The 72,089-nt window shown below is 38.0% G+C and overlaps 2 protein-coding genes across 2 annotated transcripts; both read right to left on the minus strand.

Annotated features, from left to right (window-relative positions):
- Positions 1-3,043: 3,043 nt before the first annotated feature.
- On the minus strand, positions 3,044-29,041 carry LOC140501091 (myosin regulatory light chain 12B-like). The gene is made up of 4 exons (XM_072604312.1): positions 27,734-29,041; positions 18,513-18,708; positions 14,728-14,889; positions 3,044-5,383 (listed from the first exon to the last, which is right to left on the minus strand). The coding sequence occupies exons 2-4, from the start codon at positions 18,691-18,693 to the stop codon at positions 5,211-5,213; spliced, it is 516 nt and encodes a 171-aa protein (XP_072460413.1). The 5' UTR covers positions 18,694-18,708; positions 27,734-29,041; the 3' UTR covers positions 3,044-5,210.
- An 8,832-nt stretch (positions 29,042-37,873) lies between these two features.
- LOC140501089 (myosin regulatory light polypeptide 9) lies at positions 37,874-48,966 on the minus strand. The gene is made up of 4 exons (XM_072604311.1): positions 48,837-48,966; positions 40,784-40,982; positions 39,371-39,532; positions 37,874-38,368 (listed from the first exon to the last, which is right to left on the minus strand). The coding sequence occupies exons 2-4, from the start codon at positions 40,965-40,967 to the stop codon at positions 38,196-38,198; spliced, it is 519 nt and encodes a 172-aa protein (XP_072460412.1). The 5' UTR covers positions 40,968-40,982; positions 48,837-48,966; the 3' UTR covers positions 37,874-38,195.
- Positions 48,967-72,089: the final 23,123 nt, after the last annotated feature.

A 72,089-nucleotide genomic window follows, 5' to 3' on the forward strand; every position in this document is an offset into this window, starting at 1 on the left:
TATTTTATATCTCCCCTCCACTGTATCCTGACAATCAACCCCAAGTGGGCCCTTGTTCAGTGGTTTCTCTCTCTCTCTGTGAGCAGTCTCTCCTCCCTCTTGGCTAGTCTGTTTCTGTCACTGTTTCCAATGAAATCGCTCCAGCAGCTGTTTCCCAGGAAGGGGGGAATGTCAGCTGTCTTTTGAGATTTCACAAGGCCCTGCACCAAAGGAAAGAAGGCACAATGAGGAAGCCACCCCATCCCAACGCTTATCTAGCAGGAGAGGAGCTTGAAGTCCGTGTGGGGAAAAGAGTATGCTTCAGCCAATCATCCAGGGGTCAGACTCATCCTTATATCTCAAGGCAGGGAGAAGGAAGAGGCTTGAGGGGTGGTGGTTGCTCCTTTAATATATACTGGAAGTTTTAGCTTCCAATCTAATCCAATAAACATTAAGTGTCTATTATGTGCCAGGCATTGTGCTAAACACTGGGGATAAGATTAATGAAAAGACAGTCCCTAGCCACAAGGGTAATCTAGAAGGATAATGTAAAGGAGGACACAACTGGGGGTACCTGCTGTGGGCACATTTTATTCCATGGAGTTGAACTCAGGCAGAGGAACAGATGCAAAGTGGAATGGAGAGTCCAGTCTCTGTCTTTTATAAAGGAAGGGACTGGGAAGAGTTTAGTACCTGCCCTCTGGTCCTTCAATCAGAGGGAAGAGGAGGCTGAAGGAGGGTTTGTCGATCAAGGCTTGAGTTAGCAACATGGTACCTGAGTTCAAATCTCATCTCAGACACTTGACACTCACAAGCTGTGTGACCTTGGGCAAGTCACTTAACCCCAATTGCCTCATCCTGGGTCATCTCCAGTCATCCTGATGAATATCTGGTCACTGGGTTCAGATGGCTCTGGAGGAGAAGAGAGGCTGGTGACCTGCACAGCCCTCCCTCACTCCAAACAAAGTCAAGTGCAAGTCATGTCATTATTTCTCTGATGGCATGGTCTTTAGCAATGAAGGATGAATACGCACATAGCAATATGGCGGTGAGATTAGAAGTAATGAGTTGATCCTGGGAGGAACATCTAGTTCAGTGGAGTTGAAATACTGCTAAGCTGATGCAAAGTAGAGTTGGCCTGTAGCTAATTGAAAGTTTTGTAAAGCATTTTACAAATATTATCTCATTGTACCCTCCCAATAAGGGAAGAGTGTAGGAGCTATTATTATCCTCATTTTACAGATGAGGAAACTGAGGTTAAATGACTTGTCTGGGGTCATACAACTAACATCGGAGGCTAGATTTGAACCCAGGGTTCCCTGATTCCAAGTGTTCTTTTCATTGTGCCATCAACAGGAAGCAGTTAAAGGATAGCTTCCCTTGCTCTAAATAGAGGTGAACCTCCAATATGAAGTCCCTAGAGAAGGTTAACACTATTTTAACCAAACTCTTGAACTTTTTAAAGCACTTTCTGCCAAATAGCTTAAATACTCAGTTAACAGGTGTTTTATTTCTTGGTATACCATGACACTTTATACGGTCAGAGATCTAGCAGTGGAAGGGACATCGAGGGCCTGCTAGTCCAACTCCATTTCACAGAAGTAGAAGCTCAGAGGACAGAAGCCATACTTCCTACTGTAACATGGTATCTCCTATGACAGGCACAGCTAGGTGGCACAGTGGATAGAGTGCCAGGCAGGCCTGGGTTCAAGAAGACTCAACTTCCTTAATTCAACTAGCTGTGTGACCCTGAGCAAGTCATTTAACCCTGTTGGATTCAATTTCCTCATCTGTAAAATGAGTTGGATAATTTGCCAAGAAAACCCCAAATGGGGTCAGGAAGAGTCAAACACAACTGAATGTTATCAGGTCAGAATATGTGGTCAACTTCTGCCATTGATGATTTTTTTTAGAGTTCCAGATTGTGAAAATCATTGAGGCAGCCTGTGCTATCCTTTACTTTATCTAAGGAACAAATTAAACATTTTGAGGGCATAATACTGTCTGGAAGTGATATGAGACCTTTCCACAAAGGAATGGCCACTAAATAAAGGAGTATGACTGACAGTACTAGGAATAATACTGCCACCCAGTGGCCATTTTCCATGCTTTGCAAAACTACCCAGTTTAATAGGTACCACCTTAGGAAGTGAGGTATAGAGGACATGACAACAGGGATATGTGATTTACATCATTTGTTGCCAAGGAAACTCTTGGGCTTCAAACTAAAAGTTGGCATCTGATTAAATTCCATACTCCCTCCCAAGGTATTTCCAAGGTTGTCAGTGATGGTGTAGTGTAAATGGTTAGCTACTGTGCCTAAGTTCAAAACCAACTGAACCAAGTGGCTCCTATATTTATTAGAGGTATAAATTAACCTTGAGCAAGACATTTAACCTCTACAGACCCAAGTTTCTTTCTTTTTTTTTTTTTTTATGGAGACAATCCCTGAACATCTTAAAGGGGTTTTGTAAGAATCAAAACATAATAGCTGATGTAGATATCGCTACTTAAAGTTTACAAAGTGCTTTCTCTCACTTGAGCCTCATAACTGTCTAGTCTAGCACTAATAGGTAATGGAGGGATTATCAGCCTGTTTTTTGCAGATGAGGAAACTGAGGCCAAGATTGTCTAGTTACATAGCTACTGTCAAAGGAAGGATTTGTATCCTGGCAGCTCTATTACAAGTCCATTACTCTAAGCAATACACTACTATGCTTCTGAACACAATGTGAAGTTTTATAACTATAATTCTACACACAGTATTAGGCATGGAAAATCAATGTCCTCATGAAGGTGATCAATGGAAAAAAAGGAGGTGATTGCTCTGGAGACTCAATAATACAAAGACATCTGTATGGTTGTCATGAAAGGGTCAGCGATCAAAATGAGAGGGAGAAGCACCACTCCTACTCTCATGCCAGTAACATTTATTACACACCTAAAATGCACAAGATTCAGTGGCAGCTAACGAATAGTGTTTGATTTTAATTAGTTTCCCTCCCTTCATACCTCCCCCCACTTGCTACTTACAAGGGCGATGAAGCAAACACAGTAACAAAGCTTTACAAGATTGCTGTTTTTTAATTTTAAAATTAAAAGTAAAATTTCACGTTAACAGGTTTTGCTGAGTTTTTACATTTTGAGTTATTTTATATTTGACTCCAAGTTGTGGAAAGGGCAAGAGTGAAGTCACAACTGTGGGAGGAAGGTGATGGGGCAAACTGTTAACAGGAAGGCAAGGGGTTTTCCCCTTTAAGTCAAAGAGAAGTCAAGGGTTTTTTTTCTCTCCTTGATCATTAATAGAATTAGCATGTTACAGCATATGAGACCTTAGGAATCATCTAGTCAATTCATTTGACAGATGAAGGAACTATAACCCAGAGGTGTGAAATGACTTGCTCAAGTCACACAGCTAGTAGGTAGCAGTCTGGATTCTAAGTATCTTAAGGAATGAAACTGATTACATATTGAACTAGAAGTGGCTTGCCGTTTAATAACACTAACTCTGTGAAAAGTATGACTCGGTAATACTTGCCTATCCTATCCTCAGTTATAAGGATGAAGTAGCATATATAAAAGTAATTTGTAAACAGTGATACAATTATAAGGTCATGTTAACAAAACAAAATTACGACTTTAATGAAAAGAAGTAATAACATTCTTAGGAAGATGTAAAGATTGTAAAACACCAATGTATGGTAACTATCAAAAGCCCCCACTGTCACGCTCTCATATCCTCTGACTTCCTTCCTCCAGATGGCTCTCTCTGACTTTATCAATGCACTAGCTGGTTAGGATTGCCCTATGACCAGAGAGGTATTTGACATGTGCTCTGAGTAGGCTTGTCCCGTGGACGTTGTGCAATTTTTAATCTCCGTATATATTTCTCTATGAGTTACAAATGAATATATCAGAAATGATGGCAATACTATTGTCTAGAATCCCTCACCTCTTCTGCTGAGCACTGAGTCAAAGTCTCTTCTTACGTCTTGTAGGAATTGCCAAGGATACTCAGTCTAAAAGCAGTGCTACAATATGACTGCCTAAGGCAATGGAAATGTGTGATGCCCCTTTACTTGAATAAATGCAATTACTTTAACAACATCTAATTTATCAGTTGCAGTTGTATATACTCATAATTAAAACAACCCCTTTGAGAAAGCTGGGCAATACTGATTGCAGGTTCATAAGGAAATATTAATAAAATTTAATTCATTGTATCACAAGGTGATATTTGGTTTAAAAAATATTAGTAATGATGTTCTTTGGTCCTAATTTTCCAGTTCTCCCTTAAATAACATTATTCCAACTTACACTTTCAGCACCTTGGAGGCCACATGAAAAGCAACATACTTTTCTTGCCATAATGCAGCCAATATAATTTCTAATCATACATGGGATAATCTGAAGCTGTTTCAGATCCCAGACATCTAGGAATAAATCAGTGGTGCCATAAATAATGACCTTATACATTCTTCACTTAAATTAGACTTGGCCATACTGGCCCTGGAAGAGGTTTCATTTCGGTGAATGTGAATTTTAGTCATCCAGGGCTCATGGGCAAATGGAATGAGCTCCAGATATTTTCCTCATGTTCTAGGATTAAACTGAAATGGTAAGTAAAAAAAAAAATCTTCTGAAAAATTTAACTAATCATGTAATAATCTAAAATTCTGAACTCACTAAAAGCATGACAAAAGTCTGAGTAAGTATAATAGTTTTTACTTCACATTAATGTTAAATATTTAAAGTTCAGATATACACTGTTCAATATTGACATTGGCAAACCAGCTTAACCACGTGATTTGAACCATGTAAAGTTGAAAATCTCCCAAAAATAATTCCAAAAACCCCCACACATCTGTTTAACTTGCCATGATATTTTACTTTGAATTGACACAATTTTTATTTCAAAATAGCATTTATATTATAAAAATGTAAAAATCCAGCAAAACCAGAAATACTGAGATTCTTTTTTTTCTGGGCTTTCATATTCATTGATTTTTTTTTTTAATTCTCAAACTCTTTTCAAAACAATTTACATCATCCCCATTTCCAGTATGATTACACACACACATTATGGTAGAAGGGCCTAGAATAAATACATTTAGGAAAAGCCAAGGCTATAAAGCTATGTGTATGCAACAGGTTTCTATCAGAAAAAAAAGGAGTCTTGGGAATGAAACATAAATGAAAAAGGAATAATAATGACAGATATGAGATTCCTTTCAGTCATCTTTGTCTTTTGCTCCATGTTTAAGGATGCGTGTAAACTCAATATAATTGAAATTTCCCTTTTTGTCAATAGGCGCTTCTCTATACAGCTCATCTACTTCTTCATCTGTAAATCGGTCCCCCATTGTTGTCAGCAGCTCTCTCAGGTAATCTTCCTGAATGGTGCCTACAACAAAGGAAAAATTAGTGAGTTTGAGATCTTCCTGCAACTGTCAATTTCTTAAACTAGGACAACGTCATAAAATATTTCAAATACCCATAGGATCACTAAGCTGAAACTGGAAGGGAATAGAGATCATCTAGTCCAGGGGTGGGAACCTGCAGTCTCCAGGTCACACATGGCCCTCTAGGTCCTTGGGCTCAGCCCATTGACTGAATTCAAACTTCACAAAACAAATCCCATTAATAAAAAAGGATCCATTCTGTAAAACTTGGACTCAGTCAAAAGGCTGCATCCAAGAACCTAAAAGGCCACATGTGGCCTCTAGCCTACAGGTTTCCCACCCTGGATCTAGTCCAACCCCCTCATTTACAGATAAGGAAACTGAAAGAGGAAACTGCAGATATAGTTACATATAATATAGTTACATACATATACATACGTACATACATTTACAAATGTAAAATGGAGAATTGAAACAAGGAATTAGCTCAGTTCTCCACTTTATTTTGAGCTTCTGAAGTTAATATCTCTCTATAGAAATAATTCTTTCAATGGCTCCTATTTTTTTCACTGATGTTTATCATTATCTCAAAACATACCATTTAGGTGAAGATTAAATGAAATTATGACTAAATTCTTTTAGGGTATGAACTGTAGTAAGATTTAAATTTCAATACTGATCTTTTAAGGAACTGATATGAAAATTGAGGGGAAAAACTCAACCACCAAAGGACTGAAAACTGACATGAACAAAGGACATGAACAAAGAATTTTGAAGCGGGTACACTTAACCGTAAACTATGTTGAAAAATCTTCAACCACCTTGCAGAGAAATGCAAATGACAACAACCGAGATCCTGCTTTACTCCCATTAAACTGACAAAAAAATAACGTGGCAAAACTCAAAGCTGGTAGAGTTGTAAAGAAACAAACATACAGAATTGCAAAAGTACTGAAGTTTTAGAGAACTATCTGGCAGCATACAAGTCATAAAAATAATTACAGATTTTAACTTGATAATCCCAACATTAGAATTACATTTTAATAGAGTTATTGTAAAGGGGGGAAAAGTTTGTCCATACAAACATATCAGCACTATCTATAAGTGCAAAGAACTGAAAATCAAACTATAAAATGGTTGATGAACAACTGGATAAAACTGGCATTTAGGGACACTAAATGCCATTAAAAATGATAAATATGCAGAAGATAAATAACTTGCAAAGGTCTATCTGAAGGGATGAGAAAAGAAGAAAACAGAACCTACTAAATGCTATGACTGAATAAAAAAAAGAAAAATCTGAATATAGAGAGGTAAACTGGCTTTGGGATTGGGCATCAGACCTGAGAGTCAAGAAGCCTAAGGTTCAAATCCCACCTCAACCACTGGCTTTGTCACTTTGTATTCTCAGTTTCCTCATCAGTAAAATAAGGGGGAGGAAGGAGTTATTATTGTACTAAATGGCTTCTAAGGTACCTTTTAACCAAAAATCTATGATTTTGACAGAAATACCAACATGAACAAGAAACAGAAGGGGAGACACAAATAATAAGCTTTTACAGATATACATGTAGACATTACTTTTTCTATACAGTACCTGGCACATAGCAGGCACTTAAATGTGTGCTGAATTGTGTTTTAAAGTTGCAAATTGTGTTTATTTGCTTTTGCAAAGCAGATGTGCTTTTGCTACCATGTAAAATTGAGTGCATTTTTCCTGACTGCTGCAGAGGTGGAGTTCTATGGGTATGGAATACTGTATAGTCTGTCATATGTAGTAATGGACTAGGTAGGGGAGGAAGGGAGAGATATATTTGGAACTGAATGTAATGTAGCAGCAACAAAAAGTTTTGCAAATAATAAGAAATTAAAGGTAATTATATACAACAGGCATTTTCTTAGAAGCACAAAATAAACCAAAAAGACCTAAGAATCCCAATAATCCAAAATCAAAGTTCTTAGTTTTCACAGTGTCCTAAGGAACAAAAACACTTTCCATCAGGCAAGAATACGTCTCTTAATCTTGGACATTAGCTAGTGAATATTATATTTGTTTCAAATGTTATAATGAATTTTTTAAGCTATAATATAAATTGTGCACAAAATTTTAAACTATTACAAATGATAAGATTTTTTAGTCTACTTCCACTGCATTCTGGGCCATTTCAAAAACTATTTCTCTTGTAGGAGCAGCTAGCAACTAACCTTATCATGGGCCGTTAAATCTGGTTGACTGTAGAAATTGTGTTAAAATCACCAAATAAAATATGGCAATAACTAACTCAAGTGACATGCAATCTTCAGTATGAAAGGTCACTTAATAGTGAAAGAGAAAAGTATCTACCATGTAGATATACAGCAAAAATTTGCAGGTAAGTTGCTAAGGTAAGAATATAGGCTATCCTAGCTGTAACAATAACAACAACAAAAAACAAAAGAAAAAATATATTCAATTTAACAGATCAACATATTTCCCTTCAATGAGAGATGAACTGTTAAAAAAAAATCTTCCTTAAACTGAAAACCATAAAACATTCAAATTAACAGGAAACTGAAAATCAATCATTTGGATGAGGCTGCTCAGGAAGTTAGGGGAAAAACTGAATAATACTCTAAGCCTCTAGAGAAGGGGAGACAGGGAAAAAAAATCTGCTTTTGGAAGTACAAGTTTCCCAAAGGAAAGAGCCAAAAGAATTAAGCTCAATGACACAAATCCTAGGGATTTGTTTAGCATTATAAAAGGAGCTGTTGGATTAGGAGATAAAACCATAAATGGAATGTTAATATGTTCAGGAGAACAAGAATTGTCTCAGCAAACCGTATTCAACAAAATCTCTACTCTCCAAACTCTGACCTACTCAAGGGACCCATTTATCTCATTGAGTAATATTTGTATTTCTCCCTCCCCTTACCTTTGCAAAGAAATTTAGCAGTGATCTACAGGGAATGCTTTCACTTTCCTCTAATCCTTACACCTCTACTTACCTGCCTTTTTTTTGCTTATTGGCAAATCTAACACACCCTTTTTCAGTCCTCTCTGTAGCCTATGACACATAGTGAGCACTACCATCTTTTATTTTCTGCTCTATCTTCTTCTTCTCCTTTAACCTTCAAAGACATCACATTCTTCTGAAGCTTTCTTAACCATTCTTCTATGTCCTGTGAGGATACTTCTCATTCTCTTCTAAACTCCTTTTCCAGCATTCCCCAGGATGGGCTTTGACCCTACGTGTTTTCCCTCTATGCTGTCTCCCTAATTCCATTTACTCCCACAGATTCAACTACCACCTTTTAAGCAGATGACTTCCAAACTTCTAAATTCGGTTCTGACCATTTCTTTGATGTCCAGATGTCTATCTCCAGCTACCTACAGGCCCTCTCCATATGGATACTCTACCTGTTGCTGAGTCATTTTTCAGTCATGTCTGACTCTGTGACTCCATTTGAGATTTTCTTGGCAAAGATACTGGAGTGTTTTGCCAAGGGTCACACAGCTTAGTAAGTGTCTGAGGGTGGATTTGCACTCATGAAAAGGAAGACTTCCTAGCAGGCTTCTTCAAACCTGCTCTTTAATGACTTCATTATTTCTGTTTATGGCCCCATTAATCCTGTTCCCTATTTTCATAACACTGAAGTTACTTTTGACCCCTCTTCCTCACCTCTTATAGTGAATCAATCAACAAGCATTTATTACATGTCTATCACATGTCAGGTCCTTTATAAAGATAAAAATGAAAAATACTCAGGGAGCACACATTTTACTGGGATAGACAACATGCATACATATAAATATGTGCAGAATACATTCAAGTTAGAGAAAAAGAGCAATAACACGGAATCAAGAAAGGCAACTATTTATAGAAAATGGTGCTTGAGCTGTATCTTGAAAAAGTTCCGAAAGTGAGAGATAAGGAAAAAATAAATTTCATGCATAAGGGACAGCCAGGGTAAAGGCAGAGATAGTGTCAGCGGTGCTGGACTGGAGCACTGGAAAGGTACTAACATATAATCAACCTAAAACATAGGTTGTAGGCAAGTTGTGAAAGATCTTTAAGATCAAATAGACAAGATTTTACTTTAACTCAGAGACAAAAGGGAACTCCAGGAGTATATTAAGTGGAAGAGCAAACACTCCTACTTTGGTCTTATGTGGAGGATGGATTGGAGCAGAGACCTCCACTGACATCTCGCTCCAGTAACACTGTTTCTTCACCTTTCACTGCCACCACCCTCCTGTAAAATGCTATTACCAGCAGACCAATAGATCTTCCCACTTCTTTTGCTAGGTCAAAGAATTGCAGAGTTTAAGTAACTTTGGGAACATAGCTCCAAATCGCTTTCTAGAATGCCTCTGCTCAAAAGTCTTCAGTGGCTCCCCAATAGCTACCAATTAAATGTCAAACTCCTTTGCCCAGAAATCAAAGCCCTTCACAATTTGGGAACTGAAGGCAAAACACGTTCATTTTCATCTTTGTATGCCCAGTACAAAGCACAATACACAGAGTAGATAACAAATGTTTTGTTGCCTGATTTCTAGCCTCAAGTACATGAACTATGCACTCTATCCTCATAGGGCTCTACATCAGAATATACTCTACACTTACCCATTTTTTTTTTTTACACATTACTCCAAATGCCTGGAATGTCAATTTTTATCAAAGAAATTATTACCTGTCCTGTAAAGTCTATCTCAAATTCCATTAACTCCAAGAAACCTCAGGCCTCATAGAGCACTCTGCTTTGCAATTCCTTAATGCATTTATGATTAATACCATATATTATACTATCCTTGTCTCCAATTCCCTTACTAGACTGTCAGTTCCAAAAAGGCGGGTATTATGTTTTATCTAAGTTTAGTATTTTCTCTGTGCCTAATTCAGTGCTCTGCACACAGTATGTCTCTTAGGTATTAGGGTAGCTCAAAGTCCAGACATCACATTCCACCCAGTCAGTGAAGAGCAGTCCAGGTAAACTCTTAAACATACATCCAGGCAGAGATGGTGGGGCATTACAATTCATGTACAACACACAGCTAGCGGAGCTAGAATTGGGTCAGCCTTTTTGGAAAAAAGTTGCTAAATTGTGGATATCCTTTGACCCAGCAATGCCACTGCTAGGCTTATACACCAAAGAGATACAAAAGAGGAAGGACTTGTATATACAAAATATTTAAAGCAACATTTTTGGTAGTGGGTAAGAATTATAAAGGAAATGATTTTATTATTAATCAATATATTATTTAATTATTATATACTAATATATAATTAAATGGGAAATGGTCAAAGAAATCAAAGTATATGAATAATTACTGTGCACGTGAAGAAAGAATGAGACAGTGTCAGTGAAACTTGGGAAGACTTGTAATGACAGTATTTAAGTGAGCACAACAAGGACAATATAATAATCACAACATTGTAAAAAAACAAACAACTCTGAAAGCCTTAAGAATTCTGATCAACATAAAGATCAGCCATGATTCCAGAAGGCGGACGATGAGGCACGCTGCTCATCTCTCCTGATAAAAGAGGTTCAGGAGCCGACGCAGACATAGTTCTTATCATACATGGCAAATTGGTTCATTTCTTTTGCTTGACTAAGGATCTTTGCTACAAGGTCTTTGCTTTTCTTTTGCAGGGAAGTAGTGCAGGGTCATTCACTGACAGTCATTACCTTCACTCACCACCTCACCAGAGCAAGGTAATTCTTTCATTCCTTCCTATTTCCCTCTCACTGCTCACAGAAGCCATTTCAAACCTCCTCCTTTCTTTTTAATGTGTCCCCCATCGCCCTATCCTCCCAACATTCTCAGCTGATGAATTTGTTTTCAATTTAACCAAGAAAACTGGCATTCAACTTGAAAACCCTCTTCTCTCTTTTTTTTTACCCCAACTCTCTCTCTTCCTTTTCTCAATTCTGATAATGAAGTGACATTTTTCTTTGCTAAAGTTAACTGTTTACGTGGGCCTTTGATCCCATTTCCTTTCATTTTCTTTAGAAGAATGACAATCCCCCCTTCTCTAATTTTTAACTTCTCCCTATCTATTGATTCTTTTCCTAATGCCTTTAAACATGCCTAAGTTTTCCCCATCCTTAAAAAATAACTTTCACTAGACTATGACCCTATATCTTTTCCCTTTCTCTGCCAGACTCCTAGAAAAAACTTGTTTGTACTCGCTAACTCACTCTACCACTTCTCCTCTCTCTCTTTTCTGAACTCTCTGCAATCTGGCTTCTAACCCTCATGCAAATTAAACTGCTCTCTCTAAAGTTACCAAAAATCTCTTAAATCATAAATCTGATGATCTTTCCTGAGCCATACTTCTTGACCTATTTCCCATCTGATTTTTTGTCATCACGTTCCTCATGCCCCTATGTCACCTCCCTGCTCAATAAACTCCAGTGGCTTCCTGTTACCTCCAGGATAAAAATGAAAACACTGCTTGGCACTTTAAGCTCTTAATCTGGCCCTTTTCTGCATTTCCGATTTGTTACCCCTCACTCTCCTCCACTCTCTCTACAATCCAACCACACAGACCCTCAAACACAGCACTGCATCTCCTACTTCCATCCATGCCTTCTCACTGGCTGTTCCCCATGCCTGCAATTACCTCCCTCCTCACATAGGCCTCCTGGCCTCTTTTAAGACTCAGCTTAAGTCTCATCTTCTGCAGGAGGCCTTTTCCAGTCCCCCCACTGGCAATGCCTTCTGAGACTGCCTTCTATTTACTCTGTATTTACCTTCTATGTAGCTAATATTTTTATACTGTTTCATTAGAATGCAAACTCAAGGGCTGGTAGTGTTTTTCCTTTCATTTTATCCCTAGCACTTAACACAGTGCCTGGTTCACATTAAATATGCAAGTAAATGCTTGATGACTGCTGACTGCCTGGTTCCCAGTACTCTGTCCTGGAGCTTGCTCTCTTCAGTCTATACTCTCATTCTTGGTAATCTCATTAGTTATTGTGGATTTAATTATCATCTATGTGCAAATGACTCACAGAACTCTCTCTTGTCACTCTCTCTCTCTATATATATACATATATATGTATCCATACCATATGTATATCTATCTACCTATATACATACACTGCTTACTAAACTCCAGTTTTTCTTCCCTTTTATTTTTAGGATCAAATACAAACTCCTCTGTTTAACATTCAAAGTCCTTCCAGCTGGCTCCAAGCCACCCTTGCAGTCTATGTAATACTACTCTTTACATACTCTGTATGTATTGTAGTACTCTATATGTATTGCATATGTATATGTTTGTAAGTCCAACCAAACAAGCTCTTCATAACATTCGTTGTCTTACCTCTGTGGTTCTGCACTAGTTGTCCTTCTGCCTGGAGTATATATTCTCCCCATGTCTACTTCTCAAAATCCCTTGCTTCCTTTAAAATTCAGCTTAAACACTATCTTCTGTATGAGGCTTTTCATGACTCCTCCCAGCTGCTAGTGCTTTCTCTTATAAAATTATCTCATTTATTTTTTGCAAATCTTCCTTGATAGCATGTAAGCTCTCTGAGCTTATTTTTGTATCCCTAGAACTTAGCAAAGTGCACAGAACATGGAAGAGCTTATTAAATGACCTGCCTAAAAACTATACAACAGATCTTGGCCTGGAGAATATGGAAAATAAAGAGGATAGTGGTTGAGATACAATGACATAAGCTAAGGCAGACTGGAGAAAAAACAAGTTATGTTTAGTTGAGAGGAGAATACAACTACAAATATGGGTAGACAAGGACTAGACTCATGAAGTTCACTCAATTCAACAATTCTCTGCTTTACGCTAACTAGGATCTTATGTAACTTTTAATAAGGAATTCAATAAGGTCGCTCCTGATCCCTCCCTGTGGCATTAGTGACTCTGGGTTCTCAGAGGCTATGCCAGAAAAAATGATAATCTTTAGCAATTCCTTCTAAGCTCAAAAGGCTAGTCCTGTAGGGGCCAACTGAATATCTGTCAATGGTGCAAAGACCGTTCAATCTACCAACACTCAAGCATTTATTAAGCACCTATTATATTCCAGGCACTGTACTAGGCAGCTAGGGATACAAAAATAAAAATGAAAGTCCTGGACCTCAAGGAACTTATGTTCTTTAGGTAAAAGCAACATGTACAAATGAGTATATAGAACATAACTGGAGAACAGCCAACCAAAGGCAAAGAAACATGATGTGTGTAAAGAACATCAAAAAGGCCAGTTTGACTGGATCACAGAGTGCACTGATGTGAAGGAAAGTATGTTAAAGGTAGTTTGGGGTCATGTTGTAAAGGGTTTTAAATGTCTAACAGAAGTTTATATTTGATCCCAGAAACAGAGAGCCACTGGACTTTACTGAGTAGAGGAATGACTTGATAAGACCTGTGTTTTAAGAATATCACTTTGGCAGCTACATAAGATGATGGAGTGGGAAGAACCAAAGACAGAGAGATTGGGAAGCTACTGCATTAGTCCAAGTATGAGGTGAGGAGGGTCTGCACTAGGGTGGTGTCCATGTGAGCAGAAGTTGAGATGTTGCAGAAACAGAAATGACAAGACTTGATGAGTGACTAGATACATGGGATAAGAGAGACTGTGGAATTAGAATGGCTTTAAGAATGTAAACTTAAGTGATTAAAAACATGGTGCTGTCCTCTGTTGAAAATAAAACTTCAAAAAAAGGGAGTGGATTTGAGAAAGATAAAGAGTTCTTTTTAGATACATCTGAGATACCTATGGGATATCTAGTTTGAAATGTCCACTAGGCAGCTGGTGATGAGGAACTGGAGCTCAGGGAAGAGGCTGGGGTTGAATATACAGGGCATTTCAAAAGTCTTATTGCAATTTTAAGCTATTAATGCTGGGAACATCCTGTACAATTCTGTGAGTCACTGACATAAAGAAAAGAATGACACCTATGAAAGCTAATGAGGTCAACAAGAGGCAGAATTAGATAAAGCCCCAGGAGAAACTAATGTCATTAATCTGAGGCTCATCACCAGACTAGCATAAGAGTAGTGATTTTTTTCAAGGGTACCATTAACTCTCAAAGATTATCTATTAAATTATAAGAGGGGTTATACTTTATATTGGTAGAATTTGTACCTGTATCAATAAAATAACAGATGTGGATGTGAACATAAAAGTTAAAAATATCCTTTTTGACAAGTTTTACAAAATCAAAGATTTTAATTCCTGATGTCACCTATTTGAGAAGGCTACTTCTGCAACAAGAATCTTCAGTTGTACTGTGTCAAGGTCTAGGCAAACTTAACATTAACATAGTTGGCTCCTACATCTTAATTTTGCAGCTGATTTGAAAACAACTATGTGATGCTATTTCATAATTAGCACCCACCTGTTGCTTCTTCATCAAAGCAAGCAAAAGCATTTCGAATCACATCTTCTGGATCTGTTCCATTTAATTTCTCACCAAACATAGTAAGAAACATGGTGAAGTTTATTGGACCTGGAGCCTCATTCATCATACCATCTAGGTATGCATCAGTTGGATTCTTCCCTAAAAGAATTCACATGAAAAAAATTTAAAGTTGGAAACTGCGATGCAGTTATTTCTAGTATAATAATAATAATCATTATGTTCATATGTATACTGATCATTCAATATGCAATATAATATTTAAGCTTGTAATGTAAATTAAACCAAATGTTACTTTGAGTAAAAAACAATAGTAACCACCAACATGAGAGCATGTTTAAATCTACAACTGCCATACACCCATTTGCATATGGAAGGTAAAGTAGTAGGAAAATAATTGGCTTGAGAATCAGAAAATCTGAGTTCCAATCTTAGCTCTACCACTGATTGATCATTTGACCTTACAAAGTCACAAATCCCTCTCTTTAGAGATGAGTTCCTTCATCTCTAAATTAGGGAGAATATTACTGGCACAATTTACTTCATAAAGTTATTGTGAAGATCAAATGAGATGATGCATATTTAAGTGCTTTGTAACCATAAAATATCAAATAAACATGTTACTATCATTATTTTATATGGTTAGTCTCCATCTTGCAAATGGATTGTTTTCCAAGTTTTCTAATAAATCAATTATTAGAAAACACATTTTCTCTGGCAAAAAGATTAAAAGTACTGTTTAGAGTCTAAGTTTCACCCACAAAAGGGTCTGAATTATACTATCATATTTTAGTTTTTTATTATTTCTATGGGAAAATGCATTCTGAGTTCCTACTGGGTACTATCTCTTCAGGTCACATAGTTCTGAGGAAACTTTCCCGCTCTGGCGGTAAAAGGAGACTTCTGTCTCATCAACTACCACTTGAGACAGGAGTCCCTTGACACCACGGAGGTACACGGACAGCAAAAAATGGTTCAGTTCTCAGAATGTTCAAAACCTGAGGACTCATTTTGCAACTGGAGTGATATTAGAGAAAGCAGTTTAAATAGCATGGAGGGGAAGGAAGCCATTATCACAAGGGGTTAAGGATTAGGTGGGCAGTAAGGAAATGACAGCTGTTGAGTAGATTACCTTTTTCTAGAAATTTGGCAATAAAAAGGAAAAATAGGAGAGGGTAGCAGGTCTGAAAGATTGAGGGTATTTCTTTAGAATGAGGAGACAAGCATTTTTATAGAAGAGAAGTAGGAAATGGCGAGGTAGAAATGAAAGCTATGAGGCAAAAAAGGGATGACTGATGAATGAATAAAGTATAGGGATTCAAAGAAAAGACAGCTTGTAAAGAGCTCACATTCTAATGGGGGAGACAACATATATACAAAGGCACCATGGTCCTCAGGGTACAGCAGCAAAATAGATGGTAATGTATCTTTTAAAACGTCTTTTTCATTGATAAAATCATCAGTTTCTCATGCCTGACCATTTGATGGTGCCAAGAACTTTCTTTTCTGAGTCTTCAATAAATGTAGTCATGGCACTACCCTGTAGAAGCAGGTAGTTGCAAGGCTATATCTTTTCCATAAAGGTTGGACTCCAGGATGAGGGCTGAGGGTAGTGGGCTGGAAGAAAGCATACATATGCTTTTCCAAAGGCTGTTGGGGTGAGGGTCCTACATTGGACCCTCCATCAGGATTTGGGAGGAGAAAATGATCTTGACTTGCTAGGCACATATTGCTTCCTGTCTCTTCCTTTGAAAGCCAGCAAAGCTGGTTTACCTACCCTATGCATAGCAGGTAGTAGGTACATGGTGGGTATGGCTGACCTGATGTAATTTCCAAACTTTTTTGATTGCACATCTCTATCGGGGAAAAAAAGGTTTTTCTAAGCAAATATCCCTAATTATAAATATATATTACTATGACACTCCTTCCAATCTAAAACAAAAATGAGAAGGAGCTCTTCCCTACAAGTCACTACTACCTAAGGGTACAAAGCCCACCCTCCAAGTTACCCTGTGACTAGCTGATCATACACCCCTTGGGTCATGCCAGTCTCCATTTATGGAGATCAAAGTGCTCAGACTAGGTATGGAAGTAAATGAAATCAGAAAACAATTTAAAAGGTTCACATGTGCCACCACTGTATGACATAAATCAAGGTCACCTGAAAAGTTTCCTGAGTCTGCCCTAGTCTTATCCTCATTAACAAATAGAACAGGTATTGTTTTTATTTTTTTAAGAGGTTAGCCTTGGAAATGCAGGTTCACCCCCTTAATTCTCTTCTTTCCTGAAGCAAGTTATCTAAAATACTACAATTTTCCAGCCACTTGGAAGTCAAAAAATTATTACATTAAACTAGGCCTATCATATGAACATTGACATTGTTTGTTTAAAAACAAAAAACAAACAAAAAACCCTAAATGTACAAACATAAAGCTGTTAAGAGATTAGTATTGTTATTTACATGATCCTCTTGATATCTGTCTGTACATTTATTTTCTATTGTCAAATTCATTAGACATACAGAATACAGGATTAGCTATAGAGCTCAGAATAATATATCCTGGTTTCTCATTTTACAGCTCTGTCATATTTCTTGCTCCAAGATACAGAAGTGTTCTCTTTGCCTTTTTGTCCTTCAAAAGTTAGATCCTCTCTGTCTTGTTCACCTGGCACAGCCCCAGGGGTCTGATCTAAATTGCTCTTCCAGGCAGCCTGATATTCCTAGCTAGCTGTTCTATCTTTCTGTTACAATCTGCCTTGCTCTCAGAAATTACCCCCCCCCCCCCCCCACCTCCCAGTCTGGCCAAATCTGCCAACTTGATTGGGCTTAAACCTGACCATATGATGAAACCAGCTTTGGCTCTGGGCAGGAAAGAAGTGCCTCTAACTCCGAATCATATAGCCCTAGGATTAGTATCAAACTCCAGGCTTGCTGTCAGTTCCCTTACCTGTTACTTAAAACCTTTGTATAAATCTTGACTTTTTGTTGCCCAGTCTCTGACTAGGTACTGGAATAACTAGATCCTGCTTCACTCCTCACTTTTCTTAAGCTAGGGTACCAATCAACTACTCTTTGCCTTAAATTAGTCCCTTCTATCTAGCTCAGGGACTCTTAAGTTGGGGTCTATAAATTTGTTTTTTTAATTAAGTACTGTTACAAGTGTATTTTAATATAGTATTTCCTTTGCAATCCTACATATTTTATTTTATATATTTCAAAACATTATTTTGAGGAGGTGTCCAGAGGCTTCAATCAGACTGTAAAAGGGGTCTATGACTTAAAAGCTTAAGAACCTCTGATCTAGGTGAACTCTTGTTCTTGGCCTTTTCACATTTTGCCCTGACCTTCTGCTGCTCAAGTGAAGATATGAAATCATTCTTATCTCCACGCCTAGAAACCTCTTTATTTTAGTCTAAGGGCTACTTGCTTTGATTGCTTTTCCTTGTCCTAGACTCTGAACTCTACTTCTGGCTCAGATATTATCCATGTTAACTTAGATAAGCCATTTAATTTTTTTCTGGATTCCATTTCATCATCTTTAAAATGAGGAGATTTCACTTAATGACTTCTGAGGTCCATTCCATCTCAAAGATTCTATTTTCTATGTTCTCTGGCCCCTCTTATTGTTCTGTTCTCAATCAGGCTATCACAAATGAGCAATTACAAACATCTACATTTAACCTGATTAAGAGAAGTACTCTTGTGATCTCCCTGATTCACAAAATATTTTTTTTTTCAGAGAAAAAGAGACCCTAAAACTTACCTAAGGAAGCAAGCATATCATGCAAATCTTCTTTGTCGATAAAACCATCTCTGTTCTGATCAATCATGTTAAAAGCCTCCTTGAATTCTTGAATCTGAGACTGGTCAAACATAGCAAATACATTGGAAGTTGCTCGTTGAGGACGCTTCTTTGTGGTCTTCTTTGCCTTTTTGCTGGACATGTTGGATGGTGGATTCTAGATGGGAAAAGAAAAATTTATTGACTAAAACAAAATTTATAGCATCTAAAATTAGTGAGTAGAAAAACATCAATGAACAGTTCCTTTTTACACTGGGTAAATAATAAACCATAACTATAAGAAAAAAATAAAGTAACTCCAAAGAAATACATATAGTTTAAGATTAATAGACATTTTCATTCTTTCTCCTTTTAACTTATGCTGGATAAAATTTAAATAATTATTTAAAATAATTATTTTAAAATTCCATCATGACATATTGTATGGATTTGATCACATTTCCTACTCTTAAGGTAGCATGTTCTGTGCATGTATCTAAACAAGATCTATGACCTTCTAAATTTCTCTACCACCATTAAGGGCACTACCAAGCCCCCAATTCCTATGTTAACAACCTCAGTGTCATACTTAATTCCTTAACTCTCACTGACCCCACATTTCCAATCAACTGCCAAGTCTTTTTGTTTCTACCTTCACAACATCCCTCTTATATTTTCCTTTCTTATATATAGCCACAACCTTAGTTCATGCTCTCATCATTTGTTTTGACTACTGCAAATGCTTTTTAATTGATCTTCCTACGTCAACCCTCTCCAATCCAATGCATCCTCCAGAAAACTGCCAAGGTGATTTTCCTTAAATGTTAGTCTATGTCATACACCTAGTGAGCTTCATCGGTTCCCTATTACCTACTGCTCTGGCATTTTCAGGTCTTTATAACTGGCCCCTTCCTACATTTGTTTTACTCTCGCTCCTACAAGGCACTCTATGATCCAGCTATACTGCCCTACCTGCAATTCCTCTATTTCTCTTTTCGTTGCCTTTGCACTGGTTGTACCCTGTGCTCAAAATGCTCTGCTCCCTCACCTCTACCTCCATGATTCTGTTCAAAACCTACCTTTTGTGGGCCTTTCCTGGTCTCCCCAGATGCTAATGACTCCCATTTCAGATTATTGTTTCATCTACTCCATATATACTTTGTATGTAACTTGTTATCCACATGTATGCTCCATGAAGGCAAGGATTGTCTTTTGCCTTTCTATCCCCAGCACTTAGTACAGGACTAGCACACAGTAAAAGCTTATAACTATCATTGTGCAACCACTTGCCTTCTTTGAGTTTGACTCCTCATCTGTGAAACAGAGGCTATATTATATATCCAGAAGAGCAGAGACTCTGACCCATTTAGCCTGTGCCTCTCCTTGCCCCTGCACAAATGCTCAGCATTCACAGGAGTAATATTCCCAAGGCACCACCAAAAACTTATTATTCCTATGAAAATCTGATATATTGTAACTTAATTTTAAAAAACCCCATAAACAAAGGTTTTCCATTTTTTCAATTAAATGATCTAAAAACCATAAACTATAAACAACTTCTTAATTATAATGTTGTAGAATAATAACAATGTCACAATAGTTTTTTATCACATGTAATTTTTACAACTGAGGTGAGATGAGTCATTTGATTTAACTTATGGTATAATAGGGCTGAGAAGCAGCCCAGTGGATAGAGAGCTTGCCCCAGACCCAGGGTTCAAGTTCTGTCTCTAACACAAACTGGTTGTGTAAGCCCCAGACAGCTCACTTCACCTTTTGGAACTCTGGCAAGGGGCAGCTAGGTGACTTGGTGGACTGACTAGTGGACCTGGAGTCATGAAGATTCATCTTCATGAGTTCAGATCTGGTCTCAGATACTTACTAGCTGTGGGACCCTGGACAGATTACTTTACCCTGTTTGCCTCGGTTTCCTCATCTGTAAAATAAGCTAGAGAAGGAAATAGTAAACCAGTCCAGTTATCTTTGACAAGAAAACCCCAAACGGGGTTATGGAGAGTTGGACAACTGAACAACAACTCTAGCAAGTCTCTAAAATGTATAAAATTAGCAGAGAAGATGTTAATTTGCATTTCTAGAGTGGTTTCCTCACTTGGGAGTCCTCTACAACAATTAAATGACATGACAGGTCCAGTTATCATTCTCATAATATAGCTTCACTTTATCTCCCCAAATCTGAGATGATTAAATGGAGAAAAAAAATTGCTAGTTTTCTTTTAATGAGGGCACAAACCCTTATATATTTTAGAAATACAATCAAATAATTTACATTGAATAATTTACATTAAATTAGAAGATATTCTGAAAAATATGACAAGGAAATGGGCTCGTCAGGTAAGCAACAAGGATAACAAATGGATAGCTCAAAACTTGCAGTGGTCAAGAGATCTAGAAGGCTTCTAGCACACTGGTAGAACTGAGTTCTCGTCCTGACTCTGCCAGTATCCACGTGACCTTGAGAAAGTTATTTAATTTTGTTTCTGGGTTCCATTTCATCATCTTTAAAATGAGGAATTTAGACTTAATGATTTCTGAAGTCCATTCCAACTCAAAGATTCTATTTGTAAGTTCTCTAGCACCTCTCATTGTTCTTTCTGTTCTCATTCTGCCTATCAGAAATTAACAATTACAATTATCTACATTCAACATGAATCCAGGGGTGTTCCTATGATTCCCCCAGATTCACACATTGGGTAGATAACCTATAATTACAGAAGGATATGACCAAGAGCTGCATGGCATCAGAAGGTATAGACAGTTTTCTATTGTCACCAGGATTAAAAACACTGATGAGATCACAAGATCCACTGAAATAATGAAGTATGCTTTTAAAGTACACATATAGGAGAACCAAGAAAAGTTCATTAATAAGTCTTTAGACACTGTATTGTTTTCAAGGGCAGAAATTGATAATGTAAATAATGTCCTTATTTCCTTTGGAGAAAAGAAAAAGAAAAAAGTAAGTTCAATCTTTTCAGTTTTGTCTCACTCCATCTAACTTACAAAATATTTTAAAATGTCAGGTTAAATGAAATTTGATGTTTTACTATAAAAATATCAGGGATATTCATGTTACTAGCTGAAAAGTGGTTTTAAAAGCATTCTGCCAAAGACCAGAAAGAGTTTAAGATGAATATTTTCCAATCAGATATATAAAAGAGAATAAGAAAAATCAGGTAGAACTGCATTATAATTATAATTCAAGGATTTTAACTGGAGCCAAGACAGACATATAAAAAGCAAATCCAACAGCCTCTTAACTTCTTTTATTCTATTTCTGCTCTGTCACCAGTTCTACACCTTTGTATAGATGTTTCTCCCAGGTCCTCTGAATTTGAAGAAAAAACGCTGCTAATACAATGGTATGCTGATGTTGAAGTAAATGAATACCACTTAATTCAGGGTGAAGGTAAAACCAAAGACATATCAAATAATGTACAAAGGCCAGGTGCAGAAGGGGAATCATCATATGATATGTTCTCTTGGTAATACTATTTAATCAGGTGGCCACATTTTTTTTGCTAATTTTAACCATGAATTCTAGACCTACTCTAATATTCTCAAAAAAGTATGGCAGTCTGGCATATGTTTTTAATCCAATGAAATATCAAACTGCATACTTTAATATTTAAGTGACTTGCTATATATTCATGTAGATCCACTGTAGAAGCAACATAATCTTGTATAATCAAGAATTGTCAAGTGTAGATTGTGACTTAATCTGGTTTATGTGACTCTGTGGTCCCTGGGAAAGCTGACCACAAAATAAACTATGCCAGTGCTTCTTTATCCTAACCTCCCCTTGTTGGGGGATGGTTCTTAAGTTATTAAGGCCCTTCAATCATCTAGCAAGCAATTCTGGTACTTCTACAGTCACTGCCAGCTGGTTAACCAATTACAAGGCAGATACATGGTCCAGTAGTCAGAGCACCAGACCTGGAGTCAGGAAGACTCTGTGAGTTCATATCTAGCCTCAGACACTTACTAGCTGTGTGGCCCTAGGCAAGTCACATAACCCTTGTTGCCTCAGTTTCCTCATCTGTAAAACGGGCTGAGCAGGAGAAGGAAATGGAATGTCACACCAGTATCTTTGCCAACAAATCCCAAATGGAGTCACAAAAGGTCGGACACAACTAAACAAAGGTATTGCCTGCTCTTTATTAACACTAGTGGGTAAAACTAGATACAAGATATTTTATTTCTTTGCCAGTAACAACTGGCTTAATGTGGAAAGCAATTTTCCTTTTGTAAGCTAGAAATCTTGGAGTCATTTTTGATTCCTCCCCTCTTTATCACTTTCTACAAATTTTCAACCCATCCCACAGTTTTTTATTTCACAATATGTCTTAAATTTACTATACCCTTTTCTTCCTTCTACCTGATTGCTGGTGAATGATTCTCTCCCCATCTGCAGTAAATGGGTTTCCCCCAAGGAAGATGCTTTCCTTTCTGGGTTTTTCTGATACTGCTCTATCTTGGTGTTCCTCCAGATGATTTTTTTCTTAAAGTCTCCTCCACTGACTCATCAAATAAGTTTTGCCACCTGTAAGTAGGTATCTTCCAGGTCTATGTCCTAAGGTGCTTTCTCTTTCTGTACTTCCCTCTGGGTGATCTATCAGTTCCATAATCAGCCCTCAAGTCTCTCTGGAAAGCCAGTCCCAAACATCAACTACCTGAATGCCCCACAGGCAACTCAACCAAAACAGAACTCATTATCTTTTTCTCAATCCAATCCTCTTCCTAATTCCATTTCTGTCTAATCCCCCATGTTCGAAACTTCAGATTTATCCTTACTTTCTCTCAATTTTCATATCCAATCAGCTGTCAAGTGTGGTCAATTCACTTCTTTAACAATTCTTCCATCTACTCACTTTCTCCTCCCCAGATCAAGTCCTTACATCTTACCTGTACTACAATAGTCTCTAAATTGGTCTACCTCAGAGGTTCCCAAAATGGGTGATACCACTGCCCCCCTCCCAAAGGTGGTATTAGCCTTGGGTGCAAATGGAGGGGTTTGAATAAAAGGCAAATAAGGGGGTGGTGGAAGAATAAGAAAAGAGAAGATAATAATAATTTGAAAAACCATTCATACAAGTTTCATCAGTTGTGTAACAGAGTTAAAGTCGTTGTGACTACATTATTTTCCAAATAAACAGATCAAATGCAAGTTACAACTGATCAAGTCCACTGACAGGTCTTAACAAGCCAAGTGCTGGCAGTGCATTGTCAGGAAGTCCAGCATACATCGGCAGGAATATGTGCATATCTACACTTGTTTACAATATGATACTATACTATACAGTTACATGATGCAATACTGCATCATTCAAATTTAATGCAGAAAAACCCCACAAATTTATAATACATTAACTTCAAGATGTGCTATTTAAAAAAATTATATGTTTTTAAAATGATGCAAATTTTTAAAAAACTGTTAAAGGGTTAAAGATTTCCAGTGGGGTGCTGAGTAATTTTTTTTTTTGAAAAGGGGGCAGTGGGCCGAATCAGTTTGGGAACCTTTGGTCTAACCCTAACTCTAACCCTAACTCTAGTCTTTCCCGTGTGCAATCCGTCCTAAATACAGCTGTTAAATTGATATTACTAGCGCATAGGTTTGGCTGTATCACTTTGCCCACTGCCCAAAGGATAAAATACAAATGCTTTTGCCAAGTATTTAAAAACAACTCCAATCTAGCTTTCCAAATTGGGTTCATATTATTTCCCTCCCATAATTTACAACTTGATGTGGCCCATACATGATATTCTACATCTCACCTCTATCCTCTGGCACAGGTTGTCCTTCATTTGTAAACTCTCTTCTTCCTCATCTCCACCTTTGGAATACTTGGCTCCTTTCAAGGCTCAGCTAAATACTGCTTACTCCTGCTCCCCCAATTTGCCACTTAGGAATTTACTTTGTACAAAATGTTTATTTACTTATGGTATACATTTGTATCCCCCCAGTGCAACGTAAGTTCCTTAAAGAAATGTTTAGTTTATGTCTTTTAATTCTAAGCACCTACACAGCACATTATTGTTCACCCCCTATTCTCTTCTATCTCCCAAAAAACTATTCCATTACTGCCAGGGTAGTGCAATTCTTTCAGCACCTAGCACAGTATCTTGCGGAGTGTAGATGTTTAATAAATGCTTGTTTAATTAAACTGAAGAGTCTTTTTGTTCTTTTATAGTCCGATTCAACTCATGTTTTATGTTCTTTGCACATGTAAGGTATGGGATGGAAATAAACCCCTGTGTTAGTTGCTGGAAGAACAGTGAAATCCTGAAAGAAATGAGATAGTTGTAAAGATGTAAAAAGATGGTTTGGTTTTTTTTTGGTGGAGGGGAGTTGGGAGTAAGGAGGGGAGAGAAAAGAACTGGAAAAACCAATTATTTTAAATTTGATAAATCTGAAGCAACAATGGCGCACAGGATCATAGAACTAAAATATGAAAAAGACCATTGAGAACATCCACATCAGTTTCTTCATTTTGTAAAGGAAACAAATGGAGTCAGAAAAATGTAATGCTTGCTCAAAGGAACATAGCACAGAGAACACAGAATTTAAACCATGTTCCTTTAACTCCAAAATGTAGTGCTCTTTCAATGATCTACATTGTTTCTCATTTAAATAAAGGTGGTTTATAAACATGGTACATGAGTTCAGATCAACATAGAAATGACAGCTGACTCCATTTAAAAGAATTAGATTTCCTAGAAGTAGGAAATAAAACATAGAGTAAAGACAGCAAAGAGGAATAATGCCCTCACCTAAAACCTTTGAATATGGGAGAAATTGAGGAAAAGAATGAATGTCAATTTTCTTGTCAATTCTTTGAAATGTTTTCCACATATTTCCTATTTCTCTTCACTTGCACTCCTTACTACAATAGTCCAGACCAATATTTTCTCTACATTTTAAAAGTTACCAGCAGATGATCACATTAAGTGAGCAATAAACTATGAATATACACACACAAACAGAATTTAGTCTTATAATCAAATAAAACTGACAACAAAGCAAATCTAACACATGTAATGATATACATAATTGTTCTTGGATCTCCCATTAGCCATTTATGATACAGTTATCCTAAATGACTAGCCTTGACCATGTAACTCCTCTACTCAATAAACTCCAGTGGTTCCCTATTGCCTCAAAGATCAAATACAAAGACCTCTGGCTTTTAAAGTTCTCTGTAACATCATAAATAGAAGGTAGTTAGGGAAGAAGGGAAGGCTTTCACAGAAGTACTGTTTAAGTTGCTTCATTAAGGAAATTAGGGTTTAGAAGAGACAGAAATGAGAAATGAATACATTCCAATAGCAGAGGGCAGTCACTTAAAAGGCATGGATTTACAAGTTTTGTATCTCAGTAACAACTATTTTACTTCTAGGCAAAATTGTGAGGAGATGGATGACCCGAGGGACAAAAACCACGATCATTACACTGCAAGGAGAGAGTTGAAGGACAATGGCATGACAATGGCAAGCCTTAAAACACTATAAAATATCTGTCAGCTATTTAGAGTGAATCCTAGCCTCTAAGAGGAATTCAGGTGCCAGGTGGGAGGGTGAGGGGGAAAGAAAAGAAAACAAGTTTTGTGGTTTATTAGGGAAGGGAAGTGGAGGGCAAAGAGAGAAAGCTGGTCTCACATGAAATGGTAACTCAAAGGTACTGCTATTTCTCCTCTATAATGCCTAACACTGAGTCTCTGACACCCTTCCCATCACGGAAAAGCATTTACACTAAAATTAAACTACTGGGAAAAGGCATACAAAAAAGAGGCTTAAATCACTAAAATTTTGTTTACTTCACAATTTTGCCTACCTTCCCTAGACAATCAAAAGATATTCCTATTGGTGAAATATCTGAGGGCCCTAAAATTCCTTACATGACTACAAGCAAGTTACTTAAGAGTCAGATGCCTCACCTGTTAAAACAAGACGACTGCACTAGACAAACTAGGGCAGACTAGAATACATAACTGGAACCTAGAGACAGGGCACCTTGCTTTCCTACCTGGTAGCTGGGTCACGTTGCAAAAGTCATTTCACTCTATGCCCCAGTTTCTTCATCTATAAAATGGGGGTGGGGTGGACTAGGTCCTTTCCAGTCCTTAAATTCTACACTCTTAAGTCCTATAATTATAACAAGCTGATCTTTATCTCTACCCTCCCTCCAATACATCCTACATAAATGCTGCCAGACTAACCATCTTAAAACGAGCTTTTCTCACGCTACTCCTATATTTGAGAACTTACAATGGCTCCTTAATGCTTTCTATATCAAATTTAAACTCCTGTAATCCGGCTTTAAAAAAAACCTTCCATAAACTAGTCACACCTTATACAACCTCATTTACTCCTTTTCTTCCAAATCCAAACCCTCTGTTAGTCAAACTTGTGTCTTCCTCTTTTTTTACTATTTTTATGTTTTATATCTATTATTTTTATACAAAAAAAGTAAATATTTTATATTTTTTTCTTCTCCCCCCCCCCCCAGCCAAAACATTGATCCTTTGGGATTCCTATCCCTACACATACCTCTTCTCACGCTTCCGAATCCTGGGGGACACAGTGGTGCTCAATGAACACTTCCTCTGACCTAAGTTACGCACACCTGAAGCTGACGCTCAGCCGTCGGACCCAGCCAACAACCGAACCCTTACAAGCCGGGGTTGGCTGGTTCAGAGGCAGCACTCTCAGGGGGCACAGTGGTCCGCGAGCGTCATCCTGGGGCTCGGAGGTTGGGCATCCTTTCTAAAAATATTTCTACTTTGTCTTACTCCCAGCCCCCGCCCCGCCCCACTCTGCCAAGGCTTCCAGGATGGGACCAAGGACGGCCGCCCTCTATCTTTCCATCGCCCCCGGGGCTCAGCTCCCCATCACACCGCACCCCATCTCCCCTCCCCCACGACTAGGACGGAGCCCCCGGGAAGCCCACCACGGACGGGGAACCACGAACAACAGACCCCCTGCCTGCCTCCGCCTCTGCAGGAGGGACCGGCCCCACCCCCAGGCTAGGGGAAAGACTCCCAGCCCCTCCGCGCCCCCCGCCAGGGCCGCTTTCCTTCCCCCACAGCAGCCGCCGGCTGGGGCGGGGTCCGCCCGGAAGCTGCGCCGGGAGCTCGGGAACCGAGAGGCCGAAGGTGTCACGCTCTAAGGACGCGGGCGCCACTCACCCGCCGCCACAGAGAACCAAGAGATGCAGGGCTTTCCCCTCCTGCGCGAGACCAGAGCCGACCAGCTGCGAGGTGACAGCGACCAGCTCACCCACAGTGCAGGAAAAGCGGCTGGGTGTCTCGACGCCGCCACTTCCGGAAGTGGCCGCGTCCAACTCGAAGAGAAGGGGGGGAGGTGGAGGAAAGTTGTCTCTCCGGCTCCGGGTAAATGGATAAGATTAGGGAACGCTTCTAGACCGAAGAGAGGGGACCTTCTTCCGCGCTTGGTGGCCGCTCCTCAGTGACACGTCCTCACTTTAGATTGACAGGTGCCATTCCTACCCTATGGACAACCACCCCTCGGCTCTGTAAAGTGGTAGGTTCCGGTGGCTGTTCCGCATTCCAAACAACCGGGTCTTGGCCCTGACACCGATCCAGAAAGAGAAGGAAAGGGGAGTGTAGAGCTGGACCGGGCTGGGCCGAGCGCGCAGTTTGGACCCTGGTCAGGGCGGGGCCTGGTATTCTGTAAATTGGGTCCGTGGAAATGGAGGGGAAAGACATAGGCCCGCCCTGGCAGTGGGCGCCGGTAGTGGCGCCTTGCTCCCCGCCCCGGTCTGGCCTCCGAAGCCGGCTGGCTGCTAGTGCCGCAGGGCAGGTAAGAGTCCGAGCTGCGGGCTGGCACGGACGCCTTCCCCCGCCTTCCCCCGCCTTCCCCCGCCGGCCCCCGCCGGTCCCCTCGGCTTTCCTTTAGTTCTCTCGCCTTCGTCCCGTATGCAGCCTTACAGAGAAAGCTGTGTGCTGGCCTCCCGACCCGGAACCAGCCTGGGTTTGACTTAAAAAAAATCAAACTGTCTTTTTCTCTTGGAGACTAAAGGACTATAGGTCATGTCACAGGCAACGACTTCAGGCATCGATGAAAGAGAACTCCCAAAGAAAACATGGCCACTTTGTTTTTAATTTGAAATTTTAATTAAAACTAAAATTTTTTAAAGTTAAAATTCTTATTTTTGTATATTGCTATGGTGATTATGACCATAAGAACAGGACGACTATTCCTCAAAATAACTTAGTATACATAGTATAGAAGAAGGAATAATATGGGTTAGTTCATAGGGGATAGGGACCACGTGTTGTAAAATAGAAGACCTGGGTCAGGTTCTGCTACTTAGTATCTGTATGATTTTCGAAAAATGACTTTCCCTTTCTGGGCCACTTTCCTCATAAGAAAAATGAGCAAGTTGTTGCTGCTAGCCTTGAATCCCATAAAACCTATGGATAATTTCTTGTTACAGCATTCCTGCATAATAAATGCCTTAAGATGGTGTTGATTCCTACACATTATTTCTTATGTTTTTGATGCATCCCTTTCACTGCCATAGACCTCCCCCAACCCTCCCAACAAATAAATATAATAAAGCAAGCATATCAATACAGTGGTCATTTCTGAAGATGTATAACTCATTCCACACCTGTGGTCTCTCATCTCTTAGGTGACATGCTTTGCTGTCAAATCTCTTTTTTTAATTTAATTTTTTTGGTTACATTTTGAGTTCTAAACTCTTCCTCCTTCCCTCCTCACCCCACACTAGAAAAGGCCACCATTTGACAACAAATATATCTATTTATCATTTTTTCCTCTGGAAGTGGATAGCATCTTCCCTCATAGGTACTTTATGGGTGATTTGAATAGTTATACTCAGAATAACTTATTCTTCAAATATTACTGTTACTGTATCCAAGTTTCTCTTGGTTCTTTTCATTTCACGTCATTATTTCATAGAAGTCTTTCCATGTTTTTTCTAAAATCAACCACATCATCATTTCTTACAGCACAGTAGTTTTCCATCACAATCACGTACCACAACGTGTTTAGCCATCAGTCTTTAAAAAAAATTAATCTGTCCCCAACTTATTACCCTTCCCCTTATCTTCTTTAAGGTTCTCTGAAGGTGCCATGTCTGGAAAGCCCTTGATGCCCCTCAACTCATTTGTGCTCTCTCCCTCTTCCAGTTACTCTGTATTTGTTAGACAGTTTATGTGTTTTAGTTTCCCAGTAGAAGGTAGACTCCTTTTTTCCATTTGTCTGGATAGTCCTAGCAGGGAGGAGCAATGAAGAGTAGAGGGTAGAAAATTGGCCTAGATGTCACAAAGATTTGGATTTGAATGCTGCCTCTTACACGTGCTAGCTTATGTGATTCAGGGCAAGTCCCTAAGACTCAGTTGCCAACTAGATATCATTCTGCATTGATAGAGGAGTTTCCTCACTGGGAGTTCCCTATAGCAATGAATTATGGTTCTAGGTCCAAAAAATCCCTAGCACAATGCCTTGTATATAATAGGCACTTAATGAATGTTTAATTGAATATTCTCTCTCATTGACATAGTTCATGATCAACTTCAAAACCGTATATGAAGTTGGCACAATAATTCATTCCCTTATTTGTGATGCTGACCATCTCTTATCATCCTGGCTGTAACCCAGAAGGAAAACTGGACAAACAAGAAAAACTCCCACAGAGGCTGCTTTAATGAATCAGTGGCCCTGCCAGCTCCTTTTGTTCAATCCAGAAGATTATACACTGAGGACACGGAGTGAGTGCCTAGTGGCATCATTTATCATGGGAGGGTGTGTGAGGAAACAGATCCAGGGAACTTCAGCTTGGAAGCAACTTTTGAACAGCTCACAGAGCAGGCCTGAGTCCAAACACTGTACACTTATCTCTGTGACCGAACTTTGTGAATTTTTACAGTAGTTATCTTTAGTAAATATAATTCATTTCAATTCAGCAAGCATTTGTTAGGATCTACTTCCTGCCAGGCACTGTGCTAGGTAATTAGCTAGATGAAGTCAAAGAAAAATTGCTTCTGTAATCACAGTCAGCTGGCAAAATGAGATCATAGATCTAGAACTTGAAGAAACCTTAGAAATCATCTAATCCAAGCCCCTCATTTTACAGCTAGGAACCTAAAGTCCAGAGAGGTTGTGACTTGTCCAGAGTCATAATAGTGTTCTTCCTGACACTCTGTCTCATTGCATTTGTACTGACCACCCCCCTGCCCCAATACCTTTAATGTACTCCCTTCTTTTCCTTCTCTCTTTATTAAGAACTCAAGAGTCCTTTTCCTTTCAGTTCAGTTCAGTTTTGGTGCAGTTCAGGCACCATGTTCTGCATGAAGCGTTTCCTGATATACACCTTCTTTCCCTCCCTCACTCTCAACTGCTAGTTCCTTCCCTTCCAAATTACCTTGTATTTCAACCACTTTGTGCAGTATCTGTTTATTAACTTTGTATGGTGCCGAAATCCTTTTATATGTACTCATCTCCTGCATTAGGATATGTTTCAAGCAGTATATAGAGTGCCAGCCCAGGAGTCAGGAAGACTCATCTTCCTGAGTTCAAATCTAGCCTCAGACCCTACTAGTAGTGTAACCCTGGGCAAGTCTTTTAACCCTGTTTGCCTCATCTGCAAAATGAGCTGGAGAAGGAGATGTCAAACCACTCCAGTATCTTTGTCAAGAAAACTCCAAATGGAGTCATGAAGAATTGGACAGGATTGAAAAACATCTCAGCAACAACAACAAATTTTGTATCAGAATTGTTTCATTTTTTGTACTTGTATCCCTAGTATCTGGCACAGTGCCTGGAACATAGTAGGCCCTTAAATTCTTGTTGAGTAATTGGTAAGTGACAGAGCAGGAATTTCAAATGGCCTTAAAGTACTCCAAGTTTAGCTCTCTTTCCACTGTGCTATATATATGCAGGGAGAAGTAAACATAAAGTGATTTCTGGGACTCTGACAACCAGGGACATCAGGAAACGACCTCAGCTAGGCTGTGAATGGAACTAGGGACTCCAAGAAGCAGAAGTGAGGGGGAACATTCCAGTCAAGTTACCAGTGTACATATGCCTTTGGCCAACAAACATTTCCTATGCGCTTACTGTGTGCCAGGCACTTGGATGAGAGCTGAGGAAACAAGATCATAGACTGAAACAATCCCTATGGAAAATGAACTTACATTCTAATGGGATCATGGAAAGGGTCAGCCTGTGCAAGGGCACAGAAATGGGAATGGCTGCCAGTTTGGTTGGAGTGGAGAATGTAAGTGGGAGTAATATAAAATCATCCTGGAAAGATCCATTGTAGTCAGGTGATGAAAGGCTTTAAATGTCAAACAAAGAAGTTGATGTTTTATCCTAGAAATTACTGGGAGCCATTACGGATTCTTGAATAGAGTAGTCTAGGCAAAGAGGTGATGAGGGCCTGACCTAGGGTGATGGTGGAAAGGGATGAATGGGAGAGATGTGGTGATAGACTTGGCTGATGATTTGATAATGTAGTTGAGAGAGAATAAAGAGCTGAGGAGTTTCCAAACCTGTGTGATTGGAAGGCTACTAGTGCCTTAAATGCAGAGAAGTTCAGAAAAGGGGTAAGCTTGGGATGAAAAATAACAAGTACTGTTTTGATATGAATTGGAGATGCCTATGGGACCCCAGCAAGTGGTTGGTGATTCTGATTTAGGATGGAAGTGCAGGAAAGAGGTGAGGGCTGGTTATGAAATTTTGAGTCATCTGTATGGAGATGCATAGCAGCTGATGAACTAACTGAAAGAATGTAGAGAAGAGGTGAGAGCCCAGGACAAAGAGTTGGAATACACCCACGCAGAAGGGTTGGGACATGGCTCATAGTCCAATATATGAGACTGAAAAGTAATCAGATGGGTAGGAGAAACAGGAAACAGCAGTCATGAAAATCCATGGAGGAGAGAGAGTGGTCTCTCCAGAGGGGAATGGTCAACTATGTCATATCCTGCAGAGAGGGCAAGAATAAGGAACCTGAGAATCTGCCTTCTCAGTTTGATGTTGATTGGTCCCTTGAAATGATTCACATTGTTCCAATACTGATGTGTGTGTGTGTGTGTGTGTGTGTGTGTGTGTGTGTGTGTGTGTGTGTGTGAGACCTTTTCAGGTAATGTGAACTCAAGAACTGCCACAATATATGAACTTGAGTTGTCAGTTTGTGTTCCCATGACTCACAATCACACCCATTTGTGGCTCCAACCCTGGAACTGTCACTAACAGTCATTTTCCAAACTGATTTCAGCAGAAACCTGGACAGAATCCATAGGACTCGATACGCAACAATAACTGGGATACTAAATTCCCTCTTGGGGAGAAACCTGCTCTCAGCATCATTGGGACTCTGCCTTAAAGGGGGTAGCTTAGTATTTACTCCAGTTGACTCTATGTGTTACCAGTAGTAGTCATGGACATTATGTGGCTTGGTATAGCACCACTTGGTTCAGGGACAGATTCAGTTGCAGAACTGAGACATTAACTTGCTTCTCCCCAGACTGGGCTTCAAAAATATAATTCCTTAAGAGGCAATGCAGAAAGCTGGATTCTTTCCTACTACAGTACTCCAGGTCAGAAAATCCACAGCTCTTTTGCATTTGGAAGTGGCAAAATCAGAAAGCAGAAGGCAGCCAGAAAACCATCTTGTCATAGTAGAGAACCTACAGGTAATGGGAGGAAGGGAAAGAGGTTGATTGGAGGGAACACAGAAGAATCCTGGTTACTTTTTAAGTAGGGAAAAATAAAACATTAACTGAAAGCACGTGAGGCTTGCCAGTAGTCTTTATTGAGTCTGAGAAAAAACCCTCAGTGGTTGAACTTGTAAGTATGTCTGTGCCAGATGTTCATCTCTGCTATGTTAAACTCCTAGAGCTTACAGTAAATGGGGTAGGAAGATAAATGCCTTGGAATATACATTAGTCAGGAGTCCCAAGCATCTGAAAATCAAAGGAGAGCCTAGATATTAGCTTGGAAGTTGAGACACAGAAAGAGAACTTGGCTAGAAGAGGAGAGCACTGCTTTCATTATCACCATTGATAGTAAATGAAAAAATGAAAAATTTTTTTAAATTTTAATTTTAAATGATTTAAAAATAATTGTTATTCTGTATTTAAACATCAATTAACATGAGCTTTTTTCTGCCTACAAAGAATAGAACAAAGGGGATTGATTACATATTAAACTGAATCTCTACCAAAACAACTGACTTTTTAAAAAAATATAATGAATTTAACAAACTAGTTTCAAAACTGTCCTGCCTATTTGTCTCCTTATGAACCTCCTTTTGTTCTGTTTTTAAAAATGTTTCATCATTATCATTTGTCTGTCTCTCCACCTCCAGATCCCTCTTACAATTAAAAAAACAAAAACTCCCTTTTGTCAAATAACTTCACGAATCAAAACAATTCCACACACCCAGAAGCGTTTCTCAATCTGTAGAATGCTTCATTGTTGTTCCTCTGGAGTTAAAATTGGCCACTGAGTTCTTTTATCTTGCAAAATTGTTTTTCTTTACAATGATGTTATGGCAGTCTACTAGCAAAGCTAGATATCTGCTCATTTTCATTCTGCATCAGTTCGTACAATTCCTGTGTTTCTCTGAATCCATCCCTTTCATTGTTTCTCATAGCATAATATTCCACTAACACGAATCTATTCCAGTTTATTTAGCCACTCTGACGTTGCAGTTCTCTTATTTTTAGTGAGGAGGCAGCTAGGTGGCTCCGTAGATAAGAGGACTGAGCCTCAAGCCAGTAAGACCTGAGTTCAAATATGGCCTCAGTTGAAATCACTAGCTGTGTAACTGGGCTAATCGCTTGACCTCTGTTAGCCTTAAATCACTGGAGAAGTAAATAGTAAGTCACTCCAGTATCCTTGCCAAGACAACCCCATGAACAATATAGTCCACAGGTTCATGAAGAGTCTGACTCAACTCAACAATATTTTTAGTGATTTGGAACATGGTTTTTTTTTTTCATGTGGTTATTGATAGCTTGTGTTTCTACCCGAGAATGGCCTGTTCATATCTAGTGACCATTTAAGGAAGTGAACTAGGATGAGTTCATGAGTCCATAAATGAGTGAGGGTTAATGAAGATATGTGAGGAATACATGTCAAAAATGAGTCCTATGATTTGTCTTAAAGCCTTTCCCCTTCTCATCTTGCACAACATATTTAACATGATTGCTCATTTGACACTCTTCCCAGATTCCTTTCCAAGATGACAAAAGCCCTACCACAGCTGACTCCATTTTTCATTTTGTCTTCCTTTTCTTCCCTCTTCCCACCCATATCCTGTTTGTCTTTTCATATTTTTCAGATGGTTTTTTTCCTTTTCTGTGTAGAGAACTCATTGGATTTTACTCCCTTTTAGGTCCTCAAACCTTTTCTTAGGTAGGATAATGAAATCGTTTGTCATTTCCTTCTCCAATTTATTTGAATTCAGGTCTTCCTGACCCGAATCCTTGGGTCAGCTAGGTGGCATAATAGAACATCAGCCTGGAGTCTCAGCCGGTTCTAACCTGTGTGACCCCTGGGCAAGTCACTTAGCCCTTTTTTGTCTCGGTTCCTCATCTGTAAAATTAACTGGAGAAGGAAATGGCAAACCACTCCACAGTATCTTTGCCAGGAAAAACCCAAATGGGGTTAGTCAGAAATGACTAAAATGACCCATCAACTTTCTTACTTCAGGTCCAGTGCTCTATCCACAGAACCACTTAGCAGGCTTTCATTTCTTTAATTGCACTCACTTTCTGGTGTCAAGAACTCATCAGGATACTTATTAGGCAAAAGTTGATTCCTATACAGAATGTAAGCTGTTGTATTTGTAGCCAGGTACATGAGACTAATACCCTAAAGCTTCATTAAGTTGGGTGCTTCATTAGACTAAGAAAGCTTATCTACTGCAATGGAATTTTTTTTTAAGCTGATGCTTATTTTCCACTGGGGATTGTTACTAAAGAGGGTTTGGAATTTACCATGGAAGCTGTTGGTTGTCAGTCAAATTGATTTCTCTGTAGTGATTGTGGTTGCTAAATTTGGAGCTACTGTGTCATCAGTGATTACTGTTGCTAAAGCAAAGATTTAGTTCTTTAATGGAGAGTGCTTTCTGAAATGGAGATGACTGAGGGAGGCAAAGGAGCTTTCACTATAGACAATTGTTGTAGATAAAGCTGGTATACCTCCCAACCTTCCCATCCCTTCTTATACAAACTAATACTGCTAATGGTCTTCAGGAGATTTACCAAAGCAGAAGCCACCAGTTTTGTAAGGGAGGACTATTTTTTTCATCTGATACTATTCTTAACATTCTCCACTTAAACACATTTTACTGGCTCTGGTTTTTAAGGGCAGAGAATTCAAGGAATGTTTACTAAGCACCAGACTTCTAAGCAGAACAGTGCAAATACAGATACTGACAGCAGAAGCTTGCAAATTAGTCCCTCTTGCCAGTCCTTAAGCTTCCTGCTTTGTACAACCCCAAGTGATCACCAAGGGATGATGATAAAGCTCAAAAAATATGCATCTGTAATCTAAAGAAATTATGAACTTGTCCAAATATGAACCAGAATTCCATGGTTTTTATCCAACTTCTGCTTGATATATTTGGTTACTAAAAAGGACTCCACTTGTACACTATTCAAATTAAGTGCAAAACAAAAGGATACTGAGGCCAAGTAAAGGACCTTGCTTCCATCAAAGAACAGAGATAGAAAAAATTAGCCAGTTCACACATGATCTTGATACAATGAGGAGGGAATGGTAATTTTTTTGTTGTTTTGGGAGGGAAGACTGGAACTCCCTAGTTTGATTTTAACGGGCTATAAGTGTAGCAGCCGCTCATGGGCATTAATGACTGGCATAGAAGTGTTAACCAGCTGTGTTTTATGACCTGTGCTGGTTCACTCTTCCTTAGGCACCCTGATGTGCTCCCAGAAGGCTCACTACATTGGCAATGAACATACCAGGACTGTCTGATCTACTTCTACCCTACTGTAGCTCAGAACTTCTGATCTCAAAGGATCCACCTCTCTTTGCCTCCTTCAAGAGCAGGATTACAGGAGTGCACCACAACACCCAGGCCCATTTCTTCTAGTAGATAAATTTATTTCATGATTTCATAAGTTTAAAGCAAAACTTAGGAGAAGACACAGTCACTTGTTTGCTTCAAACTCATTGGCTTTAAAGAATCCTCATTTTATCAAAATACAAATATTTGTGCTTAAATAGAACAACCTGTGGTATATATAACATGCCAAATCTAATTATGAAGCAATACCCCTAAAAACAAACTATGGTTTATTTTAAGCAACACTTACACAGAACTATGCTATCTATACCTTGCAATATTGTATGCTAGAGCTAAAAATAACTTTTATGTAACTTCTTCCTAAGGGATATGTATTTTGCTCAGTGCAGTAGAGATGAAGGGACCATATAAGGCCTAGGATTCATTATATAATTCAGTGCAACGTCTTGTGCAGTATTAGATAAAATGTTAACACCTTTAAAGGCTTTCCATTCAAAAGACATAGATACTTCAATAAAGAGATATATGAAAATTAAGAAATCTAACAGCCATAAACAATTTTTTTAAAATGACAAAATTCCAATTTTTAAGGCACTTAGAATTACCTGTCATTAATGAAATAATTTTATAAATTTAGGCAACTATTCTAACAAAAATTCTTATAAATTTGGAATTAAACACGGAATAATCTTGCTTTATGAACTTAAGCAGTGTTCAAATGTTCAAAATAGATAATGGAAGGTATAGCTTAGTTAGGGCTAAAGCTACCCAAGCATTACAGATTAATAATGCAAATATAAATCAAAATTAGAAGAGAGCAAAGGAAACCTGCTTATACAAATGAAATTATGGCACTATGGACACTATTTAACCTTTGGTTCAACGTAGTAATTCAGTGTCCACTATGCTAAGAGGTGCTGGGAACAGAGAAAGGAGAGATAGAGAGAAAGCTGGAGATGGTAGGAAAACTAGTAGGTAACTCCCATTTTTTCTACAGTTTACTTCTTATATTCTCTGGAAGCATGAATACTACTAAATAAATGCCCATGCTGCCCATCCACTGATTAGTTTTTGTTGAGCTAAAGGTTTTGAACAAGTACTTCATCTCAGAAATATTTTTAATCTGGCATAAGAATAAAGAATGGAGGAGTTAACACCTCTTCCTAAGGAAGAAATTGCTGATTCATCCATAAGCTATGACTTGGTGTTTGGCCACTGACATTTTAAAATGCTAGATTTTTTATTTTCAGAAATTACTTAAATACAACTAATACCTGTATTTAGTGGAAATACTTTGTTCACAACCTTTATTTTCAAAGTATTTATTACAAAAAGTGTAAAAAATCCAGCTAAACCAGAAATTTGAGATTTTTTTCCTTTAGGCTTTCACAAATCAATGATCATTTCTCCAATTCTATTTTTAAAAGTGATACCTCTTTTTTCCAGTCTGATTACAGAGGTGCAAGTGTACCCCAAATGGCTTGGAACAAATACATGAGAGGCAAAAGATGTAAAGCTGAGTACATGCAAACAGTATCAGAAAGTCTCAGAAATAAACAAAGTGAAAATAAGAACTGTTGGCATGAATTTGACATTTCCTTTTAGTCATCTTTGTCTTTTGCTCCATGTTTAAGAATGCGTGTGAACTCTATATAATTGAAATTTCCCTTTTTGTCAATAGGCGCTTCTCTATACAGCTCATCTACTTCTTCATCTGTGAACCTGTCTCCCATTGTTGTCAGCAATTCTCTCAAGTAATCTTCCTGAATGGTACCTACGAAATAGAAGACAAATATATCAGGGGGGAAAAAGGGCTATTCTGAGAATATTTTAACAAAGCAAAATTTCTATGATGGGTCAAACAAGCATATCTTACTAAACACAGATATATACTTCTGGAATTCTATTTCTAGAAATTTAAGACACCTTTACCACATATCAAAAATGGTCAACTTGTGTTAGATTTGTAGTACTTAGAAGATTTAGAGCTGCCTAATGTCATTTCTGTTTCCAATGCTCTCCTTGTCCTCTGAATAATCCAACTTTACCAACCTATTTCTGTAGGCATACTCTAAACTTCTCATTCTTTGGATAAATAGGGGGAGGTGAAAATTAACACTAAAGTCAATGAATAGTAAGGATAATCCAAAAAATAATTTTCTAAAATGGCTTGAGATGATAAAATCTGGGGGCAGATTATTTTACTTAAGTGACCCTAAAAGCCAGAAGTCACATGGGCTGAGTATGGGTAAAGAGACCAAGAAATATGTTATGTAGTAAAAGAAAACAGGTTAAAAAATTTTCCACTGAAAATTGAGTTCCCTATAATACCACATAAAGAATTCAAGAGAATAAAAAGTAAAGGGTTTTCATATAATCAAAATAAAAATGATAGTTCATATGACAATACTTTGTTATTAATAATAAAAGCCACCAACAGTTTAAATTGCTCTCCTAAGTACACACTCTTTGTCTGGTGGCCAATAGTTAACAAGCATACTTTTTATCCTCTGAATGCCACTGAGCCATACAATATGGTGTGTTCCTCTTCTGTTGCTTCTTAAACACAGGGATACCAATGACTGCTTTATAATTTTAAAAATAAGTGAGCTAGATTTACTCTAGAAACAGAGCATGTGTCAGAATTTAGAGCACTTTATATTGTCTTGCCATAATTACTGGGAAATAGTCATTCAAGAAGTATCTACTAAAAAGGTTTCTATAAAAGGATTACAATGTAGACTTCTGTACAGCTATCTTAAAAGGAATCTCTCACCTGTAGCTTCTTCATCAAAGCAAGCAAAAGCATTTCTGATGACATCTTCTGGATCTGTTCCATTTAATTTCTCCCCAAACATTGTGAGGAACATAGTAAAATTTATAGGACCTGGAGCTTCATTCATCATGGCATCTAGGTACTCATCAGTTGGATTCTTTCCTATAAGAATGTCCACATTTAAAAAGAATTAACTCACATTCATGAAGCCCTTTCAAATAAAGCGTAAGTTCTACTTTTAAAAAACAATACTGGTTATTTCATGAGATCTTTGGTTTCAAAATGCTAAAAATGCGTAATAGTTGGTAGTCTGAGTGTACTGAACATCTGATTATAAGTCTAGACATGGGATGAATTTCAGCACTTTATTTACCTCAGATCTTTTATCTAGGGTTTACCTAGTCTTCCTAGCTAGCTGCCTCATCTACCATCCTCAAGTTGAACCTCTGCATTTATCATATTCTAATTCATTGTTTATGTGTGTCTTACTGTAATGTTTATGTAAGATTAATGGTGGGTGGGGGGAAGAGTTAAAGATCTTCCAGCCCATTAATAGACCTCAGTACTTTTTGTTAATTTCTTTTGAGGCACTGGGTCAGAGGGTGGTACTCTCCAGCTCTGAAAAAATGTATAAATTCTCAGAGGTGAGGTTTTACCTTGGGGCTTACTCACTGGAATTATTTGTTTGGCCAGATGAGACTCTGGGTAGCCATTAAGGAGCACCTTCCCCCCCTATCCCCACTTTGAAAGCCCAGATGATGGTGCTTCTCTGTCTGGTAACTTATATGTATGTAATGGTCAGACAGTTGGATCTGTCTGTTGATCTGTGATACATGTATTGCTTATGGTCAGACAGCTGGAAGCCCTGTCCGTTGGTCTTTATTTCTCTGCTTGTATTTTCTCTGTTGGTATGTAATTAAAGATTGCTGATCCCTTAAAAGTTGCTTTCCCTTTCAGAAAAGCAGATCTAAGAACCTGTGCAGCAGGCCCACCTGTGTATGCCAGTGTCTTTGCTGTTAACACTTACCCTCCTACTAGTATGTAAATTCCTTAACAGTAAGACTGTCATTTTTTTATCTTTGCACTCCTAGCATTTAGTATGTAGCATTTCTTGAACACCTGAACTAAGTAGGTGCTTGATGATTTTAAAAAGTCAACAAATGCAATTTTAGAATATGAAATGTGTATCTCAAATAAGGTAATAAGTTAGTGGCTAGGTTCATCTCAAAATTTTGCTAAATAATCTTACCTCAATCATGAGGTTCTAGAGAACAGTTCCAAAAGTTGCTTTTAATCGTTCCAAGCTTCCAAACCCTGGTTTGACCCTAAGTGGCTATTACCATACTGAAATGGTTTTAGTATTTTAAAACTATAATATATGCATATAAAATGGCAAAAAAAATCCATGGTTACCTAAGGAAGCAAGCATATCATGTAAATCTTCCTTGTCAATGAAACCATCTCTGTTCTGATCAATCATATTGAAGGCTTCTTTGAATTCCTGAATCTGTGATTGATCAAACATAGCAAATACATTTGAAGTTGCACGCTGAGGGCGCTTCTTGGTGGTTTTTGTCTTTGCCCTTTTGCTCGACATGTTGACTGGTAAGTCCTAGTGAGGAAAGATAAATTTAAAAGAAAAAATTCAAAATATAAGAAACACAACCCAAATTAAAAGAATTTAAAAGTTGAGTCATTTTACCAGTAAGTTTGTCTCTAGACTCAAATGGATCTGTGATTTCACTGATTTGGATATTTTCTCCAGTGACGAAGATTGCAACCCATCCACACTTAACTATTCATTCTGTATGACTCTTGTCCATGTTCTCCCATAAATTGAGAGAGGGGAGGGTCAGAAAAGGAAAGGGAGAAAGGCCTTCCTAATATCAGAGGAGTATATGAGTATCCCACCTGTAATCCTTCACCACATAGCCTGTCCATTTTTTAAAATTTATTATATGTTATCATATAATACATTGTTGGCTACAGAACTAAATAGGAAGGTTGACAGGCTGGTATACCTTAAGGTTATTGCAAAGCCCCTTTAATAACTCAGAAGGGGAGAATGGGAAGAGATAGCCTCTGCTCCCTCCCAGTTCTAAATTTATGTTCCTATGACCTTTTTTAACACCACAGTTCTACGCATCATGGAAAGGGCAATGAAGAAATACCTGGTGGTGAATGTGAAGAGGTTGCAACATATGACAAATAAAGAACATCAAAAAATAAAGGATATGAAGACTATACCATTATAGTCATGCCTTGATTAGCAAGACAGCTTTACTTGAAGTCACTATCACTAAGGCCCTTTTCTTCAACCTATATACTTCTTATTAGTTCTGCATTTGTGCTGGGGGAGAAACCAGTCACATTTTCAAGACCAGTCACCCTTAATATTTAAGAAAGATTTTTTTAATGACTAATATGGAAATGTTTTATATAATTACATATCTATCACTTATATCTGATTGCTTGTCATCTCAGGAAAGGAGGAAGAAAGGGAGGGATAGAATTTGGGACTCAAAACTTTAAGTAAAAATGTTAAAAGAATTGAAAAAAATTTGTTTTTTTTAATTGGGCCTCTAGGTAGGTTCCAAAAGGTCTGTTCTCTGTAATTCACAACCACCAAACTGACAAAGGCAAAACTGGCACTAAACTGATGAGACATACATGATGTACACAGCACTACTGTGGACTTTTAACAGCAATGACATTCTAATTTCCTGAATTAAAAGAAAAAACAAAACACCACCAAACATTTAACAAGCCACCAGAGTGATAAACTCAATAAATACACTGTGTATAATGGATATAAAGAAATCTGTTACTTAACTACCAGGAAATCAGTGCTAGTCTTACTTTGAAAGTTAAGCTTCCATTGGACACAGAGTAGTAGTAGTTACGTTCCTTATCATAAGATGTTCCCATCTCTTCTCTTCCTCTCATCTAGCTGCTGCTTTATAGAGCAGATAGAAAGGTAACGGCATAGAGTAGCTGTGAAATAGAACTGTGGGAATAGGTTTTTCATCTAGTATTTCCTACTGCCAAATACCCTCAAGCCTGAATTGCTGACCGATTTCCACTTCTATTACAAAAAATGACTCATAATAATAGCTAAGTACTTGATTTTTGAAAAACAAAACATGCACACATGGTAAAAGAAATTTTATACAATTGTCAATATAGATATGAAAATAATTACCATTCTTAACTGAAATATATTGTAAAATATAAGAACTAAAATTTAAGTGTCCAGGAATAAAAAAATATAAACAAATGTTTGTCCTTTAGCAACAAAAGCAATAATTCCTTGAAAATATTCTGCCTCTCAAAGATCTAAAATTGGCTTACATAGTTATTACAAGCCCCATAACCATTTCACCATAAAGTATTTTACTATACCATGGCTGAGCTGAGATCCGGCTAGTAATCTGCAAAAGCTCCAGCTAAAAAGAATGGTACTCTGTAATGAGTTATATTCTTCTAGCCACATCTACAAATAGCCACTACTGATTTCATCCACTGACCAGTATAACAATTTTAAAACTTACGTTCCATATACAACATTCATCTATGACACTGAAAAACACTATCCTCTGTACTAAAAATAAATCCCTGGACTCCAAAGAATGAACTATCACCTAGATCTCTGTGCCACAAATTTCATTCTATAAATGAAGTGTTTAACATAGCAGTGAAAAATTTTTATTTATTATATTAGCTTTGAACAGATGTCTCCTATGATTGACTCAGATCAATTATTCCTCTTTTTGGTTACTTACATTACCTATTACAATTATATTACTGCATTTATAAAAGTATGACCCTCGCTGTTTTCTTAGATTCTCATTTCAGAGTCTTAACACAAAAATGCCATAAAACAAAACACCATACATAACAAGGGTCAATGTTGTGATAAATTATGGTATGACAGGCTGAAAAGCTAAGTGCTAAATTTATTCATTACTCATCCCCAGATCTCTAGCTGTTCCTAATCTGTTTTAAAAGAATTTATCTATAACTGAAGATGTATTTTCAGCCAGTTTTTACTCTTTTTACACCCCTCTGTACTAGACCAGTATTATCTACCTTAATTTTGCTTATTGCCTTATGGGGTATCTTCAATTTCAAATATCCCAAGATGTGTCTGTTTATTTAATCCATAGCCAGCATGCTTTTTGGAGTATGCACAGTATTCTTTCTAGACCAGAGGTGCTGAACTGTTGATCTTTTGACCGAGTTTAAAGAACAAATCCTTTTATTAAGGGGATTTGTTCTGTGAAATTTGCAATCAGTCATAGGGTTGCACTTGAGGACCTAGAGGGTCACATGTGGCCTCGAGGCTGAAGGTTCATCCACCCTGGTTCTAGACCAAATTTTTTAAAAATTTCCTGAATTTAGTTATGCTGCTGCTCTGACAAGGGATAATACAATCAAATACCAGCTCACTGAGGTAAGCAGCACATTTCAATAGGGTATGTACCCAAGGTATTTGTATTTTCTAAGAGAAATGTTTATAAAATATTCAATCACAAAGGACAGTAGTTTTATTCATCAAACAAAGCAAAACCATAAAACTTAACTCAGCTTAATTAAAAAAACTTTTTAAAATGTACATCAATTTTTGGAGACATTAAATTTTTTAACTAAGGATTTAACATTAAATTTTTTAACTAATTTCTAGACATACATTTCTGCTCTTCTTGCATGAGGGTTATCTCCACATAATGATGAAATACTGAAGTGGAGCTTAAAAGTAAGGGAATGTATCACATGTAATGTCAGACTTTTTCTATATTTGGTTTAGTTTTTCTGAACTGTTAAATTCCGCCCCTCCCCCGCTTTTCTTTCTTGTTAAATGAGATTGTTGTCTAATGTTTGAGGGGGAGTTTTATTGGGAAATGTGGATTTTGTAAAAACGCAAAGTAGCAATATAACAGCTGCTACTACTAAGCATTACTATGTTACCAAACACTGTGATAAACATGTTACAATTATTATTTCATCTAATCCCCATAATAATCCTGGAAGGTAAGTGCTATTATTACCCATTTTACAGATGAGGAAACAGACCGAATGACCTGCCCAGGGACTCTATCCACTGTGCCACCTAGCGGCCTGTTTTAAAACTAAAAATCATTTTAAAATAACTATGAAAAACTAAAACCAAAAGACTTCTCAAAATTGAGCAATCTTTTGTATGTAAGTCTAGATATGGACAAATTTGGTGGAATACAACTTGCTACCTGTTGATGGAATAGTAATTAAACTTTCACTTTATTCCTCTATTTTAGTCTGCTACTCCAAGAACAAGTAATAGATAAAGAAACTTAAGTGGTTTAAAAAACTATCAAAACTGAGTAAGTTTCACATGAAAAGGCTTTTTTTGACCTCCCGTTGAATCCTCATTCACAAACTATATTAAATTAACAACTATAAGACGTGGTCTTAGAACCAAGAAATTTACCCAACAGCTACTGAAACAAAGGTGTAAATTTGAATGTAATTATAAAAGAATGTTATTTTTGCATTACTTTATAATCATGCCAATTATGTGAAAAATTTAAAGGTCACAAAAACACAAGAGATATCACAGGGGAGTACATGCTTTATTGTCAAATGAATGATATTTAGTTTAGTGGACAGAGAAGTCATCTTGAACCAGGAAACCTTTAATGGTAGAAGGGCTTCAATTGCTTCTTAATTGAGATACAAAATATTTCAGAGTTGGAAGAGAGTACCTTGTATCTATTGTAGTATACTGAAAAGTTCTTGGTCCTGGTTCCAGCTCTACTACAAACCAGCTATTTACTTAAGACTTTCATTAAGTCACTTAACATCTTTGAATGCCATCTCTTCTATAAACTAAAGGGATTAAATTGCTAAAGTCTCTTTTTTTGCTCTGAAAGCCTTTTAGCCAATGTTTGAATATATCTAATAATTAACAATTTCACAAAGCAGAATTCTTACTGTTATACAAGTATAGTTAGAAACTTCTTTCTTGTGTAGACTGAAAGGTCAGTTGAGGACTTCTACTGGTGTCATGAAGAGAACAAATTTTCTCCTTGTCATATTAAGACAGTTGCATGGCTAAGCCAAAATTTTAAAAATTCAGAAAAAGCTATCTGTATGTCAACTGGAATGTATTTTTCATGCCCACATACAAATAAGTACCCTTGATAATGAAATTCTAAACATTTAACTTCAGTTTAACTTTTTGAAGCTCCAAGCAAAAATGTAAGAAAAAAATTTGCAATCATATTAAACAATGAACAAACATTTTTCTCCGAAGGTACTTGAGTGATGTTTATGTATGAAGGAAAAAAAGAAGACAGCTGACAAAGACAGTTATCCTTCACTGCCTTTAATTTGTTGTCCCTTGCCATGTCTAGTCTCCCCATGCCAATCAGAGCGCCATATTTACCTCCAACAAAGTAAATGGCTCATAAATACCTCTTATGTCAAATTGAAAAGCTCAGATCAAATGCCTCACCCCCATCCTTCTGAATTTCAATCCAGCCTATACTCTCTGGGATCTTTCTGCAATTTTTTCATAGGCATAACTCTGTGCAAGGTAAGCTAATTAAAATTTTCAAGTATAAGTTTGGCTAGACTGAGTTATTAATAACAGCTAGCTTTTATATAGCACTACATGCTAGACAATGTGATAAATATTATCTGATATTCATAATATCCCATTTTACAGATGAGGAACCTGAGTCAAACAGGTGAAGTGACTTGCCCAGGGCCACACAGCCATTGCCTGAGAATGGGTTTGAACTCAAGTCTTCCTGACTCCAGGCCCAATGCTTTGTCCACTGTGCCACCTAGCTTCCTTACGTAGCTTTAACAGCCTCACATAATCAGCAAACATTCCTTTTCTGGTGGAATGAGATTGGGGAAGTTCAATAAGCCACAGATATCATACAAAAGGTTGCTTGAGTATTAGCCATACCTGGGCTTTAAAAAAAAAGTCACAAATAAATGAAAGGCTAATTAAAAATAATCAGAAAGTTGAATAACAAAAGCTAACATTTAAATAGTGCTTACTACGGGCCAGGCACAGTGCTAAGCAAGTCCTTTACAATTATTATCTCATTTGGTTCTCATAACAACCCTGGGAGGTAAGCAGCTATTATTATGCCCATTTCACAGGTGACGAAAGTGAGGCAAAAAGGCTAAGTGACTTGGCTAGGGTCACACAATTATCGAGTGACTTAAACTAGGATTAGAACTCAGGTATTCTTGACTCCAGGCCCAGTGCTCCATCCACTGTGCCACCTAGGGTCTCCAAATTTTGAACACATTGCTCCCCTACTCAAAGCTGATATTCAGAATCTTTTTGTACAATTCATACAGGTTAATTTTGAATATTTTAAAAGTTTTTATGGAAACATTCTAGATTAGGCATAACTAGATTAAGGGATTGAGATTAAGGGAATAAGTTTCCCCCTTTACCCAGGGAATTTCATGCTGCCCTCAAAGGGGGGGAGGGGTGGGTGTATGTTAGTGGAAATATATCAGTCTCCACAAACCCACAGAGCACAGACTGACTTAAAACGAGTGCAAGAGCCTGAGAAGAGGCAACTGATTTGAGTTTTCAAATCTGGCATGAGATAATGGAGTCACTAAGATTAAAAACTGTTTTAAGAAAGGTTGGCATTGTGTAATAAGGACACTGGCACTGAAGGAGGTCTTGTGTCTGAATCAAAGCTCTTACTACTTTCTACCCATGTGAAACTCCTCGTCAAGTCAACAGACCTTTCTGATCCTTCATCTATAAAATGAGGGATCTGGACTCAGTGATCTCTAAACATCAAATCCTAAAGGTTTTGTGACACTATTTAGAAGGCACTATTTAGGATGTTAGACAACCCAGAGTCTAACAAGCTACAGGGCATCTACCTGAACAGCTCAAGTAATCACAGGGAATTTCATCCCTAAGGTAATATCAAGCCACCTTTTCCCTCAGTTTGCCTAAGTAACCACAAAGAACTATGAAGTGATTACAAACTGCAATATGTAAATTGCCTACTTAAAATTATTATTGTCTACGTCTAGCATTATTTTGCCAAATTTCAAAGTGCATTTTCCTAAACCCAAAGTTGTAGCCTTAAAAAAAACACCCCACTGGTGTTTTCTTTTGCCACACCATGATAAATATTACGATTGTACACAAAATCTAGAAAAGTTATATACCTTTTAAAAAATGTATATGCTAGAAAATGAGAAACATTTTTTCAGTAGCAAATTTGAAACAGTTTATTTTCAGACCATCAGCGACGTTTCAAACTAGTCTACATATATATATGTTCTTACTTTATTGCAGACTAGTTTTCAACTACTCTGTACTAGTATTTCTTAAGTTCCATTTTTCAAAAGTTAAATACCGGCTTGGTTTCCAACAATGCTATTCTAACTTCCTGTTTTGAAAGCAAGATTAGTTTGACTGCCACACCCCATCAGTGGTTAAGTCTATCTAAAAGCAGTTTAGTTTGCAGAACTGGGACTGTTCTTAAAGCAAAAAGCATTACTTCAACAACTCCTTTAAAAACTGAGTTTGTTAATAAATGGGCCCCCGGCCAAGTTTTTTTTAAAACAAATCTCATAGAGACTAGTAACTTTAAGAAAAATCTCCTTTCACTTAACCCTTTTACCCTGTTCCTTACGCATTTAAGAGATGGGAAAAAGAAACCAAGTCGTACTTTTCTTTCGGTTCCTACAAAGTTTTTTTTAAAAAAAAAAACCTAACTAACTCCCAGCCTAATTTTAAAAAGCAAGCAAGTTAGCCTACAACACACGTTGGCGCAACCGTAAAGTTTCTAAACTGCTCTTTCCGAGCTCCAGCAGTCGTCCTGAGTCACCAAGTGCAGAACGCCCTCGATTACCACTCTAAAAGCAGGGGCTCTGGAACTGAAAGCAAGACTTCTGGGTGTGGAACAGTTACTCAGGGCTCTTAAACCTTTTTGTTCCGAGAACCCCCTCGCCCTCTGCCGCCCTGGCCCAAGGACCCCCTCCTCAGGCTGCGTGCAAAAGCCGCAAGCCACAGTACGCAAAATTCCAAGTGCAATGCAGTTATCTAAAACTTCTAAAAGTTCCCGACGCGTAGAGAAGCCCCGAGCTCAGGCACAGTCTGCAGCCGAGAAGGGAGCTCAGGCCGGCCACCGCGAGGGGTCCCACGGGCTCAGCGCCGGAGGAAGGGGCTCGGCCTTCTCGGGACCCCCTCACACCATCCACTCCCTCAGGGATGAGCCCCCGCCCCGGCCCGGCCCCCTCAGCGCCAAGTCTGGAATGGGACGAGCCGGACCTAGCTTCCTGCGGTCTTCCCGGAGCCAAGGGCCGGGCGGGGACCCCTCGGGGCCAGAGGTGGGGGGAGGGGTAACCCAGCAGACCCTCGAGGAGTCCTCGCTCTAAGAAGACGCTCTGGCGGGACAGAGGTGCTTCCGGGGCTACGAGCATCACTCACCTGCGGCTGCTGAGAACCGAGAACAACGGTGGCGACCAAGGCCGACGCCCCCCAAACACGGCCGGAGAGGAAGAAAGAGGCGGCGGCTACCCTGCGCTCCAATACACCCAGCTCCGGCCGCCCGCCCAGGAATCAGCCGCCGAACCCGGCACTTCCGGCTCCCACTCACACACCGGAAGGAACTCCCAGCCGGGCTCCATTTTCAGCCGAATAGTGGGGCCCTCCTAATGAGAAAGCGAAGGGGTTGGATAGACTGCATCGAGTTATAAGGAGAGCTAGTGGACTGAGGAAAAGGAATAAGCATGGCACACTGTGCAGAACAACGGACGGCGGTGCTTGGTGACATCACTTTTAAGCGAAATTCTTTGGTTCCTCGGGGCTAGCCGTCCTCATTCAGTCCTTGTTCTCCCCTCGTCGTGTGGGAAGATGGTCGAGTCTGGCCTCAGGCATTGGCCTTGCCTCACATTCCAAAGCTCGACCAAGGCTGGGCCTCGCAGAGTATGTCCTTGTAGGGAAATGGAAGAGAATATTTGCGCTAGAGCTGCACGTGATCCTCTTCTAAGTCTTGTCCTATTACCTCATAGGTGCTCTTGCGCAGGCGCAGAGGCCCCTTCTTTCCCTCTCCCTCTCCCCCGTCCCTTTTAGGCCTCCCAGTGCTGAGCTGCTTGGGGCAGAAAAAGCGCTTGGCCCTCTGGAATGTGCGTCCGACTTGTTCACCCCATTCCTAATGAGCTCACCCTTGTGAAGCTTTTGCCGGCTTTAAACTACTGTGTGCCCATCTCAGCTAATAGTAGTACTTCGTTATCAATTAGTCACTAAGCACGGTATACTTCTCCCTTTTCCTAGAAAATGAAGAGCCATCGCAGAAAGGGGGGGTTTCCTAAAAAGTTTAATTTCCCTTTAGTTGTTGGTTCTCATTGCTTTTAGAAAGCTAGGGGTCTTCTTGACAAGGAGGACATGCCCTCCCCTGGCTGGTCAGGTGAAGGCTGGCACCTTTGCCAACCCCCTCCCTCCATGCTGCCCCCGAAAATTCCCAAACGTCCCACCTACATCCTCTGAGTCACCCTAGACCTCCCGGACTAAGTGACGTAAAGTTTGCTTCCAGGATTGGCCTTCAATTAAGTCGGTCGGTTTCAAGACCTTGGGTCGAGTCTAATGCTGAGTTTTCCTTCAACTCCGATGAGTTAGTTGTGACTTGCCTTAGGGTCACACGGTGAGTGTGGCAGTTTGGATTGGAACCTAGGCTTTAACGCTGTGCTTCTCACCACACCAAGGGCCCTTCTGTCAAGAACCCAGTTTTTATCTTTGTGTGTTTATCAGCATCTCCAAAGATCAGGGAATATAGCCTAGGCTAAGGACTGAAGCATAACTGAAAATTCTGTCTTGCCTTGGTTTTTCTCGGTGCCTCTTCACACAGGCTGACCCCATGCCTAAGATACTCCCTTATCTCCTGTCTCAAGGCTTTCCTTAGCTTCTTTCAAAACAAAGCTCAAATGTCTTCTCCAAGAGAGGTTTCCCAGTCACCTCCATTCTCCTTCTAGATTACCACCCATTTACCTGGTGTGTATCTTGAATGTACATAGTTGTTTGCATCTTGTCTCCTCTCCAAATAGAATGGGAACTTCTTGATGACCGACTTTTTTTTTTTGGTCTTTCTTTGTATCTTGTCAACCTGAAAATATTTGATTAAAAGAGGCAAACAGGCTAAATGCATATTGTTTATTCCCTTAAAGCTAGGAGGTACACGATCATGGAGTCAGAAGGAAACCTCTGACTGCCTGATAGAGGAATGAGCAGGCTTAAATACACTTTACCACCAGAAAGGAATTTTCTTAGTTGTATAGGTTGTAAACACAGTGAGACAAGACAATTGACAAGGTAGAATCAGTTGGAAATGAAGATCCTAGGATGTTTGTTTTCCTCTGTCTCTGCATATCAAGAAAAGAAAAATCTCACCATTCTGGTTGTAGGCATCCTGTCATAAACAGGTCTTTGAAGTTGCCAACACAGGAAAGGGCATTTTTAGAGCAAACCAAAGCAGTCTGATTGATTAGTTTAGGCTTTGGCCCTTACCAAAAGTCCACAAATGATATTAAATGTTATCAATCCCTAGCACTTAGCACAGACCCTTGTATATAGTAAGCTCTCAGTAAATGCTCACTGTTAAGAAAGCAAGCAAATCCAAGGCACCATGCTAGATTCCAGAGGGAAAAACACATAATAAAATCCAGTACCTTTCTCCTAGGAGCTTTCCTTTTAAATGTTCTGATATTAAATTGCAATGCTTAAATTCAGGCCAAGACCAAAGGGAATGAAACAAATGCTTGACTATCCTGTGATGACTATAATCACACTCTAATTGGAATCTTGAGAACAGCCAAAAAGGGTCATTTGTCATTCTCAAAGAGGACCATGATGTCAGGAAGGTCATGCCATAACTTGCAAGTGAGTTGGATTTAAGAAAGAGACGTCTGTGCAAAAGTCGCTAGCCTCATTCTCTCCTCTGGTGCCATCTGGGTCTAGGGGTAAGATGTAGATCAGGACATCTAGAGATGGGAGAAGGTGGCCTTTTTAAGTTAAGGTCTTTACCAAGTCTCAGTTTGACAGAAGCACACCCGTTCTGGAATTAAGGCTTGGTAAGAAATGAGGCTAAGAATGGCCTCTTTTCCTAGTTAAAAAAAAAAATAATCCCAAGATAAGCCAAAAACAAAGGAGGAGGAAGCAACATTTTCTAAGAATTTTATTTGGTGGAATGGACAAGCAGTATTTGAACAATGCAATACACATATGTCTCCACTGAGTGGCGACATACTACAGAGTACTCTAATGGTAAATCCTATAGGCATTTGACCTGTAATGATACATTTTAAAAAGGAAGAGTCTGGTTTCCTCACAAAAGTCCAAGGTGGCTACAAAAAAAGAATCTTGTTCAACCCCAATAGTACCCAGCCCAGGATAACTCCCCTGTTGGCTCAAAGCTAACGAATAAGATTAATAGAATATCTTAGTTCCTGTGAGTTATTTTAAGAAGGTGCTAGGAGAAGCAATTGTTTTTGGTAACCTGATCCTCGTATTCAGATTGGCCCCACAAGTTGCAACATCCAGGAAACCTCTGATGTGTGCTGATAAGGCTACATTATTACGCCGTCCCAGCTCTAAGCCTCATCTTTCTACTCAAACATTTGCTTTCCCTGAGATCTCTTCATTTTGCTACCCTAAAAGATTTCTGCCCTGAACTGATTAATTCCCTAGTATTGGCCTCACCTCTACCTTTGGTGGACATTTAATTCTATCACATTCCTCAACCCAAGTAATTCGATATACTTTAACCCCAATTAAAACAAAACCAAACACCCAAGGATGTTTAATAAATGTGTGTGTGTAACATGCATATATATATACAATCTATATGCATATATATGTACATTCAAATATTGCATTTAAATATAGAGTAACAGCAGTACAGGTGCCCCCCAAAAAATCTTAGTGCAGCTTTAAGTTACTAAAGCATAAAAGTTATTTATTTTCCTAAGAATCATTGCTTTGAACTAGGGGGAGGTGGGGCAGGGAAGGGGAGGACAACTTTCCATTATGTACAATCCTTCCCTCATCTTGATTATTTAGAAACATCTTATGTAAATGTATTAAAATTAATAAGCAAGATACTTTCTGAATAATATAGTGTTTACATCCTGTTATAATAATTAACTCGTTTCAAGCCAAGAGGTGATATAATAGCTACTAAGGTCCAGTGGTTCCCCCTTCTTTGGCTTTAGTTTATCACAATCACAATTGTTCCATATGATGGTACCACAAGGGGGAGATGAGAAAAGGTTTCCTGGGACTTGAGCTGAGAAAGGAAGGCAGGAAAACAAACAGGATAAGATGATGGAGCATTTCAGGCATGAAGGGAAGCCAGTGAAAAAGGATAGAGCTTTGTTTTGTAACGTTCTCAGAGTAGAATAATGGTGAGAGGTGGGGAGAAGGATAATAAGCCAAAGAGATGTTGATCTTTTAGAGCAAGCCCTAAAATCAGACCTGGTTCATGTAAGCCCAGAGGGCTAGGGTTTACATAAAGTTGATAAGTAAAGCAAATAATCCATTGGAGGATATGATGTCTCATAAGCATTTACTAAATATCTAATTTTTATAGACTCTGTGCCAGGTGCTGAGGATACAATGACAAAAATGAAATATGAGAAACAAGATAAGTAGATACAAACTACACAGAAATTAAATAGTATCCTGAAAGGGCAGATACTAGCAGAGGGAAGCGTCAGGAGAGAGGACAGCTTCAGGTTCCCACAGTGCTTCAGGTTAAGAGATTGGAAAGAGTTCTGCATAGAGATGGAATGTAAGTGAGATGCTTATGGATATCTCAGAGGCAAGAAGGTTTTTTGGGGTTTTTTTTTTTTTTAGTGAGCTTTTGGATTTCCTTTTCCATTTGGCCAATTCTGCTTTTTAAGGCATTCTTCTTCTCATTGACTTTTTGGACCTCTTTTGCCATTTGGATTAGTCTATTTTTTAAGGTGTTATTTTCTTCAGTATTTTTTGGGTCCTCTTTAGTAAGAAGTTGACTCATTTTTCATGATTTTCTTGCATCACTCTCATTTCTCTTCCCAATTTTTCCTCTACTTTTCTTACTTGATTTTCAAAATCCTTTTTGAGCTCTTCCATGGCCTGGGACCAATTCGTATTTTTCTTGGAGGCTTTGGATGTAGGAGCTTTGACCTTGTTGTCTTCTTCTGTTTGTATATTTTGGTCTTCCTTGTCACCAAAGTAAGATTCTATAGTCTGATTTTTTTCCCCTGTTTTTGCTCATGTCCCCAGCCAATTACTTAACTTTTGAGCTCTTTGTCAAGGTAGTTCTTTGCTTCCAGTGGGAGTGGGGGTGGGAGTATACTGTCAGCCACTCAATTCTCCCCCCCAATCTGTAGGCCTAGAGCTCCAGAAACAGCTGCTGCTGCTATTACTGCTGCTTCAAGCTCCTCTGCTTCCTCCACTGCCCTGGGGCTGGGGCTGGACAGCTCTATTCTCTTACACAGGTCCAACAGGCTTTTTCCAATGATCTTCCAAGCTGTTCTCTTTATTTTGGGGTCGAGAAGTCTGGAAACCACCACAGTTTCAGTGATTCAGTCCCCGGAAGTCTGCTCAGTCTGTGCTGGCATGGTCCACACTAGACTGTTCCACCCCACTCCCAGACTGGTGAGATAGAATGCTTCCTGTTGACCTTCCAGGCTATCTTGAGCTGGAGATTTGCTTCATCCCATCATTCTGTGAGTTCCATAATTTAGCTCCATAATTTGTTTGGAGTCATTTTTCACAGGTTTGGGGGGAGAGCAAGTCAAAAACAAGTCCCTGCTTTTACTTGGCCATCTTGACTCTACCAGGCAAAAAGTTTTTCAAAGAAACACCAGACAAGTCAAGAAAGGGAAGAAAATAGGGGAATTTAATAACAACAGGGAGAGTTGTTTGGGGTTTTTTTTTTTTTTTGCAGACATTGAGCTTTCTCCTTAAGGTCAATTTTGGACATAATGAGGACTGACATTTCCTGACTTTACTGCTTTTACTGCAGACTATTGGTTATAGATTTGTAAAGTTTCAGAATTCCTCTTGAAAGTAGTGTAAGGGTAAAAAAGTCTTTGTATGTAAAAGTCCTTGACAGTAAAAAAACTGTCCTTGTATGACTAGGAGGAAGAATAGACATCTCTAGCTTCTATTCTCCTTCCCCTTCTCCAAGGGAGATGTTTATTCCTGCCAGGAGGGGAAGCAGGAGGTTGGGATCAAGGGCTACCTCCTCAGAGGGAAAGGAGGTACCAGACTAGAAATATATCTGTCTGATCCCTTAAATATTATTAGTCCAGGGGATATGATCAGGTTTCAACTAACTTCTGATCACTTTGTCATTTTGGAGCTAAAGGAGACCCCTAACTTTTATACCCAAGGTTTACCCCTTTCCTATCTAGTATCAGTTTCATAATGAACACACATAGAAAATTGCAAAGAAACCCATTTATCCAAATTGTAGCAGAAATCAGAGAAGTTATAAATAGGGGAATATATACTAGACAATGCAGAATGAAGGACCTCTCCTATTTGGAGTGAGGTAGCTCAGTTCAAGAGAGAGGATCCTGTATTGCACCCAAGAAAAACTCCCAAGTCTCTAGAGTGCAAGCTGGGAATAGGGACATGAAGGAGACTGCCTGCTCCTCTCATAGCTCCCGAGTGTCTTTTCCTTCAGTAACCTGAAGTGGGATTGACTTCTTCTGTTTTCTCTCTTGAAGTTGGAAGTGAATTCAGTGCTCAAAGGAAACTTGAAACTTGACCAGTCCCAAAGACAAACTGATCCTGAAGAGTGCTGAAGGGGAACTCAAAGGGAACTCTGACTTGGAGAGTCCCAAAAGAGACCATTGAAGGTTCATGCTGGGCAGGGTCTTGTGATATATAAAAAGTCTGAGAGACATAATTTCTAGATAATTAATAATTTTATTAATCATGCCTATCAAATAATTAATTTAAAAAAGATCATCTGGCCCTCTCTCTTTAATTAAAGGTCCCTCCTGGAAACCTTTTGAGTCTTATATACCCTTGGAAGAGTGAGTGTTCCCAAGGGGTGGCAATCAATTGTAATTGGTTAACAATTAATGAGAGAATGAATATTATAATGAGAGGTGGGCCTATTCTAATGAGGGGCTGGGAGACTTGACTGATCACTCAGTCTTGGACAAAGAGATGTATTTCTACTTAGACCACCCCAGCCTAGGGCAGTGTAGACAAAGGGGGTCCACCTCCACTTAGACATGTCTGACTAGAACACAATGGGCCAGAATTCACCTAAACTAGAATCTCTTGAACTTTTGATCAGTTCTAAGCTTTCCCAATTGGGTAAGTCTCCCCTGAAATTTCATCTCATCATCAGCCCTGCCCTTCATAGAACTCCCCAAATGAAGAAATAGGAAGGGAAAAATCTTGGATCTCCTCATTATTAATAAATGGTTATTTAATAATCATTTCTCTCAGTCTTCCACTCCACCAGTAAGGAGAGAGTTTCATACCAATAGACTTTGGGGCAGGAGTTACAGTAGCAATGGCTAATCCTAGAGACAAATTAGTAACCTATTGTGTCCTACTGTACTAGAATGGGCACTGGGCAGATAGTAGAGTAGGGCTAGGGACAGACCTAGACTCAACACCTTCTGTCCCTAGAGAATAGTGAGAATGTTTGCCGTTAATGCATATTCATTTCATCTTGCAAATATAAATCCTAGACAATCTTCCTTGCTTACTGTATCTCTTGACCTCTCCAGGCCCAAGAAATCATCTCAGATTGGTGGGAAGCTAGAAGACTAGCCACCACTGGAGGCTCCATCCCCTTTGTTTTCTCTCTTGCCTGAACTGGAAGGTGAAACCACACCCAAGCCTACTTTTCACTGGGTTTGAATGAGATGAGAAGCAACAGCTTATATTTCTTCCAGTGAGTTGGAGGACAGCTAGGTCTTACCATGTACCCTGCGTCTCTGCTTTACAATCTCCCAGTCATTGTCATCTATCTTACTTATATAAGGGTCTTGCCATTCCTACCACTGGTAGAACTTTTGGTCTTTCCATTTGTCCAGCTGTTTGCTTCAGTTCCTCATCTGTAAAATGAGCTTTAGAAAGAGATGACAAACCATTCTAGTATCTTTGCCGAGAAAACTCCAAATGGAATTATGAAGAGTCAGACATGACTGAACAACAATATTTGCCCTGCAATTGAACTTTCTTTTTCTGTATTATCTTTTCCAACTCAAGTATAAGCTTTTGAGGACTACTTCCATTTTTTCATTTGTATGTCCAATGCTTAGCACAATGCTTGGCATGCTGAATATTTTTTTAAAAAATTTATTCCTTGATAGTTCTTTTTTATTACTACAATGTAATATCTATTATTAATGTAATAGAAGGAAGGAAATAAGCCTTTATTAAGCACCTAATATATGGTAGGCTCTATATTAAATGCTTTACAAATATTATCTCATTTAATCTTTACAATTCTGGGAAATAGGTGCTATTTTGATCCCCATTTAACAGTTGAGGAACCTGAGGTAAACAGAAATGAAGTTTGCCCAGGGATCACACAGTTAATAAGTGTCTAAAGCAGAATTTGAACTCAGGTCTTCCTGACTCCAAGCCCAGCATTATGCCATCTAACTGTCTCAGCTACTAGTTGCTTATAGGGAAGAAACTCAGAAGAAAAAAGAACTCAGAGTATTAATTTGAGTAGATAAGAACCCAAGACCAGCTTTTGTGGATCTGCATGTAATAATGAGCATATCACATCTAGATTATGATAGGCAACTGGATGAGCAATTTGTTGAATTAGTTCATCAGTACATATGTTATCTTGAAGAAGCATAATATGTGGAAAAGATATCCAACTAGATTTCCTTTGGGAAATTATTCAGTCCCTCTAGTAATCCCAAGTTGCCCAAAAGTCCATCTCTTTGACATCAGCATTCTCCTGGGAACACTATGTAGTTATGAATCATGGAATATAATGAATGTAGAACTAAAATCCAGACAGCTCAAGAGGTAAAGGAAAAGAGAGGGCTAAGGCATATTATCAATGATTATTGGCATGCAAGAAACATGGTAAAAGACATTATTGAGGAATGTTTAAGGAGTTGGATTGAGAACGAGAGAGAAGGGATGAATCCCTGGCATGGTAAAGTGGAAGTCTTAAGCTGTAAAAGAATGGAGGAAAGCTTCTAGCACATTGGGTAGATCCTCCATGAAAGATCTACAGATTAGAGGATCAGAGACTAAGAAGTCTCAGAAGGGTTGGAATTTTGTCCTTTTTAAAAAAAATTCTGAATTTACACACAAAATAGAACATTTCCATGCACATAGCAGAGCACATAAAGAAGATTCTCTATGAAACTGAATCTCTTTTTGATACTGCTTGGTTTTTTTAAAGTACATAACAAAATTATATATATGTATATATATGTATATATAAATATGTAACTATATAACTTTCAAAATTGTCCTGCTTGTCTGTGTTTCTTTCTGTTCTCTTCTACACAATTTATAAAATGTTTCAATGGTCTTCTCTTTTGGGGGCACATCACTATAACTAGCCTGCTCCTTAACTTCCTCCCGTCAAAAACCAGGGAATACGTTTTAAAATTATTAAAATAAACATAGTCAAGCAAAAAAAATAAATCTACACAATAACCATGTCAAAAATATATATTGCTTTCTGCACCTTGTGTCTATCACTTCTTTATTAGGAGGTGGGTGGCATGCTTTATCATAGGTCCTCTGAAAATATGTTCATTGCTTTGATCAGATTTCTTAAGTCTGTCAAGGTTGTTTCTCTTTACAGTGTTCTGACCTTGTATAAATTGTCCTCCTGGTTCAACTCCATGAGTTTTGAATTAGTTTTTACTACTCAAGTTTCTCTAAAATCATTTTTTGTCATTTCATAAAGTACAGTAATGTTCCGTTACATTCATATATTAGAATCTGTTCTGTCATTCCCTATATGTACAAGAGCCAATCTAAGACCTCCCCTTGGATTCTAATTCTTTTGTTTCCCTTTTTACTCCCCTCTTTAGTATCAGGAAATTTGTTTACTTGTAGCTCTTTGCTCTCCAAGATTATCCTTCCTTTTAATCTGTCCAAACTTCATCTCCACTTACTTTCCTGTTGAGTCTGATGTATTTTCATACCAAACTCTTTGAGTGTGTATGTGTATATGTGTGTACATGTTCAACTGTCTTGTTTCAGGTAAGAATAAGATTCATTGGCTTTCTACATTTAAATATTCTTCTTCTTGTTCATCCCAAATATGAGATCTAATCACATCTTTTCTCCTTTCTACACTAGTGTGTTCTCTTTGCCCTACCCTTTTCTTTCCCCTTTTTAGACCTTAAGAATAGAACCCACTTACTCCAGGACCTCTGTTTTTCCTGTAAAAATCCCTAAATGCCCCTTGAAGATATTAAAGTTTAGAATGGACAGATTTCTTTTCCTCTCATTAGAATGTTAGTTCTACTAATGTTAGCCCTAAAATTATGTAGCTCTTCCCAATTGCCCAAGCAAAATTATTTTTTTAGGTTTTATATAATTTATATTTATTGCATATTATTGTATTTATTATGTAATATCAATTATATTCATTATTTATATTTAATGACTTAAAATCATATATTTATATTTCAGAATTCCTACTGAGCTCTGGCCTTTTCATCAGAAATGCTTGAAAGTCCTTCATTCCATTATAGGTTCATTCCCATTCTTCCTGCCCTCTTTCCTCTCTTGAATTATACTCATCTTTGTAGGGCAAAATATTCTTGGTTTTAAGCATTTTGCTTTTCGGAAAATTACATTTCAAAAACCCTTCTCAGTATAGTAAAAACTTACAAGTTTTTTATCATGTTGACCATAGTCCCTTGAAACTTGAACTTTTTACTTCTGGATGCTTACAGAATTCTATCTTTATGTGGGAGCTCTGGCTATGATATTCCTAGAACTTTTCCTTCTGGTGCATCTTTCAGGAAGTGATCAGTGTATTCTTTTTATTATCACCTTTTCTCTATTATCCTTATAAATCTGTATGGTTTTCTTTTATGATTTCTTAAGATATAGTAACTTGGGATTTTTTTTAATGATAGTTTTCAGGGAGTGTAATGATTCTTGAATTATCTCTCTGTAATCTATTTTCCAGGTCAGTTGTTTCTGATATCAGAGAGCCTACATTTTCCTCTATTTTTCAATCTTTTGATTTTGTTCTAACATTTCTTGCTGTCTTATTGAACCACTGATTTTTGTTTTGTCTATTTTGATTTTCAGAGTTTCTAGCTACTCTTCTTCTAAGCTATTTTTTTCCTAATTCTTTACCCCCAGAGTCTTTATTTCATTTTTTCATCTCTTACTTAATTTTTCCTGTGTATTTATATAGTTCTTAGAAAGTCCTTTTTTTAAAAAAAAAATCTCTTCTTTCAGTTGTTATGAAATGATTTGCTCCTTTTCTTTGGAGATCTCTAGATCTGTAATAATTTGTGATACTGGCTAGCATTTTCTTTAATTCTTGAATTAAAGCTTTAGTTTCTTTGAACCTAGGGTCAGGATTTCCCCCAATACAATTTTGGGTGGGGCAGTTCATCCTGCTTGGTCTTACCTGGGGTCCCCTGAGTTCTTGCAATGACCCCCTCCTCCTATGTTTAGAGTCCCCCTCCATCTCTGAGGTTCAGAATTCTGGAAAAGGGCCTCTGATGTCTTAGGACAGAGTTTTAGGGACTTCAGAGTCTAGATATGCAAGGGAGGGAGGGAGGGAGGGAGGAAGGAAGGAAGGAAGGAAGGAAGGAAGGAAGATAGAAAGAAAGAAAGAAAGAAAGAAAGAAAGAAAGAAAGAAAGAAAGAAAGAAAGAAAGAAAGAAAGAAAGAAAGAAAGAAAGGAAGGAAGGAAGGAAGGAAGGAAGGAAGGAAGGAAGGAAGGAAGGAAGGAAGGAAGGAAGAAAGAGAGAAAGAGAGAAAGAAAGAAAGAAAGAAAGAAAGAAAGAAAGAAAGAAAGAAAGAAAGAAAGAAAGAAAGGAAGGAAGGAAGGAAGGAAGGAAGAAAGAAAGAAAGAGAAAAAAAAGCCAAGGACACACCCTAGAAGTAAGGATGACACTGGACATTCTTTTCACTAGTGTGAGAAGGGTATTAAGCTAAAAATACATCTCTCCCTTGTTTATCCCAAATAATGACAATATAGGAAATAAAAACATTCTTTGAGGTGGGGATGGTGTGGGGAGGGGGGAGTTGATTCCCTGATTACTCTTAATGGGAAGGTAGCCCATAGCTCATACTCACCAGCTTAGCTCCTTTCCCACCAAATGCTGTTTACACAGAAGATCATTATGAATAGCAAGTATTGAGTCAACCCACATATCCAAGCAAAACAAACTGAAACTGGAGAATTTCTACAGATAAGAATATATTAAAATATTCCCAAGAATGAGTGAGCTCTCCAACTAGGAGTAATAAGATTTCAGCTTAGACCAGGAAAGAGTATAATTTCACTCAAAGGATGTCTGTTCCCATCAGTCTCTAGAATTTAAGTAAGTCCAAGGTATGATTTCAGCTTCCTACACATGGCTGCCATTCAGAAGTCTTCCTCTCTACCACTTCCCTGGATTCCTCATCTGTATGTCTCTTCCATAGACTATTTAAAAAATTTATTTTATTCTGAACTTAAGAAATAAAACAAGCATTTCCATAACATATGAGCAGAACCAAGAGAATGTTGTATATAGTAAAAACAATATTGTTTTAAGACATAACACATGCTCATATGACTCTTCATAAAAGGAATAAGAAAAAAAGATGACTGCTTATGAAACTGCAAATCTATTAAATACAACTTGCTATTCCTTTAAAATATATGATAAAAAGGTGTCATGTAACTTTTTTCTTTCTTCTTCCTCCCCCCTGAAATGACTACAATTAGGCATATATACGTACATACACATATATAAAATCATTCTATATATAGTTCTATTTATCAGATCTTTCTCTGGATACAAATAGCATCTTCATAGGTCCTTTGTAGTTAATTTGAGTATTTATAATAGGCAAAATGACTTAGTCATTCAAACTTGTTCTTAATGCAATATTGCTTTTACTAAATACAATGTTCTCTTGGTCCTGCTCATTTCACTCTTCATTATTTTTTGTAAGTCTATCCATGTTTTTCTAAAATCATTGAGCTCATCATTTCTTATAGCACAGTAGTATTCCATTATGATCATATACCACAACTTACTTATCCATTCCCCATTTGATTGACATCCCTGCAATTTCCAGTTCTTTGCTACCACAAAGAGAGCTGCTATAAATATTTTGGAAAATTTAGATTTTTTTCCTTTTTCCCTAATCATCTTTGGAAACAGACTAACTAGTGGTATTGCTGGGTCAAAGGGTATAGGTATTTTAATAACTCTTTGGGAATAACTCCAGATTGCTCTCCAAAATGATTAGATCAGTTCACAGTTCCACCAATAGCAAATTAGTGTCCCAATTTTTCAATATCCCCCTCCAACATTTGTCACTTTCCCCTTCAACTATTTTAGCCAATTTGATAAGTATAAAATGATATCTCTAGATTGTTTTTATTTCCATTTCTCTAATCAATAATGATTTTGAGAATTTTTAATGTGGTTATAAATTGTTTTGATTTCTTCATCAGAAAACTGCCTGTTCATATCCTTTGACCATTTATCAACTGAGAAATGACTTGTGTTCTTATAGATTTGAAAAAAGTTCTTTACGTATTTGAGATACGAGATTTTTATCTGAAAAACTATTTATACTTGTCAGACACAACGTTACTATAGTCATTTGGTGCTGTAAATTGTATGTCTACTCTGTTTCACTGATCTTTTCTATTTCTTAGTCAGTACCAGATAGTTTTGATAATTACTGCCCTATAATATAGTTTAAGATCTGTTTCTGATAAACTTCCTTAATTTACATTTTTGTCATCAATTACTTTTATGTTCTTGACCTTTTGTTCTTCCAAATTAATTTTGCTACAATTTTTTCTAACTCAGTAAAATAATTTTTTGATAATTTAATTGGCGTGGTATTGAATATATAAATTAGTTTAAGAAAAATCATCATTTTTATTATATTGGCCCCACCTATCCATGAATAGTTAATATTTATCTAATTATTTAATTCTCATTTTATTTGTATAAAAAGGTCTTTTTATAATTTTTTCATGTTGTTCCTGGGTTTGTTTTGACAAGCGTGCTCCCAGGTATTTTATACTGTCTAGAGTTATTTTAAATGGAGTATTACTATTTTTATTGCAGAGTATTGTTTGTGATATATAGGAATTCTGATGATTTATGTGGATTTGCCTTATATCACACTACTTTGCTAATATTAATTTTCAATTGACCTTTCAGTTAAGTTTTTAAGATTTTCCAAGTATATCGTCATGTTGTCTGCAAAAAGAAATAGTTTTGTAACCTCATTTCCTATTCTAATTTCCTTCTATTTCTTTTTCTTCTCTTATTGCTATTGCTAGGATTTCCAGTACAATATTGAACAATATTGGTGACAGTGGGCATCTTTGTTTCACACCTGATCTTGCTGAGAAGGCTTCTAGCTTATCTCTATTAAAAATAATGTTGCTTATGGTTTTAGGTAAGTGCTTTTTATCAATTTAAGGAAAAATGCACTTATACCTATACTTTCAAGTGTTTTAATAGAAATAAGTAATGTACTTTATCAAAAGATTTTTCTGCATCTATTGATATAATCATATTATTTTTGTTACTTTTATTATTGATATAACAAATTATATTAATAATTTTCCTTATGTTAAACCATCATTGCATTCCTGGCATAAATCCCACTTGGTCGTAAAGTATAATTTTTGTAATATATTATTGTAATCTCTTAGCTAAAATTTTATTTGGGATTTTTGCATCCATATTCATTAATGAAATTGGTCTATAATTTTCTTTCTTTCTTTCTTTTTACTCTTTCTGCCTTAGGTAACAGTTCCATATTTGTTTCGAAAAAGGAATTTGGTAAGACCTTTTATTTGCCTATTATTTAAATAATTTATTTAATATTGGAATTAGTTAACCTTTAAATGATTAAATTCACTTGTATGTCCATCTGGTCCTCATTCTTTTTTTCTTAGAAAGTTCATTGATGGCCTTTTTTCTAAAATGGTCTATTTAGATATTCTATTTCCTCTTCTGCTAATCTACGTAATTTATTTTTTTATAAATATTCTTCCATTTCACTTAAATTGTTAAATTTATTGGCATATAATTGGGCAAAATAAATCCTTACAATTGCTTTAATTTCATCTTCATTAGAAGTATATTCACCCTTTTCATTTCATAGAATATGGAGAACCAACTCAGCGAGTCCCTTACAGAGATACATAGTGTCATATTCAACATTCTCTTTGCTGATCGGGAGTCACATTTCCCTCCACATGTGCAACAATACACAAAACTATTCCAGACTTGGATGGAATCCAGGTTATATTAGTTTTACTACTCATTACTTCTATATATAAACCTTGTAGACAAAACAGTTTAACTCATTTGCTATTCCTCATAACTTCTCATCCTTAGAACATCATAAGTTCTCTTCTTTTTGTTTCCATTTTTCTTCTCTTCTCTGTCTGAAATCACATTAATATTTCAAGACCCCAAATCAAATTCACCTTATTCTTTGAATGTTCAGTACCCAACAAACATTTATCACGTGCTTATTATGTGCTGGTTCTGGGAGAAATATGAAGTTGAGATAAGGCACAATCTCTATTTTGCTGGCTCTAATCAAATAAGATGCCAACATAGATGGATATAATTAGCAACATAACATGATAAATGCATTGGTTAACAGGAGGAAAAAGCTATTAAAGGTCACAGGGGATGCTACTGAAGGGACCAGGAGAAGTATCAAGGAGAAGATGACATTTAAATTAGGTTTTAAAGAATACCTAGGAATTAAAAAAGAGAGTGAGGAAAGGGAGGTTATTCAGGTAGAAGGAAGATATAGGAAAACATGGGGTATATTTGAAAAGTGACCAGTTCAGTTTACTTGGAGTATAAAATGTATAGAATAATATGTGATTAGACTAGAAAGGTGGGGTGATGCCAGATTGCATAGGGTTTTAAATGTCACACAAAGGAGTTTAGACTTTAATCAGGATGAAATAGGTAGCCAGTGAAGATTTCTGAGTTGAGAAGTGACATGACTAGATCAATTATTCCTGCTTCAGGATGCAAGAGAGTTTGGGAAGGGGAGAGGGGGAAATCAGGAAGCAGACCATTAAAATTGTCCATAGAGATGATAATTGAAGTCCATATCAGGGTGGTGTCAGTGGGAGTAAAGTAGAGGGGATAAATGAAAGAGGTGTTGTGCAGCTGGAATTGATTGTATTTGATAAATGATCAACTATTAGAGGTGAGAGAGTAAGAAAAGTCAACTTCAGAGTTATGAATATAAGCGATAGCAAATGTTGGTGCCATATGCAAAAGTAGAAAAGTTGGAGGTTATGAGAGAAAGATAATAATTTCAGTTTTGGACATACTGACTATGAAGTGGACATCCAACCAAAGGCATCTTGTAGGCAGCTAGAAATACAAGTCTGGAATTCACAAAAGAAATCTGGTGTGGAGAAAATTATTTGGAACTTATGCACATAGTGATGAAGATCAGAGTCATGAAAGTGAATGAGATTGGTAAGGAGCCATATAAGAAGAAAAAGGACTGAAGACAAATCCTTAAGAAAAAATATCTACATTTAGAGTATAAACAAAAGAAATCCTTTGTTTGAGAGATTGGAAGAAAATAGAATGTCATATATTTGAAACCAAAGGAAGAAAGAGCATGTAACAGTATGGAGTGGTCAACAGTGTCAAAACCTACAGACAGGTCAAGGAGCATTAGAAGTAAAGGCACCCAATTTGACTTGGTGATTAGAATCTGATTTAGACTTTGGTGAGTTTTGATAGAGCAACTTTAATAAGGTGATAAGAAACAGAAGTTGGACCACAAGGGATTATAAAGCAGTCAATGAGGAACTGGATGATTTTTTTCAAGAGGTTTAGCAGTGGAGGGAAGGAAAGAGATAGAATAAGATTTAATTGGCTACAAGAGCCAGGAAAAGGTTTTTTAATGTTGAGAAGAGTTTCTATGAAGATAGAAAGGAACCAGCAGGTGAAAAGAAATTAAATATACAGGAAAGAAATACTTGCAGTGATGGGAGAAGATAGAATCAAGGTAGAGCAGTTGGGACAACTGATCATATGAGCAGATGGAAGGGAAAAGTAGAGGATGCTGCTGAAAATTTTTGAGGAATAGGAGAAATGAATTTGGGGAGCTCGTGATACATGGTTTTTCTATCTTAATGAAGTAGAAGAGTAAGTCATCTGCTGAGTAGGGCAGAAGGGAGCAGAGTTGGCATCAAGAGGAGAGAGAGGAGGTTAGGAACAGTTGCTGTGGGTAATGAGACAGTGAGTTTAGTCGGAAGGTGAAATTTGTCAGTCAGCAGAGAGGACTCAGCTGAGAATGGGAAAGCATAAATTTGAAGCTGGTGAAATTAACTTGATTTCACAATATTCTCCAGTAACCATTTAGTGGTCCTAGAGCAGAATCAGAGAAACTGAGTAGTAGGCATTGTCCCGTGTTGAGGATTTTTGCAGGTTGGAAATGGAAGATTAAAGGGTTAAGTGATTCTAGCAGTAGTTAGTAAAAAATTAGAGTAGAAGATATCAAGACTAGATATGGAGGCCAGTTATGCTAAAGTTGAGAATACAAACTGGGATAATAGATATGGGTCAAAGGACAGTTCTTTAGTTGCAGAACAGTTACTGATATGTATTCATAGAAGGAATTTCCTCACCAATATTTTACACAATGAAATCACTGATCCTGATTCCCCCTTTACTCCCCCAATAAAAGCACCTACCAAAAGCTACTTTATATTTTACTTGTTTGTGGAGACAACTGTTTTTCAACATTGAAAGATCATTGAGGGCAAGAACTGACTGTATCTTCATATTTATGGAATCACATTTTTGTATTTCTTGACCACTATACAGGGATAGCAGCAATTAGCAGCTGCTGTTAGAGCAGGCCTTGATTACTGTGAGTGAGAAGACTTTGACTTTATGAGTCATGTTTCCAGAATGCCATGTGAGAGAAAGGGAGCAGGGAGGAACTGCCTATTAGCTGAGTCTGTTTGGAGATGTTTCTGTGGAGATAACCTGGACCCCAGGACAAAGAGATAGGGATCACAGCAAAAGGCCTCAAGGGAAACTTGTTTCAAAACTGGCAATTATGGAGAATTATGTGGTGAAGGAGTGAGACTGAGAGCTGCTTTCTCATCATTCTCTCCCAGATATAGTTGAATACCTGGAATGAAGGCCCTATACACAAATGCTTCCCTACTATTCCCTTTCCCAGAAAATGCAGGTATAGGTAGTTTGGTCATTTCTTCCCACTATCCTCAAGATCTGAAAGGTTAAGAAGAAAGAGACTTGGGTAGAAGACTGGAAGCAGATGGCTCTATATAGGAGAGCTTAACTTTTTTCCCAACATTTTTACTATGTGCCATTTTGTGACCACAATATGTTGGATATCTGAGTGCAGTGGAGGCTGAGGTTGTGACCATATTGGGGAGAGTGTAGATATGAGACAGGGAGCCAAAAGCTATAGCTTTCATATTTTCTATTATTTGAGCAATGTTCCATATCATGTCCTATTTAAACTCTGAACCTAGCCAGTGTGTGTTTAAACTGATCAGTGCTGAGTTAAAATTACATATCTGGCAAAGGATGGGAAGGGAGGGGTACAAAACAGCCTAGGGGTCTGGCTATAGGATGCATATTCTCTGGCAGCCAAAGAGGACACTTCATCCTTTTGGGAAGCTATCCCACATGTGCACAGGCATATCTCATTTTATTGCACTTTCAGATACTGCTTTTTCTTAAAGTTTTAGCAAATTGAAAGTTTGTGGCAAGCTGGTGTTGAGCAATCAGGTATCAGTGCCATTTTTTCCAACCTCATGTGCTCATGTCATATCTCTGTCACTTTTTGGTAATTCTCACAATATTTCAAACTTTTTCTGTGATCAATGATCTTTGATGTTACTATTGTAAATGTTTTGGTATAAATAGTGCCCATATATGACAGTGAAATTAATTGATAAATATTATGGCTATTCTGACTATGCCAACCAGCCATTCTCTGTCTCTTTCTCTCTCCTGGGGCTTCCCTATTCCCTGAGACACAAAAGTATTGAAGAATATTATACAAACTTAGTTGATAAAGCAGTGACAGGGTTTGAGAAGTTTGATTCCAATTCTAAAAGAAATTCTACTTACGGGTGAAATGCTGTCAAATAGCATTACACGCTATAGAGAAATCTTTGGTGAAAGGGTCAATCAAAGTGGCAAATTTCTCTTATTTTAAGAAATTGCCATAACCACCCTGATCAGTCAGCAGCCATCACCATCAAGTCAAGAACCAGCAAAAAGATTATGACTTACCAAAGGCTCAGATGATGGTTAGCATTTTTTTTAGCAATTAAGTATTTTTTGATTAAGTTATGTACATTTTTAGACATAATATTATTACACATTTAATAGACAACGGTATAGCATAACCATAACTTTTATATGCACTGAGAAACCCCCAATTCATTTAATTTGCTTTATTGTGATATCTGTGTTATTGTAGTGGTCTGGAACTGAACTCACAACACTCTGAGGTATCCCTGTACCATAAAGGCACTAAGATTAAGATGGCTGTTGGGCAGGTGATTTAAGAGGAGTACCACTAGGTAGATAGCTCACATGTCGCATTCCCTGCATGGATAATTAGTACACTAACATGTTATCATTTATAGACTAAAGGAAGGTACCATATATACCCATTGATAACACCATAGTGTCACTTACTGCAGGACCTCAAGTGTCACCAATGGAACACAGAGGTGTCATATCATTTCTGATCTTCTTTGATACTATTTTTTGAAAAATATTTTTGCTATTATTTTGATTAACCTAAATTGCTAAACTAATTTTCCTTAGACTAAAAGACCTAATGTGATTCACTCTTGCCTATCAAATCAAGTTCAAACTCCTTAGCCTGATTTTCAAAGCCCTTCTATAATCAGTCCTGACCAATATATATGAGCTTTTTTCATTAATCTCTAACATAATACCTCAGTTCTATCTAATTGTGACATTATCACCTGAAATTTTTTGGATGCCTTTATTCCTTCTGCTCTCTCTCTCTGTCTGTCTGTCTCTCTCTCTCTCTCTCTCTGTCTCTGTCTGTCTGTCCGTCTCTCTCTCTCTCTCTCTCTCTCTCTCTCTCTCTCTCTCTCTCTCTCTCTCTCTCTCTCTCTCCCCTCTGCCATTCTAGATCATAGTTGTCTTTCAAGGCACTGGTCAAAATGTCTCTGCCTTTATAAGGGCACTACTCAGTTTTATATTTATTTCCCATTTTTCATTTCTCTGAACCCCTGAGGAACTTAGAATCTATATCACCCAACTTAAAAACACAGATACATCCATATATATAAGAACTGATTTCTCATATCATGGACATAAGGCACAGACACTGATTGCAGGAGGGCAGAGATTTCTGGGAGGAAGCAGTCCAGACACATATAAGGATGACTGAGAGGAAAGAGAGAGACAGAGAGAGAGAGAGAGAGAGAGAGAGAGAGAGAGAGAGAGAGAGAGAGAGAGAGAGAGAGAGACAGAGACAGAGACAGAGAGACAGAGAGAGACAGAGAGACAGAGAGACAGAGACAGAGACAGAGAGACAGAGAGAGAGAGAGAGACAGACGAGAGAGAGAGAGAGAGAGAGAGAGAGAGAGAGAGAGAATGTTGGTTGTTAGGCAAGCATACAGTGTTTTTGAATCAAACAAGGGAAATTATTGTTGTCCAGTCATTTAGCATCCAACTTTTCATGACCCCCATGGACCATAGCATGCCAGGCGTTTTTATCCTCTATAACTCCCAAAGTCTGTCTAAGCTCATGTTTGTGGCTTCCATGACACTCTCTGTCCATCTCACCCCTTTCTTCTTTTGCCTTCAATCTTTCCCAACATCAGGGTCTTTTCCAATAAATCCTGTCTTCTCCTGTGGCCAAGGTATTTAAGCTTTATTGTCAGTAACTGTCCTTCCAATGAATAATCTAAATGAATTTCTTTTAGTATTTACTGATTTTATCTCTTTGCTGTCCAAGAGACTCTCAAAAGTCTTCTCTAGCAGCACAACTTGAACATGTCAATTCTGAGGCTTTTGGCTCTCCTCATGGTCCAAATCTCACAACTACTGGAAAAGCCATAGCTTTGACTATAAAGAGGAACTAAAGAAGCTACCTTAATCTGCATAAAGATCTCAAATCTATAAGGAAAAAGGGCTGAGAGAGATGTGGTGTAAACTGGGCATATAAATGCCTGAGTGAGCAAATAGACTCCAGAGGAAACAGATAAGATACAGACTTGGCCTTTTGCTGAGACCGTTACAGATCTACTTGTAAGGTAAGCTTTTCATTAAATAGTGTTGAATAGTTGTAGGAACTTTCAACCCAACAGAGGAGGAATTGGGGTACAGATCTCATTTCTGCTTTCATATTGTAACAAAAATGCTTTATGTTCAAATGTTTGTTAGGAGCTTTGTTGCTTGCTTGAGAAGAGGTATAGATCACCCAAATTTAGATGTTCCCACAGATGACCCGTGGGGTCAAACACAAGTCACATAATATTATCAAAGGTTTCCTAAATGGAAAACTGTATACCAAGAAGAGGAATATTTTCCCCAGTGGGAAGCCTGAATAACTTACTTTTGATAAAGAGGCTATGTATAACCTATCTTAATGTTTCATGTGTGTTTGTCTTTAAAACATATTCCATGTGTGCACCCAAGGACCACATGTGCACAGGCAAGTTTTCCCCACTAGAAGTTAACGTTAGAACATTTGCTGGGCACAGAAGGGGGAGGGCGTCTATAACTGTACAATCCACCAGGTGGCACTTGAAGCTTGAATGACACTCTGTCATTCAAACAATCTGATGCACTTTTTACCCCCTGGCTTCTCCATACAGTTCCTAACATTTCAGATTCAAATATAAATCTAAGGGTATTCATTAATTTCCTCGAAATCACACTTATCAAAAATTTTCTGGTTTCTATTCCCATTTGACTTCTCCAGTCTTGCTTTCTCTTCACACTGTAGCCCTAAAAGAAACTACTAACTCAGCATTCAGACTAAATGCCTTTTGCTCAAGTGCAATATTCTAGGCAAGAGGTAATGAAGGTCTGAACCAGAGCTATGGCTACATGAGTGGAGAAAAGAGAAAGGATACAAGAGATTTTGTAGCGTTAGAATAGATGACAGTTTGTTAACCTATTGGATAGGGGGCTGCTGAAGGAAGATCTCAGGTTGCTACCCTGGGTGCCTAGAGGGATGATTTGAGTTATCAGTAAAAAGAATAAAGTCTGGGGAAGGTGTAGTAAATGCTTAGAGGAAAAAAATAAGGGTACTGCTTTGGAAATATTTGAGTTTGAGATGCTGATGGTAAGAATGTCCAGCAGGCAATTGTTGATATGAGACCTGAGAGAGATTAAGAATGGATGTAAAGATTTGGGAGTCATCTATGTAGAGAGGATAATTTAATCCTTGGGAGCTTAGAGATAATAGAAAGACTATAGAGAGGATGGTAGGGTGATTTCCAGAACTGTTTCCCTGAGGAAACACAAACGCTAAGGAAGATGGAGATAGACAATGGTGATCTAGTATGGTTAGTTAGGTAAAGGAGAGAACCAAGGAAAGAAAAATGTCAGAGAAGCTTTGAAGAAACAGTCATCACTCTTTGACCAGCCTCTTCATGAGCAATCTTTCCATAGTGAGCTTGGCTGGTGCTCAGAAGATATGTAGAGTCCTCATTGTGAGGTGCAGAGTCTCAATTTTTCTGCTTTGGGTTGTTACCAAACTTAGAGAATTCAGTAACACATCAAGAAGAGGCAGTGGAATAGGGCTTAGGAGCAAGTAGTTCATAACACCATTTAATAAATGCAATCAAAGATAGTTAATTGTGAAGTAATTTAGCAATCAACACACACTGCCATTCTGCTTTCCTGTCTCTTCCCTTGAGATTTTAGTTCACATTGCCAAATGCCAAGAGGTGCCTCACAGCTCCCTCTGTTAATTTAGCATTTCTCATCTTTTTGCCTTTAGGAGTGAGGCCCTAACCTCAGTCATCAGATGGGGCAGAGATATTTAACCCCTGGTTACATATCTATATGCAAGAATCTCAGATCTTTCTTGTACATCAATTATTGTTTAGCCATGTTTCCCTTACCTTGTACTTGTGCCATTTTTGAAACTAAATAACTATTTTTATCTCTACCAAATTTAATTTTATTATAACTAATTTGTTACTCTAACCTTTCAAAACATTTTTGGATCCTTATTCCATCCTCCAATATGTTAATTATCCCTCCCAACTTAATGTCATCTGCAAATTTTATAAGTACATCATATATGCCTTTAATCAAGGCACTGATAAAAACGTTAACTAGAACAAGGCCAAAGGCACATCTGTGGGGCTCTCTGTTAAAGATCTTTCTCAGTGTTAATTAATGACTATTATGGCTCCAAGCCATTCAATTGCTTCTGAATCAATTTAGCTGTTTCATCATGTAGCCAACATCTCTTCATCTTATCCAT

Source organism: Notamacropus eugenii, chromosome 4 (assembly GCF_028372415.1).
Source record: "Notamacropus eugenii isolate mMacEug1 chromosome 4, mMacEug1.pri_v2, whole genome shotgun sequence".
NCBI classification, from domain to species: Eukaryota; Metazoa; Chordata; class Mammalia; order Diprotodontia; family Macropodidae; genus Notamacropus; species Notamacropus eugenii.

What these genes read in the sequence shown, in the direction of transcription:
- LOC140501089 (XM_072604311.1), bottom strand. Translation starts at nt 40,967, where the DNA reads ATGTCGAGCAAAAGGGCAAAGACAAAAACCACCAAGAAGCGCCCTCAG. An exon ending in TGATATGCTTGCTTCCTTAG is followed by an intron (nt 39,533 to 40,783) that starts GTAACCATGGAT and finishes ACATTCTTATAG; the next exon opens with GAAAGAATCCAACTGATGAG. An exon ending in CTTTGATGAAGAAGCTACAG is followed by an intron (nt 38,369 to 39,370) that starts GTGAGAGATTCC and finishes TCTATTTCGTAG; the next exon opens with GTACCATTCAGGAAGATTAC.
- LOC140501091 (XM_072604312.1), bottom strand. Translation starts at nt 18,693, where the DNA reads ATGTCCAGCAAAAAGGCAAAGAAGACCACAAAGAAGCGTCCTCAACGA. An exon ending in TGATATGCTTGCTTCCTTAG is followed by an intron (nt 14,890 to 18,512) that starts GTAAGTTTTAGG and finishes GAATTCTTTTAG; the next exon opens with GGAAGAATCCAACTGATGCA. An exon ending in CTTTGATGAAGAAGCAACAG is followed by an intron (nt 5,384 to 14,727) that starts GTGGGTGCTAAT and finishes CCTTTGTTGTAG; the next exon opens with GCACCATTCAGGAAGATTAC.